General features: G+C 46.7%; 1 pseudogene; it reads left to right on the plus strand.

Annotated features, from left to right (window-relative positions):
* Positions 1–4,894: 4,894 nt before the first annotated feature.
* Positions 4,895–32,442, plus strand: LOC127441593 (macrophage mannose receptor 1-like; annotated as a pseudogene).
* Positions 32,443–72,089: the final 39,647 nt, after the last annotated feature.

Here is a 72,089-nt window from a genome sequence, read left to right on the forward strand (position 1 = left end):
AATGTGTGTTCATCCGTCCTTTCGCTCAGACTCGGCTCCTCGAGGCTCGGGTGATGACGGGAGGCCGTTTCCTCGCTCTGTCGGCGGGTGGTACGGCTGCTGATTCTCAGCAGGCTGGCGGAGAAATCAGCGACATCGACTTGATTGAAGATGGAAGAGAAATCTTTTATCTCTTCATTTCTACAGGCAAACGGATGAAGATGCGGATTGCTCGGCGGTCTCCTTCGGATCTGTTAGAGTGTTCGGTGGAACACAGAGTAATCTCAATTCGTCCAGCGAGATGGAGATTGTATGGCCACAGTTTCAAGTCGGACATTACTTCCTTGTGCCACGAGGCTACACCTGAGAACAGCGATGAGCTGCTTCTATGCACGGTGGGCAAAGTTGCTGGAAGCAAATCCCGGAAGCATTTCAGAGGTATTTCTACTCCTAATGATGTCATGGTTGAGGTGCGTTCTGTTGTGTGCCATCATCCAATAGGAGTTGAGAGTTTGATCCTTTAGTGAGCAAGGCTTCATGGGATTTGTAGTCTGTTTTGGACTCCCTTTGTTTGATTTTGGCGTGGTTTTAATCAGTAAGATTTATGACTTGGTATGTGGGCCTGAGTTAGGTTTAACGACTGTGTTAGGCCTGCCTTTGACTTCTATCTGAATACATGAGGCCCAACACAACCTACTACACCACAAGACGTGAACCCCCCCAAGTTCAATTCATCGTTCTGTTAGGGTAGGCAGAAACCTACCTGGACTAAGGACTATATTTGACATATGTAAAGAAATTAGAGAGCTTGAGAATAGGTATAGGTACTCAGAATAGGTACTCAGACTCAAGATGGCGCTGAGTATGGCTGCTGCGTTGCGAGCTCCGACACAACATGGTGGTGTTTTGTTTGTTTTATTTACAATTCTTATGTTTTTTGTCTTGGATGTTGTCTGCCTTATTGTCTACGACAGACAAACACTTTTGGACATTGGTTCAGCAATTACACACCGTAAACCAGTTCCTTTTTTGCCTCAATTCCTCATTGCCGACCCGCTGTTTACAAACACGCAAGTGGATCCCTTTGTCTGTGCTGCACGGCCGCGGAAACGCAGGAGGAAAAGGGGAAACAGAGCCGGCATTCTCATCAGAGTAAGACGCCGCGCAAATCGAACCCCGCTACCCAGTATTCTACTGGCAAATGTTCAGTCTCTGGATAACAAGCTCTGCGAGCTGAAAGCGCGGATCTCTTTCCAACGAGAGACGAGGGACTGCTGCATTATCTGCCTTACGGAAACCTGGATGTCTGTGGAGATTCCAGACTCAGCCATTGAACCCGCGGAGTTCTCCGTGCACTGAGCGGACAGAGTGAAAGACTTCTCAGGTAAAAGTAGAGGTGGTGGTGTATGTTTTATGATCAACAAATCTTGGTGTGATCAGAGGAACGTACATTCTATCAAGTCTTTCTGCTCTCCTGATCTGGAATTTCTCATGCTTCTGTGTTGACCATTCTGGCTACCGAGGGAATTCATAGCGGTCATTATCACTGCTGTGTACATTCCCCCACAAGCCGACACAGACCGGGCACTCAAGGAACTGTATGGGATTATAAGCAAGCAGGAAACCACGCACCCTGAGGCCGCGTTCATAGTGACCGGGGACTTTAATAAAGCCAGTTTCAAATAATTCGCACCAAAATACCACCAGCACATTAGTTTCAACACACGAGGGGACCGGGTTTTGGACCATTGCTACTCTTCCTTCCGGGATTGCTGCAAATCCCTCCCCCACCCACCATGTGGCAAATCTGACCACTCTTCCATTTTGCATCTGCCCGCTTACAGGCAGAAACTGAAACAGGAAGCACCCACCCTCAGAACGATCCAGTGCTGGTCAGACCAGTCAGATCTACGCTACAAGACTGTTTTGAGCACACGGACTGGGAGATGTTCCGGTCCGCCTCTGATGACGACATCGAGCTTTATGCTGATAGCGTAATGTGTTTCATCAGAAAGTGCGTAGAGAACGTTGTTCTGACCAGAACAACACGGATCTATCCGAACCAGAAGCCATGGATTAATAGTGATGTTCGCGTGGCACTTAATGTGCAGACCTCCGCTTTTAATTCCAGGAACGAGGAGGAGCATAAACAAGCCAGTTATCAGAACAGCAAAACGCCAGTACAGGAACAAGATTGAAGGACAGTTTAACACCACCTACTCTAGAAGCATGTGGCAGGGAATTAACATCATCACGGACTTTAAAGGGAATAAAAACTCCGCCATGAACACCACTGCCTCTCTCCCGGATGAGCTAAATACTTTTATGCTCGTTTTGAGGGAAATAACACCGCCCTCGTGGAGAGAGCTCTCACAGCCGAAGCTATAGAGGTTAGTTCACTCTCCGTCTCTGTAGCGGATGTAACCCGATCCTATCCGCAAAGCCACGGACCCAGACGGCATTCCAGGCCACGTCATCAGAGCGTGCGCGAACCAGCTGGCTGGTGTTTTTACTGACATTTTCAACCTTTCCCTCTCTTTGTCTGTAGTCCCTACATGCTTTTAAACATCCACCATTGTTCCTGTTCCAAAGCAATCAAAAATCACTTGCTTAAATGACTGGCGTCCTGTTGCTCTGACCCCCATCATCAGCAAATGCTTTGAGAGACTAATCAGAGATTACATCTGCTCTGTGCTGCCTCTCTCTCTAGACCCATTGCAGTTACCACCTTACCGCAACAACCGCTCCACTGATGATGCCATTGCATCTACAATACACACTGCTCTCTCCCACCTGGAAAAAAGTAACACTTATGTGAGAATGTTGTTTGTAGACTACAGCTCAGCATTCAACACCATAGTGCCCTCCAAGCTAGATGAGAAACTCCAGGCTCTGGGCTTAAACAGCTCACTGTGCAGCTGGATCCTGGACTTCCTATCAATCAGACACCAGGTGGTTAGAATGGGCAGCAACATCTCCTCATTACTGACCCTCAATACTGAAGCCCTGCAGGGCTGTGTTCTTAGCCCACTCCTGTATTCCCTGTACACACATGACTGTGTGGCAACACATAGCTCCAATGCCATCATTAAGTTTGCTGATGACAAGACGGTGGTAGGTCTGATCACTGGCAATGATGAAACAGCCTACAGAGAGGAGGTGCACACTCTGACACACTAGTGTCAGAAGCACAACCTCTCCCTCAACGTCAGTTAGACGCTTGTGGTGGACTTCAGAAGAAAAGACAGAGAACACAGTCCCATTACCATCAATGGAGCACCAGTGGAGAGAGTCAGCAGCTTCAGGTTCCTGGGTGTCCACATCACTGAGGAACTCACATGGTCCATCCACACTGAAGTTGTTGTGAAGAAGGCTCATCAGCGCCTCTTCTTCCTGAGACGGCTGAGGAAGTTTGGAATGAACCGCCACATCCTCACACGGTTCTACACCTGCACTGTAGAGAGCATCCTGACCGGCTGCATCTCAGCCTGGTATGGCAATAGCACAGCCCACAACTGCAAAGCTCTGCAGAGGGTGGTGCAAACTGCCAAACACATCATCGGAGGTGAGCTTCCCTCCCTCCAGGAAATATATACCAGGCGGTGTTTGAAAAAAGCTCGGAGGATCATCAGAGACTCCAGCCACCCGAGTCATGGGCTGTTCTCACTGCTACCATCAGGCAGGCGGTATCGCAGCATCAGGACCCACACCAGCCGACTCCATGATAGCTTCTTCCCCCAAGCAATCAGACTTTTGAACTCTTGATCTCCCACGATCAAAATACATCAGCACTGCACTTTATTACTCTTACTCTTATATCTCACACCGGATTGTCATAAATTATATTATTATTATATTATACTATATTCTCTCTTAACAACTGACTATCAGCCGACAGCCTGAATGTCAATACATTACAATACAACCTACTGTACATTCTATATATACTATATATACTTTTTTTTATTGAATAATGTGTATCTATATTGTGTGTATTGTATACTGTACAGTGTATGTTATTTGTATATTGCTGTGTGTAATTATGTGTATATTAGACTTTAAATTGTGTTGTGTTAATTTGATGTTATTGTAAATTGGTATATGTCTCATCACAGAATTTCACACACCATTGCACTTGTGTATATGGCTGTGTGACAATAAAAGTGATTTGATTTGATTTGAGGTAGAAGGAGAAGAGGAAAGAAAAGTTTAAAATGTTTTCTTCATTTCATTGTTTTACAAAGTACTTGCTTATTACTGACTTATCCTATTTTTTGTATGGTTCTGAAACCAGTTGTATCCTTTCTGAAAAGGGGAAAATGTTGTGTTCTATAATGTTGATAATACTGTTGCATTGTCATATTATTAATGTCCGCTAGATGGCACTGTGGGGTACATACCTGTCGAAGAAGACTCGAGGAGAGAGAGAAGTAATAAAATATACTGAGGTTCAGATAGGTGCCTGGTGCTCTGTTTTGTTCATCTTTTTCCATACCAACGTTACATAACAATATGTTTATCTGTAGTCCAAATGTAGTAGTAACACAACCCACTCGAAAACTCTGCAATCTTTATTTACATACACACGCCTGCAGCTATTGACTCTCTTACACTAAAGGTCAATGTCATCATCAAAAGAGAAATCTATTGGCTGAGGGGGGAAACATATTTCATTAGGAAGAAACACAATGAACACAATGTTTTGAGTGATACACACACACTTGATGGGAGGAGCTGAAGAACAGATCCAGAATATCAGTATGAACTGATGAAGGAAGGAGACACAGACACAACTAGAGTAAGAGAAACTCTCATGATCTTTCATTAACCTGTTCTTTACTCATGTCACTGTTTTATTCTTAATTATTTTCTGTTATCATTTTATGGTTGTCTTTGTCTCATATGTTTGTTAAAGTTTGTCCATTTAATATATTGTGAATTAATCTCTGAACTTTATGCTTTCATATCTGAGATTTTAAAGGTCGGAATCTTTTCAGAAATGGAGCGAAAAACATTTATCACTCTTATTATCTCAGGTGAGTGTGTTTTTTTTTTTTTGGATTTACTAACATCAGTCTCATCGCTGTGAATTGTATGCATTTGTCTTTATATTTTCCTCAGCTGTCTTCAGTTCATCTGCATGTGTTCCACGTCAGTATCACTTTGTGAATAAGAAACTGAGCTGGACTGAAGCTCAGAGATACTGCAGAGAGAATTACACAGATCTGGCCACCATCGACAACATGAACGACATAGAAGAGCTGCTGAAGAGTGTGAATGATGATTAGATTCAGTATGTCTGGATTGGACTGCAGAAGACAGGCAGTTATAAGTGGAAATGGTCTCTGGGTGACCCTGCGTTCTACACAGGAAATAATTCACAGTATCGTAACTGGACACAGGGACAACCAAATGGTGATGGTAACTGTAGTGATATGTATCCTGGACAATGGAATGATTTTCCTTGTGCTAACATCTTACCTTTCATATGTTACATTGGTGAGTGCAACAGCCTTATTTTATTATTAAATTCATCAAATAGGTGCTGTAAATGATTTTTTAATGACATACAGAACACACCCTTATAACCTACCAGATATCACTGAAATAGGCAGAGGTGGGTAGAGTTGCCAAAAACTGTACTCAAGTAAAAGTACAATTACTTGGAAAAAAATAATTAATCAAGTAGAAGTAAAAGTATTGATATAAATAATTACTTGAGTAAGAGTAAAAAGTATCCAATTGAAAGAAAACTCAAGTAGCAAGTAACTAGTTATTTTCATTTGTAACATAATGGACGTTTACTTCCCAATATTCCATTACATAATATACATTTAACTTGTATTACATAATAATAATAATATTACAATTATTATTATTATTAATGAAAATTGTCACCATACACCCTCATGTTGTTTCAAATCATATGACTTTCTTCAGTGCAACACAATTAAGGGAATGTCAGACATAATTTAAAAGTGAATGGTGACTAAGACTGTCAGTCTCTAACATTCTGTCTAACATCTTTTGGGTTCCACAAAATACAGAAAGTCACATGGGTTTGGAATAACATGAGAGTGGGGTAAATGGCTGAACTATCACTATAAGGATGTTTGCCAGATCTGGACGAATCTGTAAATTAGAAGAGAAGTTTGGAAACCAGTTTCTAGTAAAAACCGTGAACAATATTCCACTGGCCTAATCATATATAACGCTGACTAAAACAAAGCAAGATTATGCTTTGTCCTGGATACTTAGTTCAGTGTAGTTACAGTATTTTCAGTGTAGAAAGAATTCAGATCATTAGTTCAGTTCAGTAAGGGTAAACTGCACCTTATCTCTGTATTTGGAAACATATTAGGCTTAAGTTCAGAGCTTTTTCTCTGTTGTCCATGAGAAAAAACACGCCACATCTGTCAAACGCACAGTTGCTGTGCAGTGTGCACACACAGAGATGAGATTCAGTAGTCACTTATGCACATGATTGGCAGAGCAAAAGTCATTTACATTTAACTCGAATGATTACACGGATTTATACTGTAGGCGGTGTTATATTTCAGCAATGATATAAAAATGTATACTTAGAAACTGAGGTCATAAGAGCCCATAGTTACAGAATCACCCTGAAAATTACCATCACCAAAACACTGGAAAACTCATGTTATCGCAATCGCCAAAACTCACCGCAATGAGTTTTCTTAAGCTTCAGCTGCAATTCTCTTGAAATATCTGCTCGTCTTGGTGTAAAATGAAGACATTGCATGACGAAAGAAAGTGTTTGTTTTGAGCGATTGCTGCTGCTGCAGTCATGAACTGGACTTGAGTGACAGAGCGCAACTGTAATTTCCGCTGTCGTAAAAAAAACAAATCTCTCGATAAATTGCGCATTTATTAAAACTTATTTAATTAAACCAGTAATGGAACAAATGGAACGTCACCCATTGTAACGAATAAAAGTTAAAAAAAAAAATCAGAAATTTACTATAGAGTAAAAAGTATCCACTAATAAATCTATGTACTCAAATAAATGTAACGGAGTAAATGTAGCACATTACTACCCACCTCTGGAAAAAGGTGCCATGAAGAATCATATCCATCTCTGTAACAGCCCTAGTCTCGGTAAACTGTGGCAAAAAAGATACTCACTGGCCCCGGTCAGATTGTTTGTTTAGAAGCCAATCAGAAGACTTTCTACTTGTCAAACATAAATCCTGGTACAGTGTCCTGCTCCCACAAAATGCTCAGGGGATTCCTCCCCATCTATCCCAATCTGCTCCATCTCTGATTGCAATGGTCTCCAAGTACACATGTGTCTTTGGATTGCAGGGTTTTAGAAAGAGGGGGCATGGCTAATTCAACAGCTAAGTCTGGTGGAAGTTCCAAAATGGCTAAAATCCCTTACAGTACCTTTAATCATTGTAAATCAATGTCAGTGAGAACTGTATTTATTCTCTTATAAAGACAGCAGATAAGGATACATCCCTGTACATCAAACTATGACGTGGAGAGATGCTCAGAATTACTGCAGAGAGAATCACACAGATCTGGTCAGTGTGAGGAACCAGACTGAGAATCAACAGATTGAGAAGATCAGGTATGATGCACACATAACAGATGGAGTCTGGATCGGTCTGTTCATAGACTCATGGGAGTGGACAGATCAGAGTAACTCCTCATACAGAAACTGGAGGCCAAACAAATCTGATAATGATGGGGGGAATGAAAACTGTGCGGTGCTTTGGATCATGAAAGATAAAAGGCAATGGGATGATTGGACCTGTGATGGTAAAACTCAGTTTGTCTGTCATGAAGGTGAGTAGATCCTTTCACAATCTTTTGACTTGCAATAAGTCTTCAAGTATAAAACATAAAAAAATCCTTCATTTTTAAATAAAATCCATTAGTGTTTTTCTGTTTTTGATTTCTCTCATAGTTGATTAGTTTTATGATTTGTTGACAGCCACAGGGAACTGAATGGGCTCGTTAACAGCCTCAGGGACTGGACATGCTCAGTGACTACAGGGAACTGGACAGACTCGTCGATGGCCACAGGGAACAGGACTGTTTTATGTCCAGACAAACTGGTTTTGGTTAAACAGAATCTGAGCTGGACAGAAGGTCTGAGATACTGCAGAGAGAATCATGTGGATATGGTGTCAGTTAACTCTGAACAGATTCAGTGTTGTGTGACGAATGCAGCTAGAAAAGCCTCCACTGCTGGTTGGGTTTACTTTACTCCTGCACTCTGGGCAACTGGTTTTGGGTGAATGGCGAGATCTTGTGTTATCAGAACTGGGCTGCAGGTCACGGGACAGGAGTGGAAGACTGCAATGATGCTGTAAGAGTTGGAGCAGTTCAGTCTGGAGGAGATCAGCGCTGGGTCAGCCTTCCTCAAACTCACAAACTCAACTTCATCTGCACCAGCTATGGTGAGTGAGTGACTGAGTGACTGTCAGTACATTTACATGCACAGTTTTATAATACAGTAGGTTTTTGTGTAATCGAGCTACTGTGTTTATCTCTCTGTCCAAGTATACATGACACAATGTTTTATTGAATATTTGAAGGAGGGATGTCAGCTGAGGAAGTTTTAAATACATGTTGTGCGTCACCTCTGTCTTTCTGGAATGTGCGTACACACAATGCCAAAGCCAATTATGCAGCTATTAATGCATATACATGCTGGATAAAGCCAAGCTGTAATCGCATTATCTAGATCTGTTAGTCTGACTTTACATTCGTAATTTTTCAGTCAGACTAAATTATTTACATGACATATTGTAAAGATTAATTACTTTTTAGTCAGACTGAAATGTAACTTTTGAAGCACATGCAAATGTAGTGTGTTTGGGGGAAGGAGGTTGGGATTGTCATCAAATTGTTTGTGTCTAAACATTTAATTTTAATAATTTGTTTGACATTTTATTGTTTTTCCTGTCTTTCTTTTTTTGCATGAAGACTAAATCAAGATGTTTTCCATCATCTCTACCTCCATCTGTGGAGACACTTTTTCATATTTTATTATTTATCTTTTTTTAACAACTGTATTTGTTAATTAATTGATCTTGTTTTTGCGTGTGTGCATAACTTTTTTGTGGGTTTGGGGAGGACTTATAATTGTCTTTGTAATGATGCAGTAATATTCAGCGTCGGGTAAGAATGTGGTTAAAAATGCCTCCATGCTGGAGTGTGGTTGGGTTTACACCACTACTGTGCCATGAACATGTGGATCTGGTTGAGGGGGGAGGTTGTGTGTTATCAGAACTGGGCTTCAGGTAACAGGACAGGAGTGAAAGGCTGTAGTGATGGACAGAGAGTCGAAGCAGTTCAGTCTGGAGGAGATCAGTCTTGCCGACCATGTGGAGAGTCTCATGGTAGATCCTACCCAATGGGGGAGGAGTTACAACAAACATGGAGACTGTGGCAGAGGGGGCTCTTCCGAAGGAAGATGCAGTTTGCTAACAGGGAAACGAATTAGTGGAAGATATACATTGCAGGGGGTTACCTTACAGGGAACCGCCACATGCAGAGCACCTACCCCAGAACAGGGCTCTTAGTTAACACGTGTACTGGGCCAGCAGTGAGTCTCTCCGAAAACTCGACTGCCACAGGGCTCGGAGGAAGTCAACCAGGGAACATAGTTTGTGAACACTACTGGGAATTAATGGCGCACGTCTTCAGCTCAGAGGAGGTGAAAGGTGCTATGTGCAAGCGATACACCCGGCCGGCTATCCCGGGCTTATCTACTTGTATTGCGTGCCACTACCTGGGATGAAACAGGTTCCACCCGGAGGTTGTAGATCCTTGCATAGGTGTTGGGTGTTGCCCAGCCCACTGCTCTGCAAATGTCTGTTAGAGAGGCACCCCTGGCCAGGGCCCAGGAGGCCGCTATACCCCTGGTAGAATGGGCTTGTAGCCCTACTGGGGGCAGCTCGTACTGGGCGTGATATGCCATAGCTATGGCGTCAATGAGCCAGTGGGCGATCCTCTGCTTGGAGACAGCGCTTCCTTTCTGCTGTGCACCAAAGCAGACAAAGAGCTGCTCAGAGATCCTAAAGCTCTGCGTGCGATCCAAATAGATGCGTAAAGCACGCACCGGACACAGCACAGGGCTGGGTCTGCCTCCTCCTGGGGCAGCGCTCGCAGGTTCACCACCTGGTCCCTAAAAGGGGTCATGGGAACCTTGGGCACATAGCCCGGTCAGGGTCTCAGGATCACGTGAGAGTAGCCTGGACCAAACTCCAGGCACGTTTCGCTGACAGAGAACGCTTGCAGGTCTCCTACCCTCTTGATGGAAGTGAGCGCAGTCAGGAGGGCAATCTTCAAAGACAGTGCCTTAAACTTAAGAACTACAGAGAGGTCCCATGAGGGAACGAGCGATTCAGCCTCCTGGCGCCTCTCAGGAACCTGATGATCAGGTCGTGCTTCCCTAAGGACTTACCATCCACTGTGCTGTGGTGTGCTGCTATAGCAGCAATGTACACCTTCAAGGTGGAAGGAGACAGCTGCCCTTCCCACCTCTCCTGCAGGAAGGAAAGCACCAATCCGACTGCGCATCTCTGGGGGTCTTCCCGTCGGGAAGAACCCCACTTAGCAAACAGACACCACTTAAAGGCATACAGGTGCATCATAGAGGGGGCCCTAGCCTGAGTGATCGTGTCTAACACCACGGGTGGTAGACCGCTTAGGTCTTCCATGTCCCATCCAGGGGCCAGACATGGAGATTCCAGAGGTCGGGTTGTGGGTGTCAGATGGTGCCCCGTCCCTGAGAAAGAAGGTCCTTCTTCCTTGTTGCAAGAAGCGTGAGGTCCGAGAACCACGTCTGGGTGTGCCAGTAGGGTGCTTCCAGGATGACCTGCTCATCGTCCTCCCTGACCTTGCACAGAGTCTGTGCAAGTAGGCTCACTGGGGGGAAACGCATATTTGCATAGGCCAGGAGGCCAGCTGTGTGCCAGCATGTCTATGCTGAGGGGTGCCTCGGTCAGGGTGTACCAGAGAGGGCAGTGGGAGGATTCTTGGGAGGCGAACAGGTCTACCTGTGCCTGTCTGAATTGACTCCAAATCAGCTGAACCACCTGAGGGTGGAGTCTCCACTCTCCCCTGTGGGTAACCTGCCATGACAGCGTGTCTGCTGTAGTGTTGAGGTTGCCCGGGATGTGAGTGGCTCACAGCAACTTGAAGTGCTGCTGTCTCCATACAATGAGAGCGCAGACCGCCTTGGCGGTTGACATATGTTACCGTTGCCGTGTTGTCTGTCTGAACTAACATGTGCTTGCCCTGGATCAACGGCCGGAACCTCCGCAGGGTGAGCAGAATTGCCAACAGCACGAGGCAGTTGATGTGCCAATGCAGTCGTGGGCCCGTCCATAAGCCGGCAGCTGCGTGCCCATTGCAAACAGCGCCCCAGCCCATTTTGGAGGCATTTGTCATGACCATGACACACCTGGAGACCTGCTCTAGGGGAACACCTGCCCGTAGAAACGAGAGGTCGGTCCAAGGGCTGAAAAGACGGTGACAGACCGGCATGATGACCACATGATGTGTCCCGCGGTGCCATGCCCATCTCGGGAGTCGAGTCTGAAGCCAGTGCTGAAGCGGTCTCATATGCATCAACCCGAGCGGGGTGGCAACCACTGAGGATGCCATATGCCTCAGGAGCCTCTGAAAAAGTTTCAGTGGAACCACTGTTTTCTGTTTGAACGCCTTCAAACAGGCCAGCACCGACTGTGCACACTCGTTCATGAGGCGCGCTGTCAAAAAGACTGAGTCCAACTCCAAACCGAGAAAAGAGATGCTCTGAACTGGGAGGAGCTTGCTCTTTTCCCAGTTGACCCGAAGCCCTAATCGGCTGAGGTGTGAGAGCACCAAGTCCCTGTGTGCACACAACATGTCCCGAGAGTGAGCGAGGATTAGCCAATCGTCGAGATAGTTAAGAATGCAAATGCCCACTTCCCTTAACAGGGCAAGGGCTGCCTCTGCGACCTTCATGAAGACGTGAGGGGACAAGGACAGGCCGAAAGGGAGGACCTTGTACTGATATGCCTGACCCTCGAATGCAAACCGCAGGAAGGGTCTGTGTCGAGGTAGAATCGAGACGTGGAATTTCGCGTCCTTCAGGTCTACCGCCGCAAACCAATCTTGATGCCAAACGCTCGCCAGAATGCATTTTTGCATCAGCATCTTGAACGGGAGTCTGTGTAAAGCCCGGTTCAGTACTCGCAGGTTTAAGATTGGCCGCAACCCACCGCCTTTTTTCGGTACGATGTAGTAGGAGCTGTAAAACCCCTTCTTCATCTCGGCCGGAGGGACAGGTTCTATCGCACCCTTCCGTAGGAGGGTGGCGATCTCCGCATGCAAGGTAGCAGCGTTGTCATTCTTCACCAAGGTGAAGTGGATACCGCTGGACCTGGGCGGATGCCTGGCGAACTGAATCGCGTAGTCGAGTCGGACGGTCCAGATGGTCTGGACCAGCCATTGCAACGGATTAGAAAGCGCAAGCCACGCATCCAAGCTCCGTGCGAGGGGGACCAAAGGGACAATCTCATCGGATGTACCGGCGGGTGGGGCCTTGTGGCAGGGTGGAGCTCAAGGTGCCGTGCTCATGTCGTGGCCGTGCTGAGTTCAAGGACATCGAAGTACTTACCTGGCTCCTTGTGACCACCCCCTGAACAGCCTGGGACGGGGGAGGAAGAGGCCTGTCCTCGTGACCCGTGGAGACTGTCACATCGGGGGCGGATTTGTACCACAGCTGGGCACTCAGGGGCGGAAGACCTCCGCTGGAGCGCCAAACCTGCAAAATAGTCAGCCTCACCCATCTCGACCAGGTTGAGCCAAAGGTGGTGCTCCTGGACCACTAATGTGGACATCGTCTGCCCTAGAGACCACGCCGTAACCTTCGTCGCTCGGAGAGTGAGGTCGGTTGCCGAGCGCAGTTCCTACATCAATCCCGGGGTGGAACTACCCTCGTGCAGTTCCTATAGCGCCTTGGCGGACTTGCAGGAGAGCCATGGCGTGCAGGGTGGAGGCGGCTTGTCCAGCGGCACCGAAGGCCTTGGCCGTCAGAGACGACATAAGCCTACAGGCCTTGGACGGGGGCTTTGGGCACCCGCGCCAGGTGGCTGCGCTCTGCGGGCATAGGTGCACCGCGAATGCCTTTATCCACCGAGGGATTGCCAAATAGCCCTTGGCCGCCCCACCATCGAGGGTAGTGAGGGCGGGGAAGCTGAAAATATCAGGACCGGGCAGTAAAAAGTGCCTCCCACGACCTTGTCAGCTCTTCATGCACTGCCGGGAAGAAAGGAACGGGGGCGGGGCGTGGCTTTGAGCGGCGCCTGGGAAAGCATGTCATCATCTCCACGTCAGACTGTGACCGGGTGACCGCACCCAAAGGGAGGAGCCCAGCTGAGGCTTCCGCGTCCGACTGGACGAGCCCGCTCTCCGATGCTGTGCTCGAGAGCTCATCACTTTCGCGGGCTCCGAATAAGAGGACGAACTCGCCGTGAGACGAGCCGGCGGACACATCCGGAAGCCCGATCGGGGCAGACGAGCGTGCTGGGGAATGGGAGGTCCGCGGGGGGATACCCGGCGGAGGCGGTCCCATTGGGGTCCCCAAATCACCTCCAGTGCTAGCTGCGCTGGCCTCATACCGGTGGGTAAAAGGACCGAGGCGGGGTGCCTCTGGGGTGGCTTGCTTTCTTACGAAGGCAAGCCACGACCGCATCGTTGCCATGGACATGTCCTCTCAATGAGTACATGACCCATCCATGAACGCTGTCTCCGCGCGAGCAGTGCCCAGAAACGAAAGACAGTGATCGTGACCGTCAGAAGGCGAGAGATAACGAGCGCAACCAGGAATAACACACAAAGGAAAGGCATCTTTAAAAAGACGCATCTTTAAAAAGACGTTCCGTGTGTGCCGCTCTTTTAGAGAAATATACTCTTTTAGAGAAATATACTCTTATTTCTGCCGAAGCACCCAGGGGCATTCTCTGCAGTGCACCAGTGCAGAGGAGGGAGAAGCCGCTGAAATGTGCCGTCAGATCCAGCAGAGGTGAATGAACAGTCATGGGAATTCAGCTCAGTGAGCATGACCGTTCAGCTCCGAAGAGAAAATCTGAATGAGTGGTTGCATACCAGCTCCTTTTATACCCGTATGTCCGGGGGAGTGGCATGCAAATACCACTCGCCAATTTTCATTGGCCTTTTATCAAAGACCAGAGGTGTCTCGGGCTCCCAAGAGTGACCCCTAGTGTCACTACATTGACACAACATCGAGTGAGTGACAGATAGGGAACTCACACACTAGATTAAACATAACAATAAATTCATATTTGATTTTTATTTTATTTTATTATTATTATTATTATTATTATTAGTAGTAGTAGTAGTAGTAGTAGTAGTAGTAGTAGCATTAAAATTCATTATTCAAACCCTTGGTTTTAGATATATGCATTAATAAAATAATATATTACTTTAAATAATATTTTAAACATTACATAAAATATTGACGTTTCCTCCAATGGACAATCATTTTTGTATAGGTTTTTTTTTTATGGTTGTTTGTCATTTGATGCCACCCAAATTGCAAAATATTATTGGATTGGATTCTGATAAAACTGTTGTTTTTTGACCAATAAAATCTTCTGTTGAAATTAACCATGAAATTAACCAAATATGGTATATGTTATGAACCGAGATAACAATACACTAACACAGGTAAACACAAGTGCATTCAACCTACCTATCGTTTGTATAGGGATCCTTACACTATCGCTAGTCCCATTAATAACTGTGTCTGCATTTAACGTGGTTGTCTGTGTTCTTTGTGTTTGCACACTCCTCCATGATGACTGTTTGCCAGGGGTGCTCTCCACCAATGGCTTCTTTCACACACTCTCCATTTACCTGTATTCAGGAGGACATGCTCAACCTTGCACCCCAGTTAAATGGAAGTGTGGCGTCTAAACTGAAATGCACCCTATCCATAACAGCATAATTCAAATGTATATCACATCAATCCAAAAAAAGTTATCAAGTACTATGATTTACTTTTTTGGGTTAATTCCAAAAGCACTCTAGTGGAATAAAACATAAAATCACACCAGACAGTGTTATGGAACATAGAGTATAATGTAATATATGAAATAAGAGTGTATTAATTCCATTTAAATTCAATTTAATTTAATTATAATAATTTTTAATTTAAAACAATTACTTTAACAAAGATTTTGTGAGGACATCCATTAAGGAGAAGAACCTCTCCTCTCATGATGCAGCTCCTCCCCTCATTTCTTCATCCCATCTTCTAATCTCTGCATCCCTCCATCTCATCTCCTCATGCCTCATCTCCTCTCTCCTCTCCATTCTCTCCCTAAACTCTTCCACTCTGCTCCTGGTTTCTTCCCCTCTCTCTCTGTCTCTCTCTCTGTCTCTGTCTCTCTCTCTATCTCTCTCTTTTCTCTCCTTCCTCTGCTGGGCCTCTCCTAATGCAGCATCCATCACCCCATACCACTTCCAGGATGCTACTGTGGATTCCCCTCCCTCTGTGCTGACCCCTGACTGTGGACACTTAAGATCCTGTAACAGGTGTGGGAAAACAAAAAGAAACAAAAGGAAGTGAACAGAGGCTAATTTTTGGAGGATTTAAATGCAGAAATGTGAAGCATATAATTTTATAAAAAACATTCATTCTTTTGTTAAAATTTGTGTTTTATTTGAGCTGTAAAGTTATTTAAATCATTGTTTTAGGTTTTACAGCATTATGATTTCATGGCATACAACGAAGTTGTAAAATTGAATGTAACTTTACACACCAATGATAACGCTAAAATCATGTTAAAAGGCATATGATTTAGGTCTTGTGGCAGTGTAGTAGTATCTATGACAATACAGAAAACAAGCAACAGCATATTCACTTACTTTATATTTCTGTTTGAGGTTGTCCCGTTTCTTTTTTACCCATGCTGGTGTAACCTTCCCATGCAGAAAATTTTCATGGATGAATAGCAATAAATCAAATTTACTGACAATAACAACAATATCAGGGAATTTCATGAAAACTAAAGATAAACAAGGCCATATAGCCTGAGCATAAAACATTTGACTATTATTAAGTGGATTACTAAGTTAAGTTGAAAAAATAACTATAAAAACAGCTGGAAAAGATTTTCAATTATAATAAATTATAATTCCCCCTCAACTTCCCTATTCATTCATATAAATTTTTTTTGGGATTGCCAACTGTTCTGTTAGGTGGGACATCCCATATTGTGTGCCTATTGTCCGGTACTTTCGGGGGGAGCCACTCGAGGGATGTTTGAGGGACACACCTTTGCCAAAACTCTTTTGAATGCATTTTGTTCAGTACTGGAGCTGAAGCTGCTAAACTCCACCCCGACAGCTAAAGCATTCCAGACTATTTCTAGTATGTAATTAGAACACATCTGCTACAAAACTACAGTCACTACAGTACATATAAAAGGAACATGCTGTGGAACATAAGCTGATTTTAAAGCCTCTATGCGAACTATTGACAAAACCCAGGGTGGAAAGGAAAAACAAGTCAAAGAATAGAGAAAGCCCATCCTCACAACCACTTCCATCACAACCAGTCAAATCAATCTAATCCCTTTATTGTCACTCAACCATATACACAAGTGCAACAGTGGGTGAAAGTCTTGGGTGCGGTTTCAAGCAACCTAGCAGTATGACAATTACAATAAACATCTGATTTACACATAACACAGTTTGCACATCTTGTTAACAACACAATATACTATATATACCTAATAATATAAAATATACAGTATACACAAAATAAGAAGACTGTATACAAAAATCTGATCGTGTAATCAGTGGAAATTAATATGAAGTGTTGCGCTGACATTCAGCTGTCGGTTGATAGTCAGTTACCAGTGTGTTATTCAGAGAAGTATAAAATGTGAGTCCAGTCTGAGGCTAATAAAGTGCGGTGCTGATATATGTATCGTGAGCGATCAAGAGTTCAAAAGTCTGATTGCTTGGGGGAAGAAGCTGTCATGAAGTCGGCTGGTGCGGGTCCTGATGCTGCAATACCACCTGCCTGATGGTAGCAGTGAGAGCAGCCCATGGCTCGGGTGGCTGGAGTCTCTGATGATCCTCCGAGTTTTTTCACACACCGCCTGGTATACAGTAGATATCCTGGAGGGAGGGAAGCTCACCTCCGTTGATGTGTCTGGCAGTTCGCACCACACTTTGCAGGGCTTTGCTGTTGAGGGCGGTGCTGTTGCCGTAACAGGCGGTGACGTAGCCAGTCAGGATGCTCTCTACAGTGCTGGTGTAGAACCGTGTGAGGATGTGGTGGTTCATTCCAAACTTCCTCAGCCGTCTCAGGAAGAAGAGGTGCTGGTGAGCCTTCTTCACAATGGCTTCAGTGTGGACGGACCATGTGAGTTCCTCAGTGATGTGGACACCGAGGAACTTGAAGCTGCTGACTCTCTCCACCGGTGCTCCATTGATAGTGATGGGGCTGTGTTCTTTGTCTTTTCTCCTGAATTCCACCACAAGCGAGAGGTTGTGCTCCTGATACCAGTGTGTCAGAGTGTGCACCTCCTCTCTGTAGGCTGTTTCATCATTGTCAGTGATCAGACCTACCACCATCGTATCATCAGTAAACTTAATGATGGCATTGGAGCTGTGTGTTGCCACACAGTCATGTGTGTACAGGGAATACAGGAGTGGGCTGAGAACACAGCTCTATGGGACTCCAGTGTTGAGGGTCAGTGATGAGAAGATGATGCTGCCCATTCTAACCACATGGTGTCTGCTTGAAAGGAAGTCCAGGATCCAGCTGCACAGTGAGCTGTTTAAGCCCAGAGCCCGGAGTTTCACATCAAGCTTGGAGGGCACTATGGCGTTGAATGCTGAGCTGTAGTCTACAAACAGCATTCTCACATATGTGTTCCTTTTTTCCAGGTGGGAGAAGCAGTGTGTAGTGTAGATGCAATAGCATCATCAGTGGAGCGGTTGTTGCGGTATGCAAACTGCAGTGAGTCCAGTAAGGCAGGCAGCACAGAGCAGATGTAATCTCTGATTAGTCTCTAAAAGCATTTGCTGATGATGGGGCCAGAGCAAAAGGATGGCAGACATTTAAGCAAGTGATTTTGGATTGCTTTGGTACAGGCACAATGGTGGATGTTTTAAAGCATGTGGGGACCACAGACAAGGAGAGGGAAAGGTTGAAAATGTCCGATAAAAACGCCAGACAGTTGGTTCATGCATGCTCTGATGATGCGGCCTGGAATGCTGTCTGATTTGTAAGTGGATGGAGTCAAGTGGACAGAAAGATTTAAGAAATCATTAGAGAGGCAAGTAACAGAGCTGTCAAACCCACATGTTGTGGCATATCCAGACTTTGAGAAGCCATTTGTATTACATGTAGATGCCTCAGAACAAGAATTATGGGCAGTATTGTACCAACAGATGGATGGCAAGCTCTGAGTAGTAGGCTATGGGTCACAATCATTGACTCCTGCAGAGAAGAACTATAATTTGCACTGTGGAAAGCTGGAGTTCCTGGCACTTAAATGGGCTATCACAGAGCATTTCCGTGACTACCTGTTCCATGCTCCACACTTCATGGTCTACTGTGATAACAACCTGCTGACGTATGCCATGAAATCTGCAAAACTCAATGCTTCAGGTCAACGTTGGGTAGAGGAATTGGCTGACTATCACTTTACTCTCAAATAGAGACCTGGAACAGCAAACAGAGATGTAACAGAACAGAGACTTCTTGTAACGAAGGCCAATGCCCATTAAAGGTGTCGGCAGAGAATGTTCCCAGGTGTGCTGAATGTAACCAGAAGTTCTAAAGTAAATTGTAGGAGCTTTGAAAGCCCAACAAAAAGGAAAGCTTGTCTATGTCTCTGTGATCACCTGCAACATGGATGCCTTACCTGAGGAACTGAATGATACATCAGAGAGGGGTCAACAGCTTACAGAGCAAGACATCTGGAAGGCTAAAAAAAGTGACATGGTCATCACTTGTGTGCTTGAGCTGAAAAATAAGTACATTCGACTTAAACACAAAGAAAACTAAAGGAGCCTATAGCCATCAGACTGCTCTTGCGAGAACGGCCTTGCCTAGGTGACAGTGAAATCCTGCAGCGAAAGACAATGTCCCTAACCCAGATAGTTGTCCTTTTAATGCTTCAAAGAGATGATCTACTAATACTTACATAAATACATGGGTCATTTGGGAGCTTATTGCATTGTTGCAGCAGCCCACAAACATTTCTTCTGGCCTAGAATGAGAGAAGAGATGGAGCATTATGTCATGAAAGTGTGTCGATCTTTAAGACAAAAGAAGCCCAACAGAACAAGAAGAACCCCAATCCAAAACATTGAAACAATGGCCCCATTCAAAATAATTTCAATCGACTGCCTGCACCTGGAGAAAAGCAAAGGGGGGAGTAGAATACATCCTAGAGATTATAGGCGATTTCACTTAGTTCACGCAGGCATATGCAACCAGAAATAAATCTGGGATGACAGCTAGAAAATATATAGGAAAATATTTGATGATTTCATAATGTACTTTGGAATCCCATCAAAGACTCACCACGACTAAGGAAAGGAGTTTGAGAATAACCTCTTCCAAAAGTTGCAGAGCTTATGTGGGAAAAGAGATTCACGAACAACCCCTTAATATCCACAATGCAACCCTGCAGAACATTTTAATAGGACACTGTTAGGGATGTTGAAGACATTGGAGGAGTCAGAAAAGTCAAATTTGGTGGACCATCTCAACAAAGTTGTCCATGCCTATAAATCAACGGTGCATGAATCAACTGTTGTTTTCTCCATTCTTCCAATGTAGAAAAACAGGAATGTACAACTGCTCAAGTAATCCTGCAAAAAAAAAAAAAAAAAAAAAAAAAACGTTTACATACATTGACATATTAAATGCTTCCACAGAAAACTCCTCAAGAAATGCTTCCTCTCATCTCTTCTTAAGGCTGGACCACACAACAAAACTTACAAATTTTAAATTCATACTAAATACAGTAGTAAACACTTACCATCTTTGCAAATAGCTATGATAAAAACTAGCCATCAAACACCAAACGACAAGGATCACACACTACTCAAGTCGATCGGATTCGATGACAAACTCATGCATAAACACAAGCCCTTAGTTCTAGGAGCCACATGGCAGATGTAAATTAACATGATCTGAAGCGCTGCTGTTGCTGTTGCTGTTACTCTGTCACTAGAGTCACTAAAGACACGGGCCAAGCGCATTTGGATGTTTGGTTGATGTAACTTTTTATTTATTTGATTTACTTATTTATTTATTTATTGTGAGTTTGTGTGGTTTTCTAGTTGTAAAATTATTTTGTCATCATCAAAATTGTATGCTGTGTTTTTATTGCTGGTTCCCAGCATGGGATGCTGATGTCCCAAACATCATCTAAACCAGCAAGACTTCCTTCCATCTAGCTTTACTAAAAAAATCATGCTGGTTGATCAGCCTAACAAACTATGTTTTGCTGTTGAAAAAAGCAATGGTATACTGGTCCACCAGCTAGACCAGCACTAAACAACATAAACCAGCATAGACCACCATGGAAATTCATGAGTGTAAGAAGGAAACTGCAGCGGAATCTTATGAAAGAGTCTTCACAGGATTTATTTGCCATTTAATGGCAGTGAATAAGGTTCCTGGTCTGTCAAGCTTGAAAAGGAAAAATGATACAACTCATGCACCATATTCCAAATCTTTATAATCAAATCTTTATGAAATTTAAGTCATTGTTCACTCCCAAATCAAACCAAAACATTAATAAATCGCTTAAATCAAATGTGGTGGCTACGTTGATAACATCAAACCTTATTAGTTCCCATTACGTCTTGGGACCAAACGTCATGATGTCATGTCACAAGAACCAATGAGGTTTGATGTTTTCAAATTAGTCACCATGTTTGATTTAAGTGCTTTATTCATTATTTGATTTAATTTGTGAACCATAACGCCTTTTATTCTGTTCATCACAGAAAGTGACTGTATTGCTCAAGAAAACTTTTGGGTCCTTTTTTAAGCCTAGTGAAAGTGAGGCACTATCATGGGCCCCATGTGTAAAATTTGTAAAACATTAAACAGACACAACAACTGGTTTCTTTCACTAAAAATAAGCACATTGGTAGTTGACAAATAATATAATAATAGGTTTTTATGTTGGAATGTATATGAATATTGGTCACCATTATATTTGTCACTATTTATAATCACCTGTCAGCGTTAAGCAGTACACTAAAATAGTCCTGATGTGTGACAAATTAATTATTAAAGCATAAATAAACTCAAGAAATATGAGGTCATAAAAACGTCATGGTTACTGGTGTAACCTCCGTTCCCTGATGGAGGGAACGAGACGTTGGTGTCGATGTAGTGACACTAGGGGTCACTCTTGGGAGCCCGAGACACCTCTGGTCTTTGATAAAAGGCCAATGAAAATTGGCGAGTGGTATTTGCATGCCACTCCCCCGGACATACGGGTATAAAAGGAGCTGGTATGCAACCACTCATTCAGGTTTTACGCTGAGGAGCCGATATAAGGTCCGGCCATTTCAGCGGGTAGTTCAGCGTTGTGGCAGGAGGGACCAACGTCTCGTTCCCTCCATCAGGGAACGGAGGTTACACCAGTAACCATGACGTTCCCTATCTGTCACTCACTCGACGTTGGTGTCGATGTAGTGACACTAGGGGTCCCTATACAAAACGCCACAAGGCTGAACTGTGTTACGTGAACTGGCGGTGTGTGGTGGGCAGACTTGCTGTGTGCCTCATAGCCAGCGCACCAGGTCGACACGTAACCTCCCCCAACACAGTTATGAGTGTCGAACGGCCCTACTTGGGGACAAGTCGACTACCCAAAGATAGAGACGGGCTTAACCCAGTCGTGGCCTCTTTTCCCCTTCTCTTTTTCCACTCCCTAAAAAAGAAGGGGGATTATCCGACTGGGCCGCCAGGTCTAGTCGGGGGGTGTCCCTCCCAAGGGGAGGACACTGCGGAGACCACACCTCGCCCCAAGAGGGGGGATATTTAAGTGGAAGAATACATCACATGGTCTTTCCAACCATGTGGAGAGCCTTCAAGGTAGATCCTGCCCAATGGGGGAGGAGGTACTACAACATGGAGACTGGGGCAGAGGGGCTCTGCCCAAGGAAGACGCCGTTTGCCAGCAGGGAAACGAGCTAGCGGAAGATATAGATCGCATGGGGTTAGCCTTACAGGGAACCGCCACATGTGGAGCACCTACCCCAGCACCGGGCTCTTAGATAGCACGTGTACTGGGCCGGCAGTGAGCCTCTCCGAAGACTCGACTGCCACAGGGCTCGGAGGAAATCAACCAGGGAACAACTTTTGTGAACACTACTGGGAATTAACAGCGCACGTCTTCAGCTCAAAAGGAGGTGGGAGGCGCTACGTGCAAGCGATACACCCGGCCGGCTATCCCGGGCTTATCCGCTTGTGTTGCGTGCCACTACCTGGGACGAAACCGGTTCCACCCGGAGGTTGTAGAACCTTGCAAAGGTGTTGGGTGTTGCCCAGCCCGCTGCTCTACAAATGTCTGTTAGAGAGGCACCTCTGGCCAGAGCCCAAGAAGCCGCCACACCCCTGGTAGAATGGGCCCGTAGCCCTACCGGGGGCGGCATGTCTTGGGCGAGATATGCCATAGATATGGCATCAACAAGCCAGTGGGCGATCCTCTGCTTGGAGACAGCGCTTCCTTTCCGCTGTGCACCGAAGCAGACAAAGAGCTGCTCAGAGAGTCTAAAGCTCTGCGTGCGATCCAAATAGATGCGCAAAGCACGCACCGGACACAGCAACGCCAGGGCTGGGTCTGCCTCCTCCTGGGGCAGCGCTTGCAGGTTCACCACCTGGTCCCTAAAAGGAGTGGTGGGAACCTTGGGCACATAGCCCGGTCGGGGTCTCAGGATCACGTGAGAATAACCCGGACCGAACTCTAGGCACGTTTCGCTGATAGAGAACGCTTGCAGGTCACCTACCCTCTTGATGGAAGTGAGCGCAGTCAGGAGGGCAGTCTTCAGGGAGAGTGCCTTCAGCTCGACTGACTGCAAAGGCTCAAAGGGGGCTCTCTGTAGGCCCTGAAGAACTACGGAGAGGTCCCATGAGGGAACGAAGAGCGGTCTGGAGGGATTCAGCCTCCTAGCGCCTCTTAGGAACCTGATGATCAGATCGTGCTTCCCTAAGGACTTACCCTCCACTGCGTCGTGGTGTGCTGCTATGGCAGCAACGTACACCTTCAAGGTGGAAGGGGACAGCCTCCCTTCCAACCTCTCCTGCAGGAAGGAAAGCACTGATCCGACTGCGCATCTCTGGGGGTCTTCGTGTCGAGAAGAACACCACTTAGCGAACAGAGACCACTTCAAGGCATACAGGCGCCTCGTAGAGGGGGCCCTAGCCTGAGTGATCGTGTCTACCACCGCGGGTGGTAGGCCACCTAGGTCTTCCGCGTCCCGTCCAGGGGCCAGACATGGAGATTCCAGAGGTCTGGGCGCGGGTGCCAGAGGGTGCCCCGTCCCTGAGAAAGAAGGTCCTTCCTCAGGGGAATTTGCCAGGGGGAGCTGTCGCGAGGAGCGTGAGGTCCGAGAACCATGTCTGGGTGGGCCAGTAGGGCGCTACCAGGATGACCTGCTCTTCGTCCTCCCTGACCTTGCACAGTGTCTGTGCAAGTAGGCTCACTGGGGGAAATGCGTATTTGCGAATGCCAGGGGGCCAGCTGTGTGCCAGTGCGTCTATGCCGAGAGGAGCCTCGGTGAGGGCGTACCAGAGCGGGCAGTGGGAGGATTCTTGGGAGGCGAACAGGTCCACCTGAGCCCGACCGAATCGACTCCAAATCAGCTGGACCACCTGGGGGTGGAGTCTCCACTCTCCCCTGCGGGGAACCTGCCGTGACAGCGCGTCCGCTGTAACGTTGAGGTTGCCCGGGATATGAGTGGCTCGCAGCGACTTGAGGTGCTGCTGACTCCGGAGGAGGAGACGGCGGGCGAGTTGTGACATACAGCGGGAGCGCAGACCGCCTTGGCGGTTGACATATGCTACCGCTGCCGTGCTGTCTGTCCGAACTAGCACGTGCTTGCCCTGGATCAACGGCCGGAACCTCCGCAGGGCGAGCAGAATTGCCAGTAACTCGAGGCAGTTGATGTGCCAACGCAGCCGCAGACCCGTCCAGAGGCCGGTGGCTGCGTGCCCGTTGCAAACAGCGCCCCAGCCCGTCTTGGAGGCGTCTGTCGTGACCACGATGCGCCTGGAGACCAGTTCTAGAGGAACACCTGCTCGTAGAAACGAGAGGTCGGTCCAAGGGCTGAAAAGACGGTGACAGACCGGTGTAATGGCCACGCGGTGTGTCCCGTGGCGCCATGCCCGTCTCGGGACTCGAGTCTGGAGCCAGTGCTGAAGCGGCCTCATATGCATCAACCCGAGCGGGGTGGCCACCGCCGAGGATGCCATATGCCCCAGGAGCCTCTGAAAAAGTTTCAGTGGAACCGCTGTTTTCTGTTTGAACGCCTTCAAACAGGCCAGCACCGACTGGGCGCGCTCGTTCGTAAGGCGCGCCGTCAGAGAGACTGAGTCCAACTCCAAGCCGAGAAAAGAGATGCTCTGAACCGGGAGGAGCTTGCTCTTTTCCCAGTTGACCCGAAGCCCTAATCGGCTGAGGTGCGAGAGCACCAGGTCCCTGTGTGCGCATAACACGTCTCGAGAGTGAGCTAAGATTAGCCAGTCGTCGAGATAATTGAGAATGCGAATGCCCACCTCCCTTAACGGGGCAAGGGCAGCCTCTGCGATCTTCGTAAAGACGCGAGGAGACAGGGACAGGCCGAAAGGGAGGACTTTGTACTGATACGCCCGACCCTCGAACGCGAACCGCAGGAAGGGTCTGTGTCGAGGAAGGATCGAGACGTGAAAGTACGCGTCCTTCAGGTCTACCGCCGCGAACCAATCCTGATGCCGGACGCTCGCTAAAATGCGTCTTTGCGTCAGCATCTTGAACGGGAGTCTGTGTAAAGCCCGGTTCAGTACTCGCAGGTCCAAGATTGGCCACAACCCACCGCCTTTCTTCGGTACGATGAAGTAGGGGCTGTAAAACCCTTTCTTCACCTCGGCTGGAGGGACAGGTTCTATCGCGCCCTTTCGTAGGAGGGTAGCGATTTCCGCGCGCAGAGTAACAGCGTTTTCGCCCTTGACGAAGGTGAAGTGAGTACCGCTGAACCTGGGCGGGCGCCTGGCGAACTGAATCGCGTAGCCGAGTCGGACGGTCCGGATCAACCACCGCGACGGATTGGGAAGTGCAAGCCATGCATCCAAATTCCGTGCGAGGGGAACCAAGGGGACAACGTCGTCGGACGTACCGGCAGGTGGGGCCTCGCGGCGGGGCGGAGCGCGAGGTGCCACAGCACGTCGTGGCCGTGCTGAGTCTAGGGACATCGAAGCACTTACCTGGCTCCTTGTGACCACCCCCGGAACAGCCTGGGACGGGGGAGGAAGAGGCCTGTCCTCGCGACCCGTGGAGGCTGTCACATCGGGGGTGGATTTGTGCCACAGCTGGGCGCTCAGGGGCGAAAAGGGCACCGCTGGAGCGCCAATCCTGCAAGATAAAGCCCGTGGACGGTAGTCGTAGTGACGACCGTACACAACGGGTATGTGACCCAGGGAGGAAGGAAGCCGCTCTTTTGTTGAACTGTTGGGTACCGCAGCCACTTGGGCGTACGGCGAAATCAAACGAAAAGGCAACAAAAGATTTTCCACCCGGCCCTCCACCGGGGGATGGAGTGGTCTTTCTACCAGCTCCAGGTGAGTGGGTTCCCTCGTCCCTGGGTTGTCCGTCTCAGGGGCGCCTCGAAGACCTCCGTGGGTTCTTCGGTGTCGGCTGAGAGACGGGTGGCGTCGGCTTCCTGCGGTGGGCTCCACGCCGGGGCCGGGCCGGAGGGGCGGGCTGCGGCGGAGCCGGTGCAGTCACCGCAGGGGGACGCCCTTGGCGACGAGCAGACGGGGTGCGGGGTCTTGAGCCGCGCCGGGGCAGGATGTGCCGGATTGCCTCCGTCTGCTGCTTTACCGTCGAGAACTGCTGGGCAAAGTCCTCAACGATGTCGCCAAATAGGCCCGCCTGGGAAATGGGGGCAGCAATGAACCGTGTCTTGTCGGCCTCGCCCATCTCGACCAGGTTGAGCCACAGGTGGCGCTCCTGGACCACTAGTGTGGCCATCGTCCGCCCAAGAGACCGCGCTGTGACCTTCGTCGCCCGGAGGGCGAGGTCGGTCGCTGAGCGCAGTTCCTGCATCAAATCTGGGGCGGAACTACCCTCGTGCAGTTCCTTCAGTGCCTTGGCTTGGTGGACCTGCAGGAGAGCCATGGCGTGCAGGGCAGAGGCGGCTTGTCCAGCAGCGCTGTAGGCCTTGGCCGTCAGGGACGACGTGAGCCTACAGGGCTTGGAGGGGAGCTTAGGGCGTCCACGCCAGGTGGCGGCGCTCTGCGGGCATAAGTGCACTGCGAGCGCCTTATCCACCGGGGGAATCGCCGTATAGCCCCTGGCCGCCCCGCCATCGAGGGTAGTGAGAGCGGGGGAACTGCGGAGCCGGGTTCTGGCAGTAAAAGGTGCCTCCCACGACTTCGTCAGCTCCTCATGCACCTCCGGGAAGAATGGCACTGGAGCGGGGCGCGGCCGGTCTGAGCGGCGCCGCGAGCCCAGAAACCAATCATCAAGCCGCGAGGGTTCAGGGGAGAGCGGAGGGTTCCACTCTAGCCCGACGCTCGCGGCCGCCCGGGAAAGCATGTCCGTCATTTCGGCGTCGGCCTGTAACTGGGCGACCGTCCCCGAAGGGGGAAGCCCAGCTGAGGCTTCTGCGTCCGACTGGACAAGCCCGCTCTCCGACGCTGCGCTCGAAAGCTCATCATCTTCGCGGGCCTCGAACGAGAAGCCAGACTCGCCGTGCGACGAGCCGGCGAACTCATCCGGAAGCCCGATTGGGGCAGACGAGCGTGCTGGGGAATGGGAGGTCCGCGGGGGGGAACCCGGCGGAGGCGATCCCATTGAGGTCCCCAAATCGCCCCCAGCGCCAGCCGCGCTGACCTCAAACCCGTAGGTAGGAGGACCAAGGCGGGAAGCCGCTGGGGTGGCTTGCTTTCTTACAAAAGCAAGCCGCGACCGCAACGTTGCCATGGTCATGTTCTCGCAGTGAGAACATGAGCCATTCATAAACGCTGCCTCCGTGTGGGTCGCGCCCAGACACGAAAGACAGCGATCATGACCATCCGAAGTTGAGAGAAATCGACCGCAACCAGGAATAACACACGAACGGAAAGGCATCTTTAAAAAGACGCGTCTTTAAAAAGATGTTCCGTGTGTGCGCTCTTTTAGAGAAATATATACTCTTTTTAGAGGGGAAAAATGCTCTTTCAGAAAATATACTCTCTAGTTTTTCTGCCGAAGCGCCCAGGGGCGTTCTCTGCAGTGCACCAGTGCAGAGGAGGGAGAAGCCGCTGAAATGCGCCGTCAGATCCAGCAGAGGTGAATGAACAGTGCTATTTAGCTCGATGAGCATGACCGTTCGGCTCCGAAGAGAAAATCTGAATGAGTGGTTGCATACCAGCTCCTTTTATACCCGTATGTTCGGGGGAGTGGCATGCAAATACCACTCGCCAATTTTCATTGGCCTTTTATCAAAGACCAGAGGTGTCTCGGGCTCCCAAGAGTGACCCCTAGTGTCACTACATCGACACCAACGTCGAGTGAGTGACAGATAGGGAACTGCATGTATGATATTTTTACAAGAATTAGAGGAGTGATGATTAAAACAGTGTTAGATGGAGATAAATCTGCATTTCTGTTGAACTTGAGCACTTCTGAAGGTGTGGAATCTGTGGGTAATAACATGATGATGGGTACTCGAGATCCCTGCAATGCACTGTGGCATGAATGAATTATTCCCTCTTTGAACTGTTGATCTCTGGCCGGCGCCACAGAGCACTGAGCGCCAGGACATACAGGCACAAGAATTTTTTTTATCCTCAGGCCATTTTCCTCATGAACAATTAAACTGCCTCAGGACCCCCCCCCCCCCATAGTGCAATAATGTAAATACATATCTCATGTACATATGTAAATTCACATATTTAATTCAATAACTGTACATACCCCTACTTTGCACATGTGCATACACCATTTTGTTATATGTCCTATTATTTGTATGTCTATTTATATTCCCTCCTTGTTTTATATTCTGTCTCACTGTAATGTTCTGTGTGCACTTGTTTCTTCTATCACCCAAAAAATTCCTTGTGTACATGAGAACACTTGGCAATAAAGCTCATTCTGATTCTGAGTTATGCAGATTACTCTGTTGCTCTTTTACTGTTTGCTGCTTTTATTTATGCTGTTGCTGTTTTATTTGTTGTCACAGCTCATATTTTAATCACTATGTTGTTTTTGGTTGTGACCGTCATTGTGGTTACCCGTTCTTTGTTCAGTTTCGCTAGAGGTACTGTTTATTTTTGCCTGAAAAACTGTGACGGTTTCTGCAGAATCTTGTGGGAACAGATTCCATGTAGGCCTGAACATGACCGAGACTATTTCGTCTATCAAATGAGAGTCCCTGACTAACTGTAATGTTCATTATTCTGATAGTGTAACGAATTAACAAAACCACTTAAACACAACACATATATTAATTGTTATTTATTTATTTTAAATATAATGTCCTGGCTGCGATTTTTTATAACTCCTGCATGCATGTACGCACACACACACGTTTTTCTATCACTATGGGGACTTTCCATTGATTTATAATGTTTTTTAATAATGTGTTAGTGATATTTTCTATACCCTGAGACCCTCAGACAAACATTTCAGGTGACATCAGGTTTTAGTCCTTACAGAGACATTTTTCTATTTTGTATTTTATTTTATGTATTATTATTATTATTATTTGCTTGTTTATTTGTTTACTGAGTTTCCTGATGCATATCTGTAGACCAAATGTTTTAAATTTAGTTTCCAATAATAACACAACACGCACATTCACAAATTCTTTTTCTTTCCTATTCAAATCAAGCAGCCTGAGAGTCACGACATGTTATAATTTTAACACAACAAAACACATACACACACCTACAGCTGAACACTCTGGACACACACTAAAGGTCAATGTCATCATCAGAAGAAAGAGCCATTGGCTGAGAAAGAAAAAAATACATAATAAGGAAGAAACACAATGAACACAATGTTTTGAGTGATACACACACTTGATGGGAGGAGCTGAAAAACAGATCCAGAATATCAGTATGAACTGATGAAGGAAGGAGACACAGACACACAGGAATTAAGAGAGAAACAGACACAACTAGAGTAAGAGAAACTCTCATGATCTTTCATTAAACCAGTAAGACCTTTTCTATAGTCATTGTCTTATTAATTCTTTTCTGTTATCATTTTATGGTTTTCATGTTCTCATCTAATTGCTAAAAAACTGTTAATTTATCTTGAATTAATCTCTGAACTTCATGCTTTCATCTGAGATTTTAATGGTCTTCATCTCCTCAGAAATGGAGCGAAAAACATTTATCACTCTTATTCTCTCAGGTGAGTGAGTGTGTATAAGTTTTTCTTTATTATGATTAGTATGATCCTTGTGAATTGTGTAAGTTTGTCTCAATATTTTTCCTCTTCTCAGCTGTCTTCAGTTCATCTGCATGTGTTCCACGTCAGTATCACTTTGTGAATCAGAATTTGACCTGGACTGAAGCTCAGAGATACTGCAGAGAGAATTACACAGATCTGGCCACCATCGACAACAAGAACAACATAGAAGAGCTGCTGAAGAGTGTGAATGATGATCAGATTCAGTATGTCTGGATTGGACTGCAGATGACCGTCAGTTATAAATGGAAATGGTCTCTGGGTGACCCTGCGTTCTACACAGGAAATAATTCACAATATCGCATCTGGGTACAGGGACAACCGAATGGTGATGGTAACTGTAGTAACATGAATCCTGGACAATGGAATGATTATCCTTGTAATAAGAGTTTAACTTTCATATGTTACAATGGTGAGTGCAGCAGTCTGTGGTGTGAATTATGTGCTGTACACAGTCTCTTCATCTTTTAAATAATTTGTTTAAAAAAATAAAAACAATGACAGAAAAACATTTTATTGAACAGTGAGAAACAGTGTGATTTATTTACTTCATTATTTGTTCAATATTAAAATAGTTTCTCCTATCCCAGCTTAATATGCAGAGTCAACTATATGTAAGACATTCATAGGTTGATTTATGTCACTTTCAACATTGCTCTGTTTGAGCGTCTCGGCCAATCTGATGCAGCATCATTGACTCAAACAGTGTTGTGAGTTTGGGGTGGGACGATCTGTTTATCTGACCAATGACGAAGAGAGGGTGTATTCAAAAAGCTTTTTGAAAAAAAAATTTGCAAATGCATTTTGTGACATAGTGGTGCAGAAATCACATAATTTGTCTCTTAATGACTGTAAATCAATAGCAAGATTTGTTTATTTATTCTCTTATAAAGACAGCAGTAAAGGATACATCCCTGTACATCAAAATATGACATGGAGAGATGCTCAGAATTACTGCAGAGAGAATCACACAGATCTGGTCGGTGTGAGGAACCAGACTGAGAATCAACAGATTGAGAAGATCAGGAATGATGCACACATAACAGATGGAGTCTGGATCGGTCTGTTCAGAGACTCATGGGAGTGGTCAGATCAGAGTGACTCCTCATTCAGAAACTGGAGGCCAAACATACCTGATAATGTTGGGGGGAATGAAAACTGTGCAGTGGTTTGGGTCAAGTCAGACCGTGGGCAATGGGGTGACTGGAAGTGTGATATAAAAACTCAGTTTGTCTGTCATGAAGGTGAGTAGATCTTCTCACACCCAAAACAATAATCTGATTTTGCAATACTGTAAGGCTTCAGGTGTAAACCTGATGAAATCATTCCTCTTTAACTAAAATCCCTTAATGCATTTCTGTTTTTGATCTCTTGATGTTTTTTTTTGTTTGTTTTTTTGTTTTTTTAGATAAACTGGTTTTGGTTAAACAGAATCTGAGCTGGAATGAAGCTCTGAGATACTGCAGAGAGAATCATGTGGATCTGGTGTCAGTTCACTCTGAACAGATTCAGCGTCGTGTGATGAATGTGGCTAGAAAAGCCTCCACTGCTGAAGTGTGGTTGGGTCTACGTCACTCCTGCACTCTGGGCATCTGGTTTTGGGTGAATGGCGAGATCTTGTGTTATCAGAACTGGGCTGCAGGTAACGGGACAGGAGTGGAAGACTGCAGTGATACTGTGAGAGTTGGAGCAGTTCAGTCTGGAGGAGATCAGCGCTGGGTCAGCCTTCCTCAAACACACAAACTCAACTTCATCTGCACCAGCTATGGTGAGTGAGTGACTGAGTGACTGTCAGTACATTTACATGCACAGTTTTATAATACAGTAGGTTTTTGTGTAATCGAGCTACTGTGTTTATCTCGCTGTCCAAGTATACATGACACAATGTTTTATTGAATATTTAAAGCAAGGATATCAGCTGAGGAAGTTTTAAATACATGTTGTGTCACCTCTGTTTTTTTGGAGTGTGCATACACACAATGCCAAAGCCAATTATGCAGCTATTAATGCATATACATGCTGGATAAAGCCAAGCTGTAATCGCATTATCTAGATCTGTTAGTCTGACTTTACATTCGTAATTTTTCAGTCAGACTAAATTGTAACTTTTGAAGCACATGTAAATGTAGTGTGTTTTGGGGAAGGAGGTTGGGATTGTCATCAAATTGTTTGTGTCTAAACATTTAATTGTAATCTTTTTTTTTTTTTTTTTTTTTTTTTTTACATTGTTCTTGTTTTTCTCTCTTTTTTTTTGTGCATGAAGACTAAATCAAGCTGTTTTCCTTCATCTCTACCTCCATCAGTGGAGCCACTTTTTCATGTTTTATTATTTATCTTTTTTTAACAACTGTATTTTTTCATTAATTGATCTTGTGTTTGTGTGTGTGCATAACTTTTTTGTGGGTTTGAGGAGGACTTATACTTGTCTTTGTAATGTTGCAGTAATATTTGAATAATGAAGTCTTGAAATAATTATGAAGACAAACCCAGCAGATCTGCTTCTTGTCTCATAAAGATTTGATGAAGACAATTTTCTCCTAATGTTCTGCTCAATTTTCTTATATGTAATATCTTTTATTTTTCGTTACAGTTTTCACTATTTTGTGTTTTGAGTACATTTGAAATGTGTGTAAATAAATATCCTAAATAACACAGAGATTGTCAGTTGTTTTTCAATTTATGATTTCATACATTGGCTCCCAAAATTGAAAATTCTCTCATCATTTACTCACCCTCATGATATTCAGGGTGTGTATGACTCTTATTTCAGCAGAAAACCATTTGAAGAGAAATAAAAAAATATCTCAGCTCAGTAGGTCCTTAAAATGCAAGTGGATGGTGATCCGACATTTGAAGCTCTCATGTTCCCATTGTCTGGTGTCTGGCTTTGTTTATTGTATGCATTCTTTGGCAAGTCTCTTGTTTTTGGTCATGTCAAGTTTCGTAATGTCAAGTCTTTTATTTTTGTATCCTTCCTTATTTTGAATAAACTGCGATTGGGTTCAATCCTCAACTTGCTCTTGCGTGTTTCTTGTTTCTTATATTGTAATAATTAATGTCAGTTGTCACACGTGTCGTGTCTTAGAGAGCTTCATCCTCTCATGAACATCACTCTCACACTTCTAGGAAACCAGAATTGAATTTATAGGAATGGCTATGTAATACTGTACGCAGTTTCTTGAGTCTCAGTTGGTTTGTAATACAAAAGTTTATGTTTTGACAGTTTGACATTGTGTTGCTGTCTTCATAGAAATCATTTAATCGGCTTTTTTGTTTATTTGTTTGTTTATTTGATTGTTGCAGTTAAACACCCATACCAATTGTTCTTGCCTTTAGATTGAATGAAAATTAGCTTTTATATAGAAAGGAAACTTTTAACTGCCTTGAGATGGACTGGCCACCTGTCTAGGGTGTTCCCCTGCCTTCGGCCCAGAGACAACTGGGATAGGCTCCAGCTCTACCCCACGACCCTGCTCAGGAAATGTGGTTTCGAAAATGAAACGAAAATTTTAGCAATATAATTTAACAGATTTGAATAAAATATATGTTTTTATTCACTTGTAATTAACATATTACAAATTTCATCAGTAACTTTAACAGGACTTATTACTGAAAGTTTTTCCAAAGTGTTGAATTGTCATAAGAAATTAGTGTTTCAAAATATTAGTTGAGTCTTGATTGCAGTAAGAGTTATTTTAATTGTTACAAGCAGAACATTTGTGTTACATAGACTAAAATGCAAACATACATTTTGGCACAGATATGGAAAAATACTGTAACATCATCTATGTGTTGTTTTTCATACATTCTCATGTATATTAGACTGTATGTCCTGGTTAAAAAACTGGGAAAGAATCTCTTGGCATGCCTGGTCCATCTCTGTCAGTCAGGTAATGAAACTGATACAGTAAAGCAATCAACTTTGGAAGGTCAAACTGTTTTTCAATTTTTAAATCTTGAATATTCTTCACTACAGAATTATTGTAAATGAAGCTTATTGCTGTGTACAGTAATTAAAAAAAGTGTACTGTTATATTTTGAGCATGACTTTAACAGTTTTGAGTACTATGTAAATGTGGGCAAAATGAGCTGAATGAGTTTTGGTTGCAGTTAAGTTAGGAAAGTTTTCATGAATTTTGACAGATGTGGTCACTGAATGCATTTTGTATCAAAGCAAAAACAAAAGGATCCACAGTTTGGTCCACAGACACTGCTGTTGAGCTGACAATATGAAGAGCTTTAAAAATTTGTTTTCACTTCTCAGTATTGAAAAATGTGTGAAATTACTCGTTCAAAATCAAAAGTAACAGTCAGTATCTTGTGTGGCCACCAGCTGCATTAAGTACTGCAGTGCATCTTCTCCTCATGGATTGCACCAGATTTGCCAGTTCTTGCTGTGAGATGTTACCCCACTCTTCCACCAAGGAACTTGCAAGTTCCCGGACATTTCTGGGGGGAATGGCCCTAGCACGCACCCTCTGATCCAACATGTCCCAGATGAGTTAAATGGGATTCAGATCCGTGCTCTTCGCTGGCCATGGTAAACACTGACATTCCTGTCTTGCAGGAAATCTCACACAGAACGAGCAGTATGGCTGGTGGCATTGTCATGCTGGAGGGTCATGTCAGGATGAGCCTGCAGGAAGGGTACCACATGAGGGTGGAGGATGTCTTCCCTGTAACGCACCTCATTGAGATTGCCTGCAATGACAACAAGCTCAGTCCGATGATGCTGTGACACACTGCCCCAGACCATGACAGACCCTCTGCCTCCAAATTGATCCCGCTCCAGAGTACAGGTCTCGGTGAAATGCTCATTCCTTCGAGGATAAACGCGAGTCCGACCATCACCCCTGGTGAGACAAAACCATGACTCGTCAGTGAAGAGCACTTTTTGCCAGTCCTGTCTGGTCCAGCGAAGGTGTGCTTGTGCCCATAGGCGACGTTGTTGCCGGTGATGTCTGGTAAGGACCTGCCTTACAACAGGCCTACAAGCCCTCAATCCAGCCTCTCTCAGCCTATTGCAGACAGTCTGAGCACTGATGGAGGGATTGTGTGTTCCTGGTGTAACGCAGTTGTTGTTGCCATCCTGTACCTGTCCCGTAGGTGTGATATTCAGATGTACTGATCCTGTGCAGGTGTTGTTACATGTGAGGACGATCAGCTGTCCTTCCTGTCTCCCTGTAGCATGGTCTTAGGCACCTCACAGTACGGACATTGCAATTTATTGCCCTGGCCACATCTGCAGTCCTCATTCCTCCATGCAGCAGATGAGCAGGGATCCTGGGCATCTTTCTTTCGGTCTTTTTCAGAGTCAGTAGAAAGGTCTCTTTAGTGTCCTAAGTTTTTATAACTGTGACCTTAATTGCCTACCATCTGTAAGCTGTTAGTGTCTTAACAACCGTTCCACAAGTGCATGTTCATTAATTGTTTATGGTTCACTGAACAAGCATGGAAAACATTGTTTAAACCCTTTACAATAAAGATCTGTAAAGATATTGGATTTTTACAAAATTATCTTTAAAATACAGTGTCCTGAAAAAGGGATGTTTCTTTTTTTGCTGAGTTTATATGATTACCATTAAGATATACTAAATTACTTTGAAAGAGCTCTGTGTATCTAAATAGTTAATTGATAATCATGTTTAAATGGTGCACATGTTAGAATTTAGAATAAAAGAAAAACTGTGAAATATTAAATGTCTTAAACATCTTATTAATTACAAATCATTAATCATAATGAGGAGTTTACACTTTAAACAGTTTGTAAATACATAAGTTTTAAACACGTTAGTTTGATATTGTCCAATGTATGTTTGTTTTAACATGCATTTTATACGTACTTAACACAATTAAACGTTTAAATCTTACTTTGTATTTCTTGATGCTGTCTGATACAGATTGTTGTGTTTAATAGCCTACTCGTTTGAGGTGTATGTGATTTAAAACTTTGTAAATAAAAAGTTTAAAAATGATAGTTTGTTAAAAAATCATTGTGTGTTTGTTTTAACATTAATTTATACTTTAATTAAATGTAACTAAACATTTGCTTAAATTCCAGCAACGAGCCACAAGTATCGCTTGCTGGAGAGTTGTGGGGAGGAGAAAAGTTTTTGGAACATTTGATAAAAAATTGAGAAAAATTTGCTTAATACATTCAGGTCAACAGTAGAAAAATAATTTTTCAAACAATTCACATCATCTTGGCCATTACAGACATGTCCATAGCTATCACCATGTTTTCTTCGCCTTCAGAGTCTGATTCACAGGAATCAGTGTCACTGTCTCCTTAGTCGTTGTCATCATCAGAATGTTTTGCCTGGGTAGCTCAGTGAGTAACTGACTCCAGCCAGGTCTCCTTAGCAACCAAATTGGCCCAGTTGCTAGGGAGGGTAGAGTCACATGGGGTAACCTTCTCGTGGTCGCTATAATGTGGTTCTCTCTCAGTGGGGCGTGTGGTGAGTTGTGCGTGGATGCCGCAGAGAGTAGCATGAAGCCTCCACATGTGCTATGTCTCCGCGGTGATGCGCACAACAAGCCATGTGATAAAATGCGCGGATTGATGGTCTCAGACGCGGAGGCAACTGAGATTCGTCCTCCACCACCCGGATTGAGTCACTACGCCACCACGAGGACTTAGATCGCATTGGGAATTGGGCATTCCAAATTGGGGATAAAAAGGTGAGAAAAAAAAAAAAAGGAATGTTCCAGGTTCAATACACATTAAGCTCAATATACAATATATATGCATTTGTGGCATAATGTTGATTACCATAGAAAGTAATTTCGACTTGTCTCTCGTTTATTTAAAAATTGAGGTTACAATGAGGCACTTACAATGGAAGTGAATGGGGGCCAATTTTTGAATGATAAAATACTCACTTTTTCAAATGTATAGCCACAAGACAAAGTATATATATATGTAAATGTAATTTTAGTGTGAGAAAATCACTTAGGCTATGTTCAGACTGCCAATAAAAATCAGATTTTTTGCATATCCAGATTGTATCCAGATGAGTTTTGATAGTCTGGACAGCAAAAAACCACATGAAATCTGATTTTTCCGAATCTGATTCAAACTACATCGGGAGTTGGTTTCAAATGTGATTTAAATCAGATTTTTTTCAATGCGTCTCAGTCCAGATGCTCTGGCTGGTAAAATCGGATTTCAAATGGTCTTTTGCGTCACTCTTAACGTGACACACAATCGATGACTGCAGCACGAAACATCACAATATTTACCAGTCTCCTCCGTCGCTGAGTTTTTCTTGTGTTCTGCACTGTGACTGGACAGTCTTATGGTGGGTGGCAGGACCCAGGTAAGTGCATCGATGTCCCTGGACTCAGCATGGGCACAGGGCTCGGATCCCCTCGACATGGCACCTCGAGCTCTGCCCGCCGTGAGGCCCCACCCGCCAGTACGTCCGATGTGATCATTCCCTTGGTCCCCCTCGCCCAGAGTTTGGGTGCGTGGCTCACGCTTTCCAACCCGTCGCAATGGCTGGTTCAGACCGTCCTACTTGGCTACACGATTCAGTTCGCCAGGCACCCGCCCAGGTTCAGCAGCGTCCACTTCACCTTGGTGAAGGGCGAGAATGCCACTACCTTGCGTGTGGAGATCGCTACCCTTCTGCGCAAGGGCGCGATAAAGCCTGTCCCTCCAGCCGAAATGAAGAAAGGGTTCAACAGCCCATCATCGTACCAAAGAAAGGCGGTGGGTTGCGACCAATCCTGGAACTGCGAGTACTGAACCGGGCTTTGCACAGACTCCCGTTCAAGATGCTGATGCAAAAGCACATTCTAGCAAGCGTCCGGCATCAAGATTGGTTCGCGGCGGTAGACCTGAAGGACGCGTACTTCCATGTCTCGGTCTTACCTCGACACAGACTCTTCTTGCGGTTTGCCTTCGAAGGCCAGGCGTACCAGTACAAGGTCCTCCTCTTCGGCCTGTCCCCTCTCATCTTTACAAAGGTCGCAGAGGCAGCCCTTGCCCTGCTAAGGGAAGTGGGCATCCGCATCCTCAACTATCTTTACGACTGGCTGATCCTAGCTCACTCTCGAGAGTTACTGTGCGCACACAGGGACCGCATGCTTTGGCACCTCAGCCGACTGGGGCTTTGGGTCAACTGGGAAAAGAGAAAGCTCTCCCCGGTTCAGAGCATCTCTTTTCTCGGTTTGGAGTTGGACTCAGTCTCGATGACAGCGCGCCTCACAAACAAGCATTCACAGTCAGTGCTGAACTGTCTGAAGGAGTTCAGACGTAGAACAGCAGTTCCACTGAAACACTTTCAGAGGCTCCTGGGGCATATGGCATCCTCAGCGGTGGCCACACCGCTCAGGTTGATGCATATGAGACCGCTTCAGCACTGGCTTCGGACTTGAGTCCCGAGATGGGCATGGCACTGCAGGACACATTACGTGACCATCACGCCGGTCTGTCGCCGCCTCTTCAGCCCTTGGACCGACCTGGCATTTCTACGGGCAGGTTTCCAGGCGCGTGGTGGTTACAACAGATGCCTCCAAAATGGGCTGGGGCACTGTATGCAATGGGCACACAGCCACCGGCTCCTGGACTGGCCCGTGGCTGCATTGGTACATCAACTGCCTAGAGTTGTTGGCAGTACTGCTCGCCCTGCGGAGGTATTGCCCGTTGATCCAGGGCAAGCACGTGTTGGTCCGGATGGACAACACAGCGACGGTAGCATACATCAACTGCCAAGGTGGTCTACGCTCCCATTGCATGTCACAACTCGCCCACCGTCTCCTCCTCTGGAGTCAGCAGTGCCTCAAGTCACTACGAGCCACTCACATCCCGGGTGACATCAACACCACAGCGGATGCACTGTCATGTCAGGTTACCCTCAGGGGAGAGTGGAGACTCCACCCTCAGGTGGTCCAGCTGATTTGGAGTCGATTCGGTCAAGCACATATAGACCTGTTTGCTTCCTGGGAATCCTCGCACTGCCCGATTTGGTATGCCCTGACCGAGGCACCTCTCGGTATAGATGTGTTTGCACACAGCTGGCACCCTGGACTATGCAAGTATGCGTTTCCCCCAGTGAGCCTACTTGCACAGACCCTGTGCAAGGTCAGGGAGGACAGGGAGAAAGTCATCCTAGTAGCACCCTACTGGCCCACCCAGACATGGTTCTCAGATCTCATGCTCCTCGCTCCTCTTTCTCAGGGACGGGGCACCATCTGGCACCCGTGACCAGACCTCTGGAATCTCCACGTCTGTCCCTTGGAAGGGACGCGGAGGACTTAAGTGGCCTATCGCCCGCAGTGGTAGATACGATCACTCAGGCTACGGCTCCCTCTACGAGGCGCCTGTATGCCTTGAAGTGGCGTCTGTTCGCTAAGTGGTGTTCTTCCCGATGCGAAGACCCCCAGTGATGCTCAGTCGGATAGGTGCTTTCCTTCCTGCAGGAGAGGTTGGAGGGGCAGCTGTCCCCCTCCACTTTGAAGGTGTATGTAGCCGCTATTTCGGCTCATCACGCTGCGGTAGATGGTAAGTACTTGGGGAAGCATGACTTGATCATCAGGTTCCTGAGAGGCGCTAGGTGGTTGAACCCCTCTAGACCACACCTCGTCCCCCTGTGGGACCTCTCTGTAGTCCTTCAGGGTCTACAGGGAGCTCCCTTTGAGCCCTTGGTGTCTGCTGAGCTTAAGGTACTCTCTTTGAAGACTGCCCTTCTGACTGTGCTCACTTCCATCAAGAGGGTAGGGGACCTGCAAGTGTTCTCTGTCAGCGAATCGTGCCTGGAGTTCGGTCTGGGTTACTCTCACGTGATCCTGAAACCCCGACCGGGCTATGTGCCCAAGGTTCCCACGACCCCTTTTAGGGATCAGGTGGTGAACCTGCAAGCACTGCCCAGGAGGAGGTAGACCCAGCCTTGGCGTTACTGTGTCCGGTTCGAGCTTTACACATCTATTTGGATTGCACGCAGAGCTTTAGAAGCTCCGAGCAGCTCTTTGTCTGCTTTGGTGGACAGCGGAAAGGAAGCGCTGTCTCCAAACAGGGGATCGCCCACTGGGTCATTGACGCCATTACGATGGCATATCAGGCTCAGGACGTGCCACCCCCTGTGGGGTTACGAGCCTACTCTACCAGGAGTGTGGCGGCCTCCTGGGCCCTGGCCAGTGGCGCCTCTTTGGCAGACATCTGCAGAGCAGCGGGCTGGGCAGCACCCAACACCTTTGCGAGGTTCTACAATCTCCGGGTTGAGCCGGTCTCATCCCGAGTAGTGGCAGGCACGAGCAGGTAAGTTCCGGGACAACTGGCCAGGTGTACCGCTTGCGCATAGCGCCTTTCTTCTCCCTTGAGGGGAAGACGTGCGCTCTTGATTCCCAGTTGTGTACACAGACTATGATCCCTGGATGACTTTCCTCCTTAGCCCTGTGGCAGTTGAGTTTGCGGATAAACTTGCTGCCGGCTCAGTAAGTGCGCTAATGAGGCCCTCTACTGAGACAGGTGCTCCGCATGCACTGGTACCCCGAAGGCAACCCCATGTGATATTTTCCGCAAAATCGTTTCCCTGTCGGTAAACTGCATCTTCCTTGGGCGGGGGCCCCTCTGCCCCCGGTCGACATGCTTTGTAGAAACTCCTCCCCCTTTGGGTAGGACCTACCATGGGACCTCTCCACATGACATACTTCCGACAAGGCTCGGTAAAGACCATGTGATGTATTTACACTCAAAATACCCCCCCTTTTTTGGCAGGGTGTGGTCTCCGCGCTGTCTTCCCCTTGGGAGTGACACCCCCTGACGTAGACACTTTGGGCTTCCAGTCATTTAACAAATTCCACTCTTTTTGGGGAGAAAAGGAAAAGAGGCCTTGGCTGAGCTAGCCTGTCCACCTATTCGTTGGGCAGTCGACTTGTTCCTGAAGGACTGTTCGATGCTCATAAAGAACGTTGGGGGAGGTTACATGCCGGCCTGGTGCACTGGCTATGAGGCACACAGCAGTCTACCCGTCACACACCGCCACTTCATGTAACACAGTTCAGTTAGTTGTGCCGTTTTGTAAAGGGAAACAACGTCGAGTGAGTGACAGATAGGGAACATCATGGTTACTTTCGTAACCTCTGTTCTCTGATGGAGGGAACAAGACGTTGTGTCCCTCTTGCCACAATGCTGAACTACCGGGACCTTATCTCGGCTCCTCAGCACAAAACCTGAATGAGTGGTTGCATACCAGCTCCTTTTATACCCGTATGTCCAGGGGGAGTGGCATACAAATTCCACTCGCCAATTCTCATTGGCCTTTTAAAAAAAGATCAGAGGTTTGGGGCTCCCAAGAGTGACCCCTAGTGTCACTACATCGACACAATGTCTCGTTCCCTCCATCAGGGAACGGAGGTTACGAAAGTAACCATGACGATTTCTGGTTGGTTGCTAGGTTATGCTATGCAGTTGCCAAGGATATCTCTGCGGTGTGTTTAGGCGCATTGCTACAGTATGTGGTTTTCAGATTTTTGCTATGATGTTGTTAAGTTTTTTTAACTGTGTTTCAGCACATTGCTATGCAGTTGCCAGGGTGTTCTGGGTGGTTGCTGGTTGGTTGCTTATTGGCCCAAATGAAAAGAGCCCACCCCCACAACTCTCTGTTCTGGTCACTAATATGACTCAACTCCCAACTCTCCAACTTCAGTGTTCCAATTTTTATGGACTGTGGTGTTCATTTACACTCGTCCCATAAATATGATCATTCTGATGCGAATTTAACGCGCGATTAAAAGGATAGTGCATTTAAAAATAATTTTCTCACCCTCATTCAATCGAAGATGTGTATGACTTTCCTTTTTTTTCTGCAGATCACAAACAAAAAGATTTTCAGAAGAATATTGCTGTTATTTAGGTCAATTCAATGTACAGTAATTGAATGGTGGCCAGAACTTTGAAGCTCCAAAAAGCACATAAATGCAGCATAAGAGTAATCCATAAGACTCCAGTGGTTTCACCAATGTCTTCTGAACAGATCCAATTGGTTTTGGATGAGAATAGACCAAAATATAACTCCTTTCTCGACTACAAATCTTGACATTAGCAGTCTCCTTGGTGATCAGGATTTCAAGCTCGATTACACTGCCTATAGCACCATCTAAGGCTCTGTGCATGCGTCAAGCGTGAGAAAGTGAAATCAAGCTTGAAATCATGATCACGCTGTTGGGCCTCATGTATTCATATAGAAGACAAATGCAGGCCTAACACAGTCGTAAAACCTGACTGAGGCCCACACACAAAGTCATAAATCTTACTGATAAAAACCGCGCCAAAATCAACAAAGGGAGTCCAAAACAGACTACAAATCCCATGAAGCCTTGCTCACTAAAGGATCGAACTCTCAACTCCTATTGGATGAGGGCACACAACAGAACGCCCCTCAACCATGACATCATCGGGAGTAGAAATACCTCTGAGATCCTTCTGGGCATTACTTCCAGCAACTTTGCCCGCCATGTGTAGATGCAGCTCATCGCTGCTCTCAGGTGTAGCCTCGTGGCACAAGGAAGTAACATCCGACTTGAAACTGTGGCCATACAATCTCCATCTCGCTGGATGAGTTGAGATTACTCTGTGTTCCACCAAACACTCTAACGGTTCCTAAGGAGACCGCTGAGCAATCCGCATCTTCATCCGTTTGCCTGCAGAAATGAAGAGAAAAAGATTTCTCTTCCCTCTTCAATCAAGTCGACGTCGCTGATTTCTCCGCCAGCCCGCTGAGAATCAGCAGCCGTACCGCCCACTGACAGAGCGAGGAAATGGCCTCCCGTCATCACCCAAGCCTCGAGGAATTGAGTGAGAGTTAAAGGATGGATGAACACACATTCTACCTGCGTCCTCATGCGATTCAAGTAAGAGGTTTACATCTGGGCAGAGACAGAATATTATAGTGTGTTATTCTTGTGTATCAAGGTTATTGCTTGTACAGTTTACGGACCACAGAGTCCGCTCATTGCTGCTAATAATACTCAAGGTATTACTGTAATGTACTGTTATCACGAATGAGATCTGCTTTGTTGTAGTCCAACCACATTGGACTGTTATGTATTTACGCCATCGCGGGTGAGACCGGCACACTGAGTTTATACATTAAAGAACCAAAGACCACGGGACGGTTTAGTGATAAACTGAATGATAAACTAACAGCTGCTTTCTCTCCCACGATCGCGAAACCGGCTTTGGTGCCGTCACTTTATTCTCTCTCTCCGTACTAACCACACACACATGCGACCCCTCACAAACATTCTCGCACACACTTTTGGCTAGTAGATAACTTTGTGATAAAGGTCAGCTTTGTCCCTAAGTTATCGTACAAGCGGAGACATGCGGTAAACGTGCAGACGCCATTAACCGGCTTCTCTCCGCCCACATTCGCGGCCATATTCTCTGGCCGGAAATCTCACGTGACGTACTTTCCACGAGAGTCACGTCCGCAATTTTGTGCGCGTCACTCCTTACACACACACACACACCCATTCACACTCACACACACACACCTACCTTCCTCTCATGTGTTATAGGCTTATTTTGGTTACCATATCTAATCATGTGACTGTTTAGTGTGTAGTTATAAGTCGGAAGTTTATTGACTGCATTGTATTGATTATTAATTGATATTACTGCATAAATAAACTTTGTTATATTTCAAAGAGAAGTGTTTTGGTTTGTTTTGCCTACACCTGTGTCAGATGCTGACAGGGGATGTCAGTGCTCGGATTCAAGCCTTCATTGTTTCCTTTTGAATGTCGATTTTCTTAAGAGAACAATCTAATATTGAGACTGTTATACTGTCTGGTTATTAGTCCCTGATTCCAGGGTGGTGCCCCGACAATATTAATACTTATGAATATTCTATTGATTTTGATAATTGATAATTATCTTTGATGATTGTTGAATTTGAAGGATCAATAAGCTAGTGTTAATTCTAATCAATGTTCCATTGATTTTAATATTGATAATTATCTTTGATAAGTCTCTGCAAGTTTCAACAAGTTAAATTTAAGTCCTTCCAAAGGTTTGATGCTGCTGTAACAACTAAATTTCCCATCATCTTATCTATCTCTCTTATCTTTGTATAAAATGTCAGTTTTGTTGAGTTCCATTGAAGCAGCGTTCAGAGCCAGACTATTGATAAACTGTAAATGAATCTATATAAGTTGAGATATAGTGTCTGTATTTGGGCTATTTTATAAAATCTAGCACAAAAATATGATATTATGACACTGCTGTTTTTTTTAACCTGTAAACTAGTCTTTGTTTAAGTTATGTCAAAACAGTTGATATTCATGTAATTGTCCCACTAAATTAGGAATCTGACTGCTGTGAGGCTTGTCTATATGAGCCTCTATACTATTGTTGTGCGTAGTCATCCCCGATGATGGTGGATACTTTTGGACACATCACACAGACTGTGTACTGTGTCTTCCAATTTCCCATTCTAGATCTATGTTACAGCACTTCAAAGCAATCTAGCGCTATCAGTCCAATCACTCCGCTTTGGCTGACATTTTGTTGACACTCATTTACTTCACACAAATAGACACCAACTGTCAACTGCTGCTGCAAATTAAAATGACCAGATAAAAAATTAATTGTCACTCATCAATTTGTCATAAAAATAATATGACAATAAAAATAAATGACAATCAGCTCTCTTATCAATATTTTTCACCATTGTATCCAAGTAGGAAAATCAAAAAATGTATCCTTATGCTTTTCTCATGTGTGTAATTTGAACTAAATATGAAGTGTCTGCAAAATAATAGTTTTTTTTTTTTTTGTCGTTGTTTTTTTTGTAAAGAGATAACCTAAGCCCTTCCTCTACTGGCGTAAAAATAATAAGTCAAAATTAACCCACAGATGGCCTGGCTAGATCTAACAATCATAGAGGACAGTCCACATAGAAAATAATCTCTAAATGTAGAGCAACTACTTCAAAAATAAACTGTTAAAACTTCTCCCTCAAGTATTTTACTGTAGACAGCAAAACGTCATGGTTATTTGTGTAACCTCCATTCACTGATGGAGGGAACGAGACATTGTGTCGATGTAGTGACACTAGGGGTCACTCTTGGGAGCCCGAGACACCTCTGGTCTTTGATAAAAGGCCAATGAAAATTGACAAGTGGTATTTGCATGCCACTCCCCTGGACATACGGGTATAAAAGGAGCTGGCGTTTAACCACTCATTCAGGTTTTATGATGAGGAGCCGAGACAAGGTCCGGCCATTTCAGCTGGTAGTTCAGCATTGTGGCAGGAGGGACACAACATCTCGTTCCCTCCATCAGGGAACGGAGGTTACACAAGTAACCATGATGTTCCCTATCTGTCACTCACTCGATGTTGTGTCAGTGTAGTGACACTAGGGGTCCCTATACAAAACGCCGCAACTGGCTGAACTGTGTTACGTGAACTGGCGGTGTGTGATGGGCAGACAACTGTGTGCCTTGTAGCCAGCGCACCAGGCTGACACGTAACCTCCCCCAACATAGTTATGAGTGTCGAACGGCCCTTTGGGGACAAGTCGACTACCCAAAAGATAGAGACAGGCTAGCCCATTCGTGGCCTCTTTTCCCCTTCTTTTTTTCCACTCCCTAAAAAAAAGGGGGAATATCTGACTGGGCCGACCAGGTCTAGTCGGGGGTGTCCCTCACAAGGGGAGGACACCGCAGAGACCACACCTCGCCCAGAGAGAGGGGGGATATTTAAGTGGAAAATACGTCACATGGCCTTGCCGAATTATGTCGGAAGTAAGTAATGTGGAGAAGTCCCATGGAAGGTCCTACCCAATGGGGGAGTTACTACAAACATGGAGACTGTGGCAAAGGGGCCTCTGCCGAAAGATGACGCAGTTTGCCAACAGGGAAATGAATTAGCGAAAGATATACATCGCATGGGGTTGCCTACAAGGAACCGCCACATGCGGAGCACCTACCCCAGAACAGGGCTCTTAGTTAGCACGTGTACTGGGTCGGCAGCGAGTCTCTCTGAAAACTCGACTGCCACAGGGCTCGGAGGAAGTCAATCAGGGAACATAGTTTGTGAACACTACTGGGAGTTAATGGCGCACGTCTTCAGCTCAGAGGAGGTGAAAGGCACTATGTGCAAGCGATAAACCTGGCTGGCTATCCTGGGCTTATCCGCTTGTATTACGTGCCACTACCCGGGATGAAACTGGTTCCACCCGGAGGTTGTAGAACCTCGCAAAGTGTTGGGTGTTGCCCAGCCCACTGCTCTGCAAATGTCTGTTAGAGAGGCACCCCTGGCCAGGGCCCAGGAGGACGCTACTCCCCTGGTAGAATGGGCTCGTAGCCCTACCGGGGGCAGCACGTCCTGGGCGTGATATGCCATAGCTATGGCGACAATGAGCCAGTGGGCAATCCTCTGCTTGGAGAAAGCACTTCCTTTCCACTGTGCACCAAAGCAGACAAAGAGCTGCTCAGAGATCCTAAAGCTCTGTGTGCGATCCAAATAGATGTGTAAAGCGTGCACCGGATATAGCAACGACAGGGCTGGGTCTGCTTCCTCCTGGGGCAGCACTTGCATGTTCACCACCTGGTCCCTAAAAGGGGTCATGGGAACCTTGGGCACATAGCCCAGTCGGGGTCTCAAGATCACGTGAGAGTAGCCCGGACCGAACTCCAGTCACGTTTTGCTGACAGAGAATGCTTGCAGGTCTCCTACCCTCTTGATGGAAGTGAGCACAGTCAGGAGGGTAGTCTTCAAGGAGAGTGCCTTAAGCTCAGCTGACTGCAAAGGCTCAAAGGGGGCTCTCTGTAGACCCTGAAGAACTATAGAGAGGTCCCATGAGGGAACGAGGCTCAGTCTGGAGGGGTTCAGCCTCCTGGCGCCTCTCAGGAACCTGATGATCAAGTCGTGCTTCCCTAAGGACTTACCGTCCACTGTGTCATGGTGTGCTGCTATAGCGGCAATGTACACCTTCAAGGTGGAAGGGGACAGCCGCCCTTCCAACCCCTCTTGCAGGAAGGAAAGCAACGATCCGACTGCGCATCTCTGGGGGTCTTCCCGTCAGGAAGAACACCACTTAGCGAACAGACACCACTTAAAGGCATACAGGAACCTCGTAGAGGGGGCCCTAGCCTGAGTGATCGTGTTTACCACCACTGGTGGTAGACCGCTTAGGTCTTCCGCGTCCTGTCCAGGGGCCAGACATGGAGATTCCAGTGGTCTGGTCATGGGTGCTAGATGGTGCCCCATCCCTGAGAAAGAAGGTCCTTCCTCAGGGGAATTCGCTGGGAGGTGGGGTGGGGGGGCTGTCGCGAGGAGCGTGAGGTCTGAGAACCACATCTGGGTGGGCCAGTAGGGTGCTACCAGGATGACCTGCTCCTCGTCCTTCCTGACCTTGCACAATGTCTGTGCAAGTAGGCTCACTGGGGGAAATGCATATTTGCGCAGGCCAGGGGGCCAGCTGTGTGCCATCACATCTATACCGAAAGGTGCCTCGGTCAGGGTTTACCAGAGTGGGCAGTGGGAGGATTCTTGGGAGGTGAACAGGTTTACCTGTGCCTGTCCAAATCAACTCCAGATCAGCTGGACCACCTGAGGGTGGAGTCTCCACTCTCCCCTGAGGTTAACCTGCCATGACAGAGAGTCCGCTGCAGTGTTGAGGTCGCCCGGGATGTGAGTGGCTCGCAGCGACTTGAGGTGCTGCTGACTCCAGAGGAGGAGATGGCGGGCGAGTTGTGACATAAAACGAGAGCGCGGACCACCTTGGCAGTTGACATATGCTACCGTTGCCGTGTTGTTTGTCCAAACTAACACATGCTTTCCCTGGATTAATGGCCGGAACCTCCGCAGGGTGAGCAGAATTGCAAGCAACTCGAAGCAGTTGATGTGCCATCACAGCCGCAGGCCCATCCATAAGCCGGCAGCTGCGTGCCCATTGCAAACAGCACCCCAGCCATTTTTGGAGGCATCTGTCATGACCATGACGCGTCTGGAGACCTGCTCTAGGGGAACGCCTGCCTGCAGAAACGTGAGGTCGGTCCAAGGGCTGAAGAGGCGGTGACAGACCGGCGTGATGACTACACAATGTGTCCCGTGGTGCCATGCCCATCTCGGGACTCGAGTCTGAAGCCAGTGCTGAAGCGGTCTTGTATGCATCAACCTGAGCGGGGTGGCCACCACTGAGGATGTCATATGCTCCAGGAACCTCTGAAAGAGTTTCAGTGGAACTGCTGTTTTCTGTTTAAATGCCTTGAAACAGGCCAGCACTGACTGTGCGCGCTTGTTCATGAGGCACACTGTCAATGAGACTGAGTCCAACTCCAAACCGAGAAAAGAGATGCTCTGAACCGGGAGGAGCTTGCTCTCTTCCCAGTTGACCCGAAGCCCTAATCAGCTGAGGTGTGAGAGCACCAAGTCCATGTGTGCACACAACATGTCCCTAGAGTGAGCTAAGATTAGTGATGATGGTATGTGACCCAGGGAACGAGAAAACCGCTCTTTTGCTGAACTGTTGGGTACCGCAGCCACTTGGGCATGCAGCGAAATCAAATGAAAAGGCAACAAAAGATTCTCCACCCGGTCCTCCACCGGGGGATGGAGTGGTCTCCAATGCAGTGGGTTCCCTCGTCCCTGGGTCTCCCATCTCAGGGGCACTTTGAAGCCTTTCGTGGGTTCTTTCGTGAGACGGGTGGCATCTGCTTCCTGCGGTGGGCTCCACGCCGGGGCCAGTGCAGTCACCACAGGGGGACACCCTTGGCGACGAGCAGGTGGGGTGCGGGATCTTGAGCTGCACCGGGGCAGGATATGCCGGATAGCCTCGACGGTCCTCGACGGTGTCGCCAAATAGGCCAGACTGGGAGATAGGGGCAGCAAGGAATCATGTCTTGTCGGCCTCACCCATCTTGACCATGTTGAGCCAAAGTTGGCACTCCTGGACCACTAATGTGGACACCGCCCACCACGAGAGGCTGCGCCGTGACCTTTGTCGCCCGGAGATTGAGGTCGGTCACCAAGTGCAGTTCCTGCATCAGAACTGTGGCAGAACTACCCTCGTGCAGTTCTTTTAGCGCCTTGATTTGGTGGACCTGCAGGAGAGCCATGGCATGCAGGGCGGAGGCGGCTTGTCCAGCAGCGTTGTAGGCTTTGGCCGTCAGGGACGACGTGAACCTACTGGGCTTGGACGGGAGCTTTGGGCGTCCACGCCAGGTGGTGGTGCTCTGCGGGCATAAGTGCACCGCGAGCGACTTATCAACCGGGGAATCGCCGTATAGCCCCTGGCCGCCCTGCCATCGAGGGTAGTGAGGGCGGGGGAACTGAGAAATTGGTACCGGGCAGTAAAAGGTGTGTCCCACGATTTTGTCAGCTCCTCGAGCACTTCCGGGAAGAAAGGCACTGGAGCGGGGCGTGGCTGCTTTGAGCGGCGCCACGAGAGCAAGCCGTGACTGCAACGTTGCCATGGTCATGTTCTCGCAGTGAGTACATGAACCATCCACGAACGCTGTGTCCGCATGGTTCGCGCCCAGACACGAAAGACAGTGATCGTGACCATCTGAAGCTGAGAGGTAACGACCGCATCCAGGAATAAAACACAAATGGAAAGGCATCTTTAAAAAGATGCATCTTTAAAAAGATGTTCCGTGTGTGCCGCTCTTTTAGAGAAATATACTCTTTAAGGAAAATATACTCTCTTTTTTCTGCCTAAGCACCCAGGGGTATTCTCTGCAGTGCACCAGTGCAGAGGAGGGAGAAGCCACTGAAATGCGCCGTCAGATCCAGCAGAGGTTAATGAACAGTCAGCTCAGTAAACATCAACTTTTCAGCTCCGAAGAGAAAATCTGAATGAGTGGTTGTAAATATCAATGATTTAAATATTAATTTTAATTGATCAGAATCAGATATCATATAAGTAGTTTACTGTGTTCATTTCTGTTTGATGGGATTGAATTGTGGTTGTGTGTGTGTGAGCTGTTTTGCTGTGCTTACTCTCCAGGGCTACCTTTCCTAATGAGTTGGTGCATTTATATTTTACCTATTCTAATTTAACAGAGTATAGTGCCATCTAATGCCTTGTGCTGTTTGGTCAATGACTACTACACTGCATAGTGTCAGATCAACACTATGCAGTTCCCTGTAGTGTCGTCAGCTATTGGCTCTCCAAGCCATAGGGATCCTAAAGTCAGTGCATTTTACATCTGGTACAACAGTTCACTGTGGCTTATGGTGCAGTCAAGGCTGCTGCAATTCAGTTGGTGAAGAGTAATCTGAAATTGTGTGGCCACATAAGCTCTCTCCTCATTAGGAACAACTGAAATAAGATGCTGATGCTTAGAAAAGAAATGCTATGTGGACACAGCCTAAGGCAGAAACTAATGTTCCCTGTCTGTCACTCACTCGATGTTGTGTCGATGTAGTGACACTAGGGGTTCGATCTTGAGAGCCCCAATCACCTTTGCTTAAAGTGGAAAAGGCCAATTAGAATTGGCGAGTGGAATTTGCATGCCACTCTCCAACCCTGGAGATACGGGTATAAAAGGAGATAGTGTGCACCACTCATTCAGATTTTTTCTTCAGAGCCAAATGCATGCTTGTGTTCGTTCTCTCAACTTTCACTTACGCTGCTGGATTTTACGGCGCATATCAGTGGTCACCCTCGCACGGTCGAGTGTTGTACTTCCCCTGGACGCTTCAGCGGCTGAGATCCCGCCCCAGTGCCTTTCTTCCCGGAAGTGCACGAGGAGTTAACGAAGTCGTGGAAGGCACCTTTTTCTGCCCGTACACGCTTCATGGGCTCGTCCATCCTAACTACCCTCGGTGGCAGAGCGGCTAAGGGATATGTCGAGCTCCCCCAGGTAGAGCGTGCTGTAGTGGTGCATTTATGCCCGCAGGGTGCAGCCACCTTCCAAGGCCTGTAAGTTCTCTTCCTTATTAAGAACGAAGGCTTACAAGGCCACGGGTCAAGCCGCTTCCTCCCTGCACGCCATTGCCATCCTGCAGTCCACCAGGCCAAGGTGCTGAAAGATCTGAACGAGGGTAGAACTGACCCAGGGCTGATGCAGGAACTGCATACTGTGACCAACCTCACCTTACGGGTGATGAAAGTCATGGCGCACGCCCTGGGCTGACGATGTCCACTCTTGTGGTCCAAGAGTGGCACCTGTGGCTCAACCTTGTGGACATGTGTGATGCCGAGAAAGTCCGCTTTCTCAATGTGGCCATCTCCCAAGGGGGGCTTTTTGGTGACACCATCGAGGATTTCACCCATCAGTTCTCGACAATGAGGAAGCAGACCGAGGCGATTAAGCACATATTGCCGCGGCACGACTCGGCCGTCTTCAGGCCTCCGAAGTCCCATGCCCTGTCTGCTTCTCGCTAGAGCTGTTCCCTTGCGGCGCCGGCCCCAGCTCCCGTACCATCGGGCCCTAATGCCAGCCTCAGAGAAGAAGATTGGCTCCACCTGCCCATCAGCTGGCCCCCAAGAACCCCAGATGGGCTTCGAGGCTGCCCTGGCATGGGCAACCCAGGGATGAGGCGACTGACTCTGACTGGTCTGGCCCGGGTGAATTCTCCAGCCCTACTATTGCCCCTGGGCCAGCGCATGGTAAGTATTATATCACCGGGTGCCCTCTGGGCCTTGGCGCCCACATGGTCAGTAAAACAGCAGTTTCCTCATTCCCTGGGTCAGCTCAGGCGCTGGAAGTCTTTCTGGTCAATCAGGAAAATGCGAGTACCTCCCGTTCCCTCGTTCTCCATTGAGAGACAGCCGGCGAACAGGTAAGTGTGCTGGTCTCTTTGGTCGCTCGCCCGCCCCAGTCACCGGCCACCATTGCAGGCTTGTGGAGCAGCACATCCCCCCTGGGCTGTCTTCCAGGTGTGGCGCCTGCTCTGCCTCGCCGTGAACCACTCTGCCCGGGCACGGTAAATCCAGTCGTCCCCTAGGAGCCCCTCGCTGTGGCTCATCAGGACGATTCGCCTTGGCTACACGATCCAGTTCACCAGATGCCCGCCCAGGTTCAGTGGCATCCTCTGCACTACGTTGAGGGGCGATGGTGTCTCCGTCCTCCAGACAGATGTTGCCACCTTTCTGGCGAAGGGAGCAATAGAGCCCATCCCCGTAGCCGAGTTGTGCAAGGACTTTTACAGCCCTTATTTTATCATGCCCAAGAGAGGGGGAGGGTTGCGCCCAATCTTGGATCTGCGTGCTTTGAACAAAGCCTTACACAGGCTTCCGTTCAAGATGTTAATGCAGAAGCGCATCCTGGCATCAGTTCGACATTAGAATTGGTTCACGGCCATCAACCTGAAAGACACGTACATTCACGTATCTATCCTTCCTCGACACAGACCCTTTTTCGGTTTGCCTTCGAGGGATGAGCACACCAGTACAAGGTCCTCCCCTTTGGTCTGTCCCTGTCCCCTCGTGTCTTTACCAAGGAAGACCTTCAGGCAGAAGGTAGCAGTGCCAGTGAAACAATTTCAGAGGCTCCTGGGACATATGCCATCCTCGGCGGCGGTTCTCCCCCTCGGGTTGATGCATATGAGACCGCTTCAGCACTGGCTACAGACTCGAGTCCTGAGGTGGGTATGGTGCCATGGCACCCGGTGTGTGACCATCACGCCACAGTGCCATCAGACTTTCAGCCCTTGGTCAGACCTGCCATTTCTACGGGCAGGTGTTCCCCTAGAGCAGGTCTCAAGGCGCGTCGTGTTCATGATAGATGCCTTGAACTCGGGCTGGGGCACTGTGTGCAACGGGCAGGCAGTCTCGGGGCTCTAGACAGGGCCCCGTTTCCTTTGGCAGAGCATCAACTGCTTAGAGTTGCTGGTGGTATTGCTGGCCCTGCAGAGGCTTTACGCTCGCATCGCCGCCTCCTCCTCTGGAGTCAGCAGATGTTGAAGTCACTGTGAGCCACTCACCTTCTGGGCATCCTCAACCGTGCAGCGGATGCGCTCCCACGGCAGGTAATGCTCCATGGGGAGTGGGGACTCCACCCCCACATAGTCTAGCTGATTTTCTCTCACTGCCCCCTTTGGTACTCCCTGTCTGAGGCTCCCCTCGGCATGGGTGCCTTGGTGCACAGCTGGCCTCGGGGGCCGCGCAAGTATACGTCTCCTCCAGTGAGCCTCTATGAGGCGGCTGTATGCCTTGAAGTGGCGTCTCTTCGTGAACTGGTGTTCTTCTCAAGGGGAAGACCCACAAAGATGCGCCATTGGGTCTGTGCTGTCTTTCCTTCAGGAAGGGCTGGAGAGATGGCTGTCTCCCTCTATCCTGAAAGTGTACGTGGCTGCCATAACAGCTTACCATGACACACTGGACAGAAGGCCCTCATGACAGCGCAACCTGATCAACAGGTTCCTCAAAGGTGCAAGTGGGTTGAATCCTCCTAGACCACACCTGATTCCCTCTTGGGATCTCTTTGTGGCCCTATCTGCCCTACAGAGAGCCCCCTTTGAGCCCCTGGAGCAGGCCGAGCTCAGTACTTTGTCTCTGAAGACGGCCCTCCTGGTGGCGCTCACTTCCATCAAGAGGGTGGGGGACCTGCAGGTGCTCTCAGTTACAAGCAAATGCCTGGAGTTCGGGCCGGCACACTCTCACGTTATCTTGAGACCCTGGCCAGGTGATGTGCCCAAAGTTCCCACCACTCCTTTTCGGGACCAGGTGGTGAACCTGCAAGTGCTCCCTTCAGAGGAGGAGGACCTGGCCTTGTTGTTGCTGTGTCCAGTTCACACCCTGCGAATCTATCTGGACCACACGCAGAGCTTTAGATGCTCGGAGCAGCTCTTTTTCTGTTTTTGAGGACAGCAGAAGGGGAAAGCTGTCTCCAAGCAGAGGCTAGCCCATTGGATTGTGGATGCCATTTATCTTGCATACCAATGTCAGGACTTGCCGTGCCCCTGGAGTCTGGGCACACTCCACTACAGGTGTTGCGTCCTCCTGGGCACTGGCAAGGGGGACCTCTCTAGCAGACATATGCAGAGCTGTGGGTTGGGCTACACCCAATACCTTTACAAGGTTTTATAACCTACGCATAGACCGGTTTCGATCCGAGTGTTACGCGGTAACAGCAGGTAGACAGGGTGGCTGGTTGGGTGTACCGCTTGCATTGCGCCTTTTTGTCCACAACAGTTCCCCATATCCGGTGAACCCAGGACACCTCTTTTATTCTTAAGCACTGTTCGGTGACAAACTTGGCAGAGTAATGACACCAGGCCCAGTACTCATGGTATGCCCCTTTTCAGGTGAGCCTGTGTGCTCGGGCTCAGTGCTCCACGTGTGGTGATTCCCCCTTGGTAATCCTGTATGATGATTTTCCACTGTTCGGTTTCCCCTTAGGTGAACCCTGTGTTTCCCCTCACCAGAACTTCCTCTGCCTTGGCCACTGTGGCTGCATACCCTCTCTGTAGATAGGGTCCTCCGATGGTATCATTCCATATGTGAACTTCCCCGCTGGTAAGTCCATGTGAGGTATTCTCCACATGTTAACCTCCCTCCGGTAGGATATGGTCTCCATAGTGCTCTACATCCTGGAGAGGGAAGAGCAATTCCCAGCGCTATTCTAGCAAATCAGGAAAGGCACCCCCTTAACGGGACTAGGGAGATGCCTTACCGAACTCGCTGGAAGGTCACGACATGGTTGAGCACTCGCTGTGAGGGACGCAGCAGCTTGCCCGTGTCCACTCTTCCATACCTCGTGACACAGTTCAGCGCCTGCAGCGTTTCCTATAGGAACCCCTAGTGTCACTACATCGACACAACATTGAGTGAGTGACAGACAGGGAACGTCTTGGTTACTGATGTAACCTCTGTTCCCCGATGGAGGGAACGAGACATTGTGTCCCTCCTGCCGTGGCACTGAACCGGCCACTGACATGGCCGGGACTCTCTATCGGCTCCTCAGCATAAATCTGAATGAGTGGTGCACGCCATCTCCTTTTATACCCGTATGTCCGGGGGCAAAGTGTGACATGCAAATTCCACTCGTCAGTTCTCATTGGCCTTTTCGATTTTAAGCAAAGGTGATTGGGGCTCCCAAGATTGAACCCCTAGTGTCACTACATCGACACAACATCTCGTTCCCTCCATCAGGGAACAGAGGTTACATCAGTAACCAAGACGTTTATAAATGTTACAAAATGTAGACAAGTGTCCAATTACTTTTGAGCCCTTGTAATGAAGGCATGTTTTAAACAGACACATATGGAATTCAAACACAGTTAAAACAGTTAAAACAAACAAAAGTAGAAATTAATTAGTAATATCTTGGCCATATATATCATTTAGGTTGTGGAGATGGTTTAAGAAAGGTGTCTAATACACAACTTCTTGGTATTATACCATACTTACTGATCAACAAACTTATTTTAAGCATTTCAGTTTATTTGTTTGGCTACTGCATCTGAGAAAAGCCTTGAAAGTATGTTCCACGTGACTCTTTTGGCGTTTTTTCCTCCAATGGCACCCAGAGCAGATATCCAAAAAGACAAAAATACATGATATAAAATTTATTATTCTGTTTTTCTGTTTTGATTAATTATCTCAAAATATACATGAGGGCAGTGAATACAATATAGGCACAGAGTAAATTTGTACAGCAATAATGAAGTAGCTTTAGATAATGACATAACATGTTTTGTTTGGCCCGTGCATTTCTTGAATCTTTAAGCCACTCCTTCAACTCCTCAACTTCAGGCATAGTGGCCAGTGGGACACTGATATTGTGAGGCATTTATAGCCACAGGAGTTTCTGTCCCCTGTCGTGCAGCAAGATTATTGACAGTAGCAGCAAGCTGCATTTGCTGTTCCTTCACATGTTCCAACAATATTAGGATGTGCAGCTGAGCAGCTACTAAAAGAGTTAAGGAAGCATTTAAAGACCAAAAATATCAAGTTTTCTTAATGTATATCATTTTAAAAATTGGATAGTCACAGAATGTTTTAAATTGAAAGGATTTTACCAGAGCAAGGAATAGGTCCAGTGCCCGTCTTCCCCAGCCTAAATGTGGGCCTAAAGGAATGTTCATCTGACAGAGCATGGCAGAGATCTGGCCCATAGAGCTTGATGGCATGTGAGAGATAGGCGTAACAACTGGAGGCACAGAGGCTGGGGAGAGGCAAGATGAACTCATTGTTTTTGCCCATAAGTGATCACTTTGATGAGCAAAGCTTGCAAGCAAACAATTCTATAAAAAAAAAAAATAGTACCTGTGTAATAACCATCTTCAGAATGCATCAGATCTGGAACTTGTCTAACAGAGAAGTGGCGTAGAGGACTGGAAGGCATGCCAGATGTATTAAAGGGGACAGGTAGTGCTGCTGTGAAACATGAATATGACAATAATTAGATTTTTTTAAGTGAATAACACAACATTATATAATAATTCACTATTATACTAGTAAATCCTTTAAGTTTATAATGAACAATGTCCAGCTGAGATCTGTCAGATTCGCTGAGCACATGAAGTTACATTAACTGCATCAGTCCCATAGAAGTAACTTGACTTAACACTGTTACGTTAATGTTACAACTAAACAGCTAGATATTAACAAAAACACTGCTTACAAAATGGAAACGGAAATACAGGAATATACCAGTGAAACAAGGAGATTCAGTCTGCCTCAGGTCTATCAGAGGTCTAGCAGAAGTCTGGCAAGTTTCATTAGATGGTATTTCAGGGGTGGGTGGAGGAATAGGTGGCACTGGACAAGGGGAGAGATTGTGGTATCTCCTCTTTATACCCCCCTCTGGCTCATTGTCAGAGTCTGTATCCCCAAAGATTTGCCTAACAAATAAAACATATTACAACTAACCATAATAAATTTTTAGGCATGGTTAAAAACATCAAAAAATTACTTTAAGAGTAAGAACTGCTTATACTCAACCAGGCACACTAAATATTAAATTAGCCTACACTACTGAGTCTGTACTAGGAATCGTTGTTTCACTTGACCTCTATAGTACTGCAAGACAAAATATCCGCTCTACAAAGAGTCCATTGCTTACTTTGATAATTAGAGCAAATTACTGCATAGCAAAAAAGAGAGGTTTGCACTACCTAATATGTGAGCTCTATAGATAAAGATATTTCTAAATGTATTTTCAAATGATGCATAGGTGTCATAGTCTCAGAATATGAAAACTTGGCTTAATTTTTCTCTTCCTAGTGACTTCCTCATCATCTGTTTGTAACTCAGAGGTATTACAGGTTAGTTTGGCCCTCACTTTCTCTCTTGGTTTAAGTTAATTACCTGATCAGAATTCACAAAAAAGTAATAATTACTCCACTTCTGCAAACTCACATGCAAGAAATGATGACTGTGTCAAAAATGCATCACTTTACACAAAGTACACTATCAAATCCATTTTGTGGTATTATCCAACCACTTGAGTAATTACTGTACTAGTGTATAGAATTTTATGATAGTCTGTCATAGAGGGGGTTTACAGTGCAACACTACTCTCTCCTTTTCTGTGAAAAACAACTATTGCCAAATATGTAGCAAAATGTTTGGCTAGTGTTCCAAACCTACTATTAAGTACTGACTGTTAAATGTATGTAAATTAATGTATACATTATTGACATAGAAATAGACCATTAATAATTAGAATTTTAAATATGATAAGTTTGTGGAGTTGGTGTATTTCATAACACAGATTAATTGAATTTTGTTTCTAAAGCAGATCCTTACCAGTTCCCTATCTGTCACTCACTTGGTTGTATTCAGTGTAGTGAATTCAATTCCCTCCAAAGATGCACCTCAAAACTGCTGGATTTACGGCGCATTTCAGCAGCTTCTCCCCCTCTGCACCCGTGGAGTGTAGAGACAACCCTGGGAACTTTGGCTGAGCGAAAATAAGAGAGTATATTCTAAAAGAGTATATTTTCATTCACAAAAAGAGCAGCACACACACGGAACATCTTTTTAATGATGCCTTTCCGTTTGTGTGTTATTCCTGGTTGCGGTCGTTATCTCTCCGCTTCTGACAGCCACGATCGCTGTCTTACGTGTCTGGGCACTCCCCACGCGGAGACATTGTTCGTGGATGGGTCACGTCCTCATTGCGATAACATGACCATGGCAACGTTGCGGTCGCAGCTTGCTTTCGTAAGAAAGCAAGAAACCTCAGCAGCTCCCCGCACCGGTCCTTCTACCTATGGGTTTGAGGCCACGTCGGTTAGTACTGGGGGCGATTTGGGGACATCAGTGGGACCACCTCCGCTTGGTGTCCCCCCACGGATCTCCCATTCCCCAGCACGCTTGCTTGCCCTGATCGGGCTCTCGCACGAGACTGCCGGCTCATCTCAGCGCGAGTTCGACTACTCGTTCGGAGCTCGGGAAGACGATGAGTTATCGAGTGCAGCATCGGAGAACGGTCGCCTAGTCTCACGCCGACGCGGAAATGATGGACATGCTTTCCCGGATGGTCGCGAGCGTCGGGCTAGAGTGGAACCCTCCACTCTCCCCTGAACCCTCGTGACTCGACGATTGGTTCCTGGGCTAGGGGCGCCGCCCACGGCCACACCCCACCCCCGTTCCTTTCTGCAAAGAAGTGCATGAGGAGCTGACAAGATCGTGGGAGGCACCTTTTACTGCCTGGTCCTGGTCTTTCAGCTCCCCCGCTCTCACTACCCTCGATGGTGGAGCGGCCAAGGGGTATTCGGTGATCCCCCAGGTGGATAAGGCGCTCGTGGTGCACTTGTGTCCGCAGAGTGCTGCCACCAGGCACGGACGCCTGAAGCTCCCATCCAGGGCTTGTAGGTTTTACGTTGTCCCTGACGACTGTGGCCTCCGCTGCTGCTGGACAAGCCGTCTCTGCCCTGCACACCATGGCTCTACTGCAAGTACACCAAGCCAAGGCGCTAAAGGAACTGCACGAGGGTAGTTCTGACCCGGGATTGATGCAAGAACTGCGCTCAACGACCGACCTCGCTCTCCGGGCGATGAAGATAACTGTGCAGTCTCTCGGGCAAGTGATGTCCACTTGGTCGAGATGGGAGAGGTGGACAAGGCACAGTTCCTTGATGCCCCTATTTTCCAGGTTGACCTGTTTGGCGATGCCATCGAGGACTTTGCCCAGCAGTTCTCGGTGGTGAAGAAGCAGACGGAGGCCTTACAACATATCCTGCCCCGGCACGGCTTAAGACCCCACGCCCTGTCTGCTCGTCGCCAAGGGCGTCCTCCTGCAGCAACAACACTGGCTTCGCCACAGCCTGCCCTCATGGCCCGGCTCTGGCGTGGAGCCCTTCGCAGGAAGCAGACACCACCCGCCTCACGGCCGGCCGCTAAGAACCCGAGGAAGGCTTCGAAGCGCCCCCGAGATGGACGACCCAGGGGCGAGGAGACCCACTTCTCTGGGGCTGCTCGACAGACCACTCCATCCCCCGGTAGAGGGCCGAGAGGAGAATCTTTTGTCGCTGCATGCCCAGGAGGCTGCGGTACCCAAAAGCCTGACAAAAGTATAGTTCCCTCGTCTCCTGGGTCACATATCCGGTGCGCACGGCCGTCGTCACGACCACCGTCCACCGTCCCATTTTGGCAGGTATGGCGCTCCAGCGGTGGACCCCCGCCCCTGTGCACCCAGCTGTGGCAGAAACACACCCACACAGGATTGGTTCCAGTGGACTACAAAGATGAGATTCCTCCTCCCCTCTCCTCGGCCAATCTTATGGTGGGTGGCAGGGGCCAGGTAAGTGCTTCGATATCCCTGGACTCAGCACAGCCACGGGGCTCGAGTCCCCTTGATGTGGCACCTCGAGCTCTGCCCCGCCACGAGGCCGCACCCACCAGTACGTCCGACGTGATCATTCCCTTGGTCCCCCTTGCCCGGAGATTGTGCGCATAGCTTGTGCTTTCCAACCCGTCGCGATGGCTGACCCGGACTGTCCAACTCGGCTACGTGATTCAGTTCGCCAGCGCCCACCCAGGTTCAGTGCCGTCCGTTTCACCTTGGTGAAGGGCAAGAACGCCGCTACCTTGCGTGCGGAAATCACTGCCCTTCTGCGCAAGGGCGCGATAGAGCCTGTCCCTCCAGCCAAGATGAAGAAAGGGTTCTACAGCCCTTACTTCATCGTACCGAAGAAAGGTGATGGGTTGCAACCAAATCCTGGACCTGCGAGTACTGAAACGAGCTTTGTACATACTCCTGTCCAAGATGCTAACGCAAAACCTCTAACGAGTGTCCGGCATCAAGATTGGTTCACGGCGGTAGACCTGAAGGATGCGTACTGCCACGTCTCGGTCTTACCTCGACACAGACTCTTCCTGCGGTTTGCCCTCACAAAGGTCGCAGAGGCAGCCTAAGGGAAGTGGGCATCCGCATCCTCAACTATCTTGATGACTGGCTAATCCTAGCTCAATCTCGAGAGTTGCTGTGCGCACACAGGGACCTCATGCTCCAGCACCTCAGCCGACTGGGGCTTCAGGTCAACTGGGAAAAGAGCAAGCTCTCCCCGGTTCAGAGCATCTCTTTTCTCGGTTTGGAGTTGGACTCAGTCTCGATGACAGCACACCTCATGAACAAGAGTGTACAGTCTGTGCTGAACTGTCTGAAGTTGACACATCAACTGCCTAGAGTTGTTGGTAGTACTGCTCGACCTGCGGAGGTTCCAGCCGTTGATCCAGGGCAAGCACGTGTTGGTCCGGACGGACAACACAGTGACGGTAGCATACATCAACCGTCAAGGTGGTCTACTCTCCCATCACAACTCACCCGCCATCTCCTCCTCTGGAGTCAGTAGCGCCTCAAGTCGCTTCGAGCCACTCACATCCTGGGCGACCTCAACAACACAGGGGATGCGCTGTCATGTCAGGTTACCCTCAGGGGAGAGTGGAGGCTCCACCCTCAGGTGGTCCAGCTTATCTGGAGTCGATTTGGTCGAGCACAGGTAGACCTGTTTGCTTCCCGGGAATCCTCCCACTGCCCGCTTTGTAACGTCCTGACCAAGGCACCCCTCGGTATAGATGTGCTGGCACATATCTATACCTCCCTCTATAAGGCACCTGTATACCTTGAAGTGCCGTCTGTTCGCTAAGTGGTGTTCTTCCGGATGCGAAGACCCCCAGAGATGCACAGTCGGATCGGTGCTTTCCTTCCTGCAGGAGAGGCTGGAGGGGTGGCTGTCCCCTTCCACCTTGAAGGTGTATGTAGCCGCTATTTCGGCTCATCACGATGCAGTAGATGGTAAGTACTTGGTGAAGCATGACTTAATCATCAGGTTCCTGAGAGGCACTAGGAGGTTGAATCCCTCCAGACTGCGCCTCGTCCCCTCGTGGGACCTATCTGTAGTCCTTCGGGGTATATGGGGAGCTCCTTTTGAGCCCTTGGAGTCAGCTGAGCTTAAGGCACTCTCTTTGAAGACTGCCCTCCTGATTGCGCTCACTTCCATCAAAAGGGTAGGGGAACTGCAGGCATTCTCTGTCAGCGAATCATGCCTGGAGTTCGGTCCGGGTTACTCTCACGTGATCCTGAGAACCCGACCGGGTTATGTGCCCAAGGTTCCCACAACCCCTTTTAGGGATCAGGTGATGAACCTGCAAGCACTTCCCCAGGAGGAGGCAGACCCAGCCTTGGCATTGCTGTGTCCGGTGCAAGCTTTACGCATCTATCTGGATCGCATGCAGAGCCTTAGAAGCTCCGAGCAGCTCTTTGTCTGCTTTGGTGGACAGCGGAAAGGAAGCGCTGTCTCCAAGCAGAGGATTGCCCACTGGGTCATTGACACCATTGCGATGGCATATCAGGCTGAGGACGTGCCACCCCCTGCGTGGTTACGAGTCCACTCTACCAGGAGTGTGGCAGTCTCCTGGGCCCTGGCCAGTGGCACCTCTTTGGCAGACATCTGCAGAGCAGTGGGCTGGGCAACACCCAACACCTTTGCGAGGTTCTACAATCTCCAGGTTGAGCTGATCTCATCCCGTGTATTGGCAGGCACGAACAGGTAAGTTCCGGGACAGCTGGCCGGGTGTACCACTTGCGCATAGTGCCTTTCCCCTCCCTTGAGGTGAAGATGTGCGCTCTTGACTCCCAGTCGTGTTCACAGAATGTGATCCCTGGATGACTTTCCTCCTTAGCCCTCTGGCAGTTGAGTTTGTGGAGAAACTTGCTGACCAGCCCAGTACGTGCGCTAATGAGCCCCTGTACTGAGGTAGGTGCTCCACATGTGCTGGTTCCCTGAAGGCGAACCCATGTGATATTTTCCGCAAAATCGTTTCCCTGTCGGCAAACTGCGTCTTCCTTGGGCCCCTCTGCCCCCGGTCACCATGCTCTATAGAAACTCCTCCCCCTTCAGGTAGGACCTACCGTGGGACCTCTACACATGACATACTTCCGACAAGACTCGATAAGACCATGTGATGTATTCCACTCAAAATACCCCCCCCCCCTTTTTGGGTGGGGTGTGGTCTCCGCGGTGTCTGTCCCTTGGGAGGGACACCCCCCGACGCAGACACTTATGGCTCCCAGTCAGTAAACAAATTCTACTCTTTTTGGGGAGAAAAGAGAGGGAAAGATGCCTCGGCTGGGCTAGACTGTCCCTATAGTTGGGCAGTCAACTTGTTTCTGATGGACCGTTCGACGCTCATAAGAGCGTTGGGTGAGGTTACGTGATGGCCTGGTGTGCTGGCTACGAGACACACAGCTGTCTGCCCGTCATACACCACCAGTTCATGTAATACAGTTCAGATAGTTGTGGCGTTTTATATAGGTACCCCTAGTGTCACTACATCGACACAACGTCGAGTGAGTAACAGACAGGGAATGTCCTGGTTACTTTCGTAACCTCCGTTCCCTGATGGAGGGAACGAGACATTGTGTCCCTCTTGCCACAATGCTGAACTTCCCACTGAAATGGCTGGGACCTTGTCTCGGATCCTCAGCATAAAACCTGAATGAGTGGTTGCATACCAGCTCCTTTTATACCCATATGTCTGGAGGAGTGGCATGCAAATTCCACTCACCAATTCTCATTGGTCTTTTTTAAAAAAAGCAGAGGTGTTTGGGGCTCCCAAGAGTGACCCCTAGTGTCACTACATTGACACAACGTCTCGTCCCCTCCATCAGGGAACGGAGGTTACGAAAGTAATCAGGACGTTTTCGAGAGGACTCGAACATGATACTTTTTCAGTCTGCTCCTGGCTCTTCACATTTTTGGATATATCTGTTTATGCGTTCATCACTTCTATAGTTTGGCCACCAAGTGACACCATCCTCAAACCATGACTCAGATATAATATTGACAGTCTTTGTTTCCATAAATTCAATGACTAAACATATCTGAAAAAGAAATTGTTGCATAAATTGTTACATATTTGAAAAGATGATCCATAAGATATACAATATTTGAAACACCCCTTTTGACATTTTCCTTCATTCCATATATTTGCATTCTTTGATAAATTCTGTTATCACCAGCATAGCCTGCTTCTTCCTGCAAAAGATTCAAAATTGCACATGCACAAGGAACAACACAACATATACATGTAATCCAGTGTTACTGTTAATAATTTAAATTAATTAGAAATCTACCAAGGTAGAGTAAAAGCAACAGAGAATTGGCAAACGAATCACTAACATTACCACACAGCAAACTTTAACAGTAAAAATTAATAGAAGCAGTTGCAGCAATTCGTCAATTACATATACTATAATTACAGATCTCTGGACCTTCTTCTTCATGTTAGCATGCCTCTGATAACATAAGAGTTAGCTAACATTACGGTTCTTAGGAGCAATAAAAACTCCAAACCTTTTTAAGTTAACGAGTACACAACATAATCAATAAGAAATTAATTCATTAATAGAACAGTTTGACCACATTGTGTGACTTACTTTGGTGAAGTTTTTGATATAGGATACCGACTGTGGCTGCCTCCTCTTCTAAAACTCCAGAAAAATCCACACGCTCGTTTCCACAGATACAGCTTGGATGCTTTATGACTGTTGTTTCCGCCCACTGAAATGCAGGCCTGGGCTGGATGTATTAGAGCAGTGAAACGGATGTGACTGTAATGCGGATTTGCCGGTTTGGAGACGGATCCGGCTCGGAGTCTGCTGCTGTCTGGGATGGAGACAACTGAAGAACAATTATGAATTTCCCTTTTACATGTGATATTTTTCCTTATACCAGTCCATGCTTTCATTAATGCCATAAACGACTCGAACAAACTTTAAAATTGAAAAGATAGTGGTGATTTTCTGTGATTTTCTGTATCGGTTGTGTCACTTAGATCCAGTTTAATCAAAAAAGCGTGAACTTGCATGTATGTTAGTTTCTGCGCCACAACACATATGTTTGATCACTTGTCGGGGCATGTTTGATGACATGTTTAAAGTAAATAAAGGTAATTTAGAACAAACCTTTTTTTTTAATTATTTTATTTTATTTTTTTTATTTTTTTTAAGATGTTCAATGACATATTTGCTAACAGAGAAATCTTTGACTGATTACAAATGATAATGATGGTCTGGTTGACCTGATTATCTATCAGCCGTAGTAAACCATTATAAAATAAACAGCGAAATTTTATATACTAAAACACAACAATAAAATCACATAATTTCAGATATGTACGTTACTAAGCATCTGATAATTTAGTAAATGTCTGCCTATAGCTTATAGTCTGTATTTCACCCAGAGGGGCACCTCAGCCCATATGGGCAAAACAATACTTAATGAGGAAGAAACACAATGAACACAATGTTTTGAGTGATACACACACACTTGATGGGAGGAGCTGAAGAACAGATCCAGAATATCAGTATGAACTGATGAAGGATGGAGACACAGACACACAGGAATTAAGAGAGAAACAGACACAACTAGAGTAAGAGAAACTCTCATGATCTTTCATTAAACCAGTAAGACCTTTTCTATAGTCATTGTCTTATTAATTCTTTTCTGTTATCATTTTATTATCATTTTATGGTTGTCTTTGTCTCGTTAAAGTTTATCCATTTAATACATCTTGAATTAATAACTGAACTTCATGCTTTCATATCTGAGATTTTAATGGTCGGAAATGGAGCGAAAATCATTTATCACTCTTATTCTCTCAGGTGAGTGTGTATTTTCTTTGTTCTTTGGATTTACTAACATTAGTTTCATCGCTGTGAATTGTATTCATTTGTCTTTATATTTTCCTCAGCTGTCTTCAGTTCATCTGCATGTGTTCCACGTCAGTATCACTTTGTGAATCAGAATTTGACCTGGACTGAAGCTCAGAGATACTGCAGAGAGAATTACACAGATCTGGCCACCATCGACAACAAGAACAACATAGAAGAGCTGCTGAAGAGTGTGAATGATGATCAGATTCAGTATGTCTGGATTGGACTGCAGAAGACAGGCAGTTATAAATGGAAATGGTCTCTGAGTGACCCTGCGTTCTACACAGGAAATAATTCACAATATCGCATCTGGGCACAGGGACAACCGAATGGTGATGGTGACTGTAGTAACATGAATCCTGGACAATGGAATGATTATCCTTGTGCTAACATCTTACCTTTCATATGTTATAATGGTGAGTGCAGCAGTCTGTGGTGTGAATTATGTGCTGTACACAATCTCTTCATCTTTTAAATAATTTGTTTAAAAAAAAAACAATGACAGAAAAAATTTTTATTGAACAGTGAGAAACAGTGTGATTTATTTATTCATTATTTGTTCAATATTAAAATAGTTTCTCCTATCCCAGCTTAATATGCAGTCAACTATATGTAAGACATTCATAGGTTGATTTATGACACTTTCAACATTGCTCTTTTTGAGTGGCTCGGCCAATCTGATGCAGCATCATTGACTCAAACAGTGTTGTGAGTTTGGGGTGGGACGATCTGTTTATTTGACCAATGACAAAGAGAGGGTGTATTCAAAAAGCTTTTTGAAAAACATTTTTGCAAATACATTTTGTGACATAGTGGTGCAGAAATCACATAATTTGTCTCTTAATTACTGTAAATCAATTGCAAGACTTGTTTATTTATTCTCTTATAAAGACAGCAGTAAAGGATACATCCCTGTACTTCAGACAATGACCTGGAGAGATGCTCAGAATTACTGCAGAGAGAATCACACAGATCTGGTCGGTGTGAGGAACCAGACTGAGAATCAACAGATTGAGAAGATCAGGAATGATGCACACATAACAGATGGAGTCTGGATCGGTCTGTTCAGAGACTCATGGGAGTGGTCAGATCAGAGTAACTCCTCATACAGAAACTGGAGGCCAAACAAACCTGATAATGTTGGGGGGAATAAAAACTGTGCTGTGGTTTGGATCATGAAAGATAAAAGGCAATGGGATGATTGGACCTGTGATGGTAAAACTAAATTTTTCTGTCATGAAGGTGAGTAGATCCTTTCACAATATTTTGACTTGCAATAAGTCTTCAAGTATAAAACATAAAGAAGTCCTTCATCTTTAACTAAAATCCATTAGTGTTTTTTTTTTTTTTGTTTGTTTTTGATTTCTCTCATAGTTTATTTGTAGACTGTTTGATGTCCTGACAAAATGGTTTTGGTTAAACAGAATCTGAGCTGGAGAGAAGCTCTGAGAGACTGCAGAGAGAATCATGTGGATCTGGTTTCAGTTCACTCTGAGCAGATTCAGCAGCGGGTGATGAATGTGGTTAAAATTCCTCCACTGCTGAAGTGTGGTTGGGTTTACGTCACTCCTACACTCTGGGCATCTAGTTCTGGGTGAATGCAGAGATCTTGTGTTATCAGAACTGGGCTGCTGGTCACGGGACAGGAGTGGAAAACTGCAAGGTCAATTTGTTTGTGTTTGAACTTTTAAATTATTATTTTTTTAAATGTCTCCCCAATTTGGAATTCCCAATGCGCTCTAAGTCCTCGTGGTGGCGTGGCGTAGTGACTCGCCTCAATCTGGGTGGCGAAGGGACGAATCTCAGCTGCCTCTGCATCTGAGACTGTCAATCCACGCATCTTATCACGTGGCTTGTTGAGCGCGTTACCGCGGAGACATAGCATGTGTGGAGGCTCACGCATTTCCCCGAGGCATCCCCTCACAACTCACCATGTGCCCCTCCAAGAGCGAACCACATTATAGCGACCACGAGGAGGTTACCCCATGTGACTCTACCCTCCCTAGCAACTGGGCCAATTTGGTTGCTCAGCACACCCTGGATTCGAATTCGTGAATTCGCTATCCAGGCCCACCATAACCGAAACGTTTTAATTAAACTGTGTTAAGCACCCTAAGCATTTTCTCTGTAAGTGACAACAAAGCAGATTTATCATTTCTGCATATATATATATATATATATATATATATATATATATATATATATATATATATTTCTACATTTCTAAATTTTTTAAATTTAGGACATCTCAGCATATGCAGGACAGTTGGCAACTCTAGTTCCGGGTGACCAACTGTGGCATACAGTCAGCACCGTCAAACCCATAAATGGACTCAAGATGGCACTGAGTATGGCTGCTGCATTGCGAGCTCCAACACAACATTGTAGTTTTTTGTTTGTTTTGTTTACAATTCTTATGTTATTTGTCTTAGATGTTGTCTGCCTTATTGTCTATGACAGACAAACACTTTTGGGCATTGGGTCTGCAATTACACACCGTAAACCGGACTTCAAATTCATCAATGCCGACCCGCTGTTTACAAACACACCAGCGGAGCCCTTTGTCTGGGCAGCCCGGCCGCGGAAACGCAAAAGGAAAAGGGGAAACAGAGCCGGCGTTCTCATCAGAGTAAGACGTCTCGCAAATCGACCCCCACTACCCAGTATTCTAGTATGTTCAGTCTCTGGACAACAAGCTTTGCGAGCTGAGAGCGCGGATCTCTTTCCAACGAGAGACGAGGGACTGCTGCATTATCTGCCTTACAGAAACTTGGATGTCTGTGGAGATTCCAGACTCAGCCATCGAACCCGTGGGGTTCTCCATGCACCGAGCGGACAGAGCAAAAGACCTCTCAGGTAAAAGCAGAGGTGGTGGTGTATGTTTTATGATCAACAAATCCTGGTGTGATCAGAGGAACGTACATTCTATCAAGTCTTTCTGCTCTCCTGATCTGGAATTTCTCATGCTTCTTTGTCAACCATTCTGGATACCATGGGAATTCACAGCGGTCATTATCACAGCTGTGTACATCCCCCCACAAGCCGACACAGACCGGGCCCTCAAGGAACTGTATGGGATTATAAGCAAGCAGGAAACCGCGCACTCTGAGGCCGCGTTCATTGTGACCAGGGAGCCGGGTACTTTAACAAAGCCAATCTCCAATCAATCGCACCAAAATACCACCAACACATTAGTTTTAACACACGAGGGGACCAGGTTTTGGACCATTGCTACTCTCCCTTCCGGGATGGCTACAAATACCTCCCCCGCCCACCTTTTGGAAAATCGGACCACTCTTCCATTCTGCTTCTGCCCACTTACAGGCAGAAACTGAAACAGGAAGCACCCACCCTCAGAACAATCCAGTGTTGGTCGGACCACTCAGACTCTACGCTACAAGACTGTTTTGATCATGCGGACTGGAAGATGTTCCGGTCCGCCTCTGATGATGACATTGAGCTTTACGCTTATAGCGTAATGTGTTTCATCAGAAAGTGCGTAGAGGGCGTTGTTCCGACCAAAACAATACAGATCTACCCAAACCAGAAACCTTGGATTAATAGCGATGTTCGCATGGCACTTGATGCGCGGACCTCCGCTTTTAATTCCGGGAATGCAGAGGAGCATTATCAAGCCAGTTATGCCCTCCGAAAAATCAGAACAGCAAAACGTCAGTACAGGAACAAGATTGAAGGACAGTTTAACACCACCAACTCTAGAAGCATGTGGCAGGGAATTAACATCATCACAGACTTTAAAGGAAATAAAAACTCCGCCATGAACACTGCTGCCTCTCTCCTGGATGAGCTAAATATTTTTTATGCTCGTTTCGAGGGAAATAACACTGCCCTCGCGGAGAGAGCTCTCGCGGCTGAAGCTACAGAAGTTAGTTCACTCTCTGTCTCTGTGGCGGATGTAACCCGATCCTTCCGACGGGTGAATATCCGCAAAGCCGCGGGTCCAGACGGCATTCCGGGCCGCGTCATCAGAGCGTGTGCAAACCAACTGGCTGGTGTTTTTACGGACATTTTCAACCTTTCCCTCTCTTTGTCTGTAGTCCCCACATGCTTTAAAACGTCCAACATTGTGCCTGTACCAAAGCAATCCAAAATCACTTGTTTAAATGACTGGCATCCTGTTGCTCTGACCCCCATCATCAGCAAATGTTTTGAGAGACTAATCAGAGATTGCATCTGCTCTGTGCTGCCTCCATCACTGGACCCACTGCAGTTTGCTTACCGCAACAAATGCTCCAATGATGATGCCATTGCATCTACAATACATACTGCTCTCTCCCACCTGGAAAAAAAGAACACTTATGTGAGAGTGTTGTTTGTGGACTACAGCTCAGCATTCAACACCATAGTGCCCTCCAAGCTTGATGAGAAACTCCGGGCTCTGGGCTTAAACAGCTCACTGTGCAGCTGGATCCTGGACTTCCTGTCAAGCAGACACCAGGTGGTTAGAATGGACAGCAACATCTCCTCATCACTGACCCTCAACACTGTAGTCCCGTAGAGCTGTGTTCTCAGCCCACTCCTGTATTCCTTGTACACACATGACTGTGTGGCAACAGACAGCTCCAATGCCATCATTAAGTTTGCTGATGATATGACTGTGGTAGGACTGATCTATGACAATGATGAAACAGCCTACAGAGAGGAGGTGCACACTTTTACACACTGGTGTCAGGAGCACAACCTCTCCCTCAATGTCAGTAAGACAAGGAGCTTGTGGTGGACTTCAAGAGAAGAGAAAGAGAACACAGCCCCATCACCATCAATGGAGCACCAGTAGAGAGAGTCAGCAGCTTCAAGTTCCTGGGTGTCCACATCACTGAGGAACTCACATGGTCGGTCCACACTGAAGTTGTTGTGAAGAAGGCTCATCTGTGCCTCTTCTTCCTGAGACGGCTGAGGAAGTTTGGAATGAACTGCCACATCCTCACACGGTTCTACACCAGTACTGTAGAGAGCATCCTGACTGGCTGCATCTCCGCCTGGTACAGCAATAGCACCGCCCACAACTGCAAAGTGTGGTGCGAACTGCCAGACACATCATCGGAGGTGAGCTTCCCTCCTTCCAGGACATATATACCGGGCGGTGTGTAAAAAAAGCTCGGAGGATCATCAGAGACTCCAGCCACCCGAACCATGGGCTGTTCTCACTGCTACCATCAGGCAGGCGGTATCACAGCATCAGGACCCGCACCAGCCGACTTCATGACAGCTTCTTCCCCCAAGCAATCAGACTTTTGAACTCTTGATCTCTCACGATCAAAATACATCAGCACTGCACTTTATTACTCTTATTACTCTTATATCTCACACCGGACTGTCATAAATTATATTCTTTCTTAACAACACACTGGCAACTTACTATCAACCGACAGCCTGAATGTCAATACAGTACAATACAAACTATACTATTTTTATTGTATAATGTGTATTCTATATTGTGTGTATTGTATACTGTACATTGTATGTTATTATTTGTATATTGTGTTATGTGTAATTATGTGTATATTAGATTTTAAATTGTGTTGTGTAAATCTGATGTTTATTGTAAATTGGTATATGTCTCATCACTGTCACGACTACTATGTTGCTTGGAACTGCAACCAAGAATTTCACACACTATTGCACTTGTGTATATGGTTGTGTGACAGTAAAAGTGATTTTATTTGATTTGAAATGGAGATGGCAAAACTATTAAAATTATGTAGTTATTTTCCCCCAATTTCTTTAATGTATTTGAACTAAGTTTCAGTCAGGAAACCCAGCTGGTTGTTTCTCTCAGGTTGCCAATCAACCTGCTTTAACCAATTACATCATACATTTAAAAAAGCCTTACCATGGCGTGTTACCGCCAAGCTTGTCTCACTGTGCAAGCTTTGAGAGTTTTCTCAGCATTCACCCACCTCCTCTCGAGCACTACATGTCTAGATCGACCTCTTGGGACATCATGTATATTTTGTTCAGCCACAGCAGCATACATATATGCAATATGCATGCAGCTTGTTACAGCATGTCTTTGTATGTCTTAGCTACGAAGACTACGAAGTCTTTGCACTTGCTCTGCAGCAGCAGCAGCAGGGCAGCAGATCATTCTTGTAATATCTATCAATAAACATACTTTAAAACTTTATTCCGAGAGTTTTCATGGCTGACATGAATTTAATAAATAAATCTGTTAAATGTTGTACAGTAATGTACAACTTCAAAAACAACTTTAAATTACTGTAGACTAAAAACATTGACTACAAATTGTAAAAAAAAATAAAAAATAATAATGTTTGAAGAGGTAACTTACCTGTGGTTAGGATCATAGAATGCATTATTCTGACGTTGTGCATACATGATGCTCAATTATACAATGTATATTCAAATGTTAATGTCTAGTGAAGTAACCATAAAGAGAAAGTATGTTATGTTTCATAAGTAAATGCTTGTCTGTTTTTGTAGAGAATGTTGATGTTAACAAATGTCATGTCTCTTACACCAATTTCATTATATAAAAGTCAGGATAAATGTATGTTCACTTTTGAGCGGGAAAACTGACAAATCTTAGGACAAAGTCCATAAATTAATTATCTTGAGTGGAGGATACTGTGACCACAAGCCCTTTGAAAAGCTGCCTCTGAGTGGTTTAGTGCCTCTTCGGGGTATGACCAAACAGAAAGGACTAAAAAGCCCCGTCTGATTATTCCAGCATGCTTTTCTCTCTTCTCTGCTCTATGACCTTTGCACGCTCTGACCTCTGTCCCGGGAAGTCCCGAGTTCTCCCTAGGGAGTCCTCACCTCCAGAGCTCTGCCTGGTCATTCCATCACTCATCCATCGACGCAACAGACAAAGACCATCCGTGATCTTTTTTTTTTTTTTTCCCCTTTTCTCCCCAATTTGGAATGCCCAATTCCCAATGCGCTCTAAGTCCTTGTGGTGGTGTAGTGACTCAATCCGGGTGGTGGAGGATGAATCTCAGTTGCCTCTACATCTGAGATCATCAAACCGCACATCTTATCACATGGCTTGTTGAGCGTGTTACTGTAGAGACGTAGCATGTGTGAAGGCTTCACGCTATTCTCCGCGGCATCCACACACAACTCGCCACGTACCCCAACGAGAGCGAGCACCACACATTATAGCAACCACAAGGAGGATACCCCATGTGACTCTACCCTCCCTAGCAACCGGGCCAATTTGATTGCTTAGGAGACCTGGCTGGAGTCATTCAGCAGGCTCTGGATTCAAACTCGTGACTCCAGGGGTGGTAGTCAGCGTCAATACACGCTGAGCTACCCAGGCTCCCCGACCATCCACGATCTCAAACATTGATCCA

This window comes from Myxocyprinus asiaticus, chromosome 1, assembly GCF_019703515.2.
Source record: "Myxocyprinus asiaticus isolate MX2 ecotype Aquarium Trade chromosome 1, UBuf_Myxa_2, whole genome shotgun sequence".
Classification (NCBI taxonomy): Eukaryota; Metazoa; Chordata; class Actinopteri; order Cypriniformes; family Catostomidae; genus Myxocyprinus; species Myxocyprinus asiaticus.